A 72,089-nucleotide genomic window follows, 5' to 3' on the forward strand; every position below is an offset into this window, starting at 1 on the left:
TCCAAATTTTTAACTTGGTCACTTACATCCCTCTGCTTTTTACTGCCTCCAATTATTTCCCATAGGATTTGCATGCATTGCAGCATATTTTAAGCAAATATTCAAATTCGATTAACATTTAAATAAAATTTATTGTGTTTATCAGAATATCAGTTAAAATATAAGGAAAATGCATTTTTCCGTCATTTTGTTTCCGTAACTGTCAATCAGTCACTCAGTTTTCTCAATCGTAATTTTCATATCTGTTAACCAGGGCCAGATTCCCAGTAAGCAAAGCTGGTGATATGACCCTTCCGCCTCAGAATGGAATCAAGATATCACCTTAAAGATGATATTTTCATTTTCTAATTACTGTCAGTTCATATTCCATATAAACATTTTCAAAATACAATTAGTAATAATGTAATAAAAACTATATTTACAAAAAGGTGCTGCCGGTCAGCTACATTTACCTTATTTCTATTATTAAAATATTCACTATCCAGCTATAGCGTCACATATTCATTTCAATAAGAGTAACGAAATTGAGTACATGCTAGAACTTCATAGTTTTTGATTGCTTGTCAGCTGGGTGTCGCTGTGATTGGGAATAGGCTTCGTATTTCTTTGGTATCAGGTTTGAATCTGCAGTTTAAGTCTTCAGCCGGTGGATTTTCAAGACACAGAAAACTGTCAGGGTAAATGTCACATGATTGCTGCACAAGATCCCTTGAGCGTCTGCTTGGCACAGACGCTCTGCGACAAAAAGTAGATAATTTTTTTTCCGAAAAGTATTGGTTTTCAAGAACGCATACCTAAAATAACACTGGAAATGTGACATATATGTATGAAAACAGTTTCACAATAAATTTAGTTAACTTTTACTTTTATTCGGAACACATTTTTCCTGCCGTTTCCGAGATATAATCGAAAACCACAAAATTTGGGTTCCCCTTCCCACCTTTAACTCCTCTCCCCCCCAGGGTCGGGGACTTTCAGTATATTTACTAATTAATTACTTCTAACAAATTTCTTAATGAGGAAGTGCTGGCTTTCTCCACTTCCTCAATTCATTTTCGTTAAATAATGCAATGGTATGGAGCTAATTCATACTGCATATACGTAGTTCTGCAAATCTTGGTAAGGGGCTGTCCATAAATGATGTTCCACTTTTTCTCAACATTTTTGACCCCCTCCCCAATTGTCACAAAGTACTTTTTCATAAACTAATTTTTATGATATTCGTATTTTAAAATGCTTGATGTCACACTTCTTACTCTCTCCCTCCTCCTTATCACAATTTTACGACCCCCCCCCCCAACACTTAAACATCATTTGTGTTGTAGCAATCCACAAATACTTCTTTATTGTCGATCAGGATTGTCGAATTCATTGAAGAAAGAGGAAGTGCGCGATCCTTTCGAGTCAGTTTGAAATTTTTGAATTGCAAGTGTTCCATTTCTTGCCATGAAAGTGCGTGTTTGAAATTCTGTAACTTTTGATTGGTTGAATAAAATCTAACAAAGTAGCTATCAAATTGAAGGAAATTTAAAGCTCTACAACTTTGTCGTTAATAATTTTCATGAATATTGATCCTGGGAGGCACTAGGAGCAAATGTTTGACAAAAGGAGAGAATTTTTCCGAAAATCATCGATTTTTCATAACATATACCCGGAAAATTATTGGAAATTTGACAAATATGTGTAGAAACAGTTTCATAGTAAGTTTATTTAGCTTGAATTTTTATTTTAAACGCATTTTTTCCACCGTTTTTGACATTTGTCGAAAAACCCAAAATTTTCTTCCCCCCTCCCTCCCACCTTCAGCTCACCCCCCAGGGTCGGGGACTTTTAGTATGTTTACTTACTAACTATCCCTAACAATATTCTGAAGTCAAAAATTATCGCATATTCCATGCACGCTACACCCCTGTTTTGAGCATTCATTGACTGGACTAAAAGTATATGGAATAGAAGAGTTTTGATGGAAAATGTATGTTTTCCTCTAACGTTGATGGCGCAAAGTATTGTTTTATGTTTTTACGTCGATAACTGTTTTTAACTTATGGCTAGTTTATGCAAAATTTTTCTCAACTAGAAATATTTATAAAAGCTGATCAATATTATTCGATTATTCGCGGAAATTATTCGATTAAGCGGGGATCTTTAACATTGCGTCTGTAGAGAAATATTCGGTTCCGGGAGGTTTCAGTCATATAAGCGGGGTATTCGTTTAAACCGTTACCCGATTAAGCGGGGCTGACAGTATTTTCTGGGTTTTTACCACAGTTTCTACCTGCAAAAACCCAGTTTTCCCATGTCCTGGTAAAAACTAAATCCTTCAATATGTGTTAAAATTGAGAGATCTATTCGGGAGGTTTGACTCTCCGTTGATTGAGCCATTCATACTATTTCAAAGTGAAGTGCAATTTTTTTGCAATTTTAATCTTACATTACTGGTACAATCAACATGATTAATTCAATTCTTCCCTGTGACTGTCCAAAAAAGATTGTTTTTCCTCGGTATACAGTCGACTGTATGTTATAGATAAGTCGGAAAAATTATTATTCATGTCTTTTCCATAATCTATCACAAAATAGCCAAAAACTGATGATTTATTATTTGTAAAATAAAAAAATGTTTAATGTTTTAAATTCTTATATGTTATTTTTTAGCTTGTGCTTCCTATGCTATTTCAATATGTGTTCTGACTGAAGAATTCATCATGTGTAGAAAGAATTGAGTGCTGCGAACAATCCCAATTCTCCATGGTGAATGGATGATTAGATTTTGTTGCTCCGGTCTTTATCTTTTTATGCTTAATTGACTTCATATATTTACAACTGATGCAGTGTTTCCTGTATATACTATGCCCAACAGTCCTGTTTAATTTGTTTTTAATAAATATTTCAAAAAATAGTTTTGCTTCTACTCTTTATTTAGACAAGATATTTCATTTTGCTGTGAGTATTCCTTGACTCCTGAATAACAACTTTATCCCCAAAAACTGAGAAATGACTAAGTAATTTCATCCCTTGCATGAAAGATAATCTAAGGGCCATTTTGCTTAACTTGCTTTTCTCTGTTAATGCTTTTAAAAACTACTACTAAAAGGTATTGCTGAAAAAGTACAATTTCAGTTTTAAGATTGTAGGCTCATGCTTAAAAAAACATGTGCTCTTATTTTTCTGTTATTTCTACTGTTTTTACTGATGTGGTTATTTATGTAATGAAGTCATTTATAGGTATATTAACACAATATATTTTCATGCAATAAAATATTTCAGGATTATTTTATATCTACTGGAGTTTGAAGGTTGAGTATTTTGGGACTGTAAGAAAGCTTTATTTTTACTATTTTTTATTTTATAATTAAAAAAAAAAATGTTAAACAGAAATTATTTCTTAAATTTTTGCTGTATTATACTGCAACATGCAAAAGCCTTCATATTTGCAAAACATGAAAGATTTTAACCGCCTTATTTAATCCTAGTTTATTTATTATTATTTATTAAATTTTTATTTATTTACTTAAATATATTTTTTTTTTCATTTAAGCATTTTAGAAAAAGGCCCATTTTCTTTCAATATTGAGTCAAAAACATTTATTTTCTCATTTTTTTAAAGGGCTTTTTCTTTCTTAATATTTTATTGTACTTTAAGTAAGTTAATAGAAAGCACGGTTTTACAAGCATAAAATCGAGAAAATGAGTAAGCTTCATGTATCTTGAACACAAATGCATGTCATGTATGAAATTGCATCCTTGTGCCGAGCAATGAGACAAAACCTTGTCACTCAATAAAATCAAACGCCATTATGATGAATATGCTTTGAAAGAAATGTAAAAACTCTATACTTATAAATGATTGTATCTGCAAAAAAAGGAAAAAATGACATGTTGTTGCCTCATAGCAATTGGGGCGACTATATAGACCGTTACTCCTGAATGTTCAGGGCCGATATTCGTGAACTTATCGGAAGCAGGAAGTTTTTACATAGTTCGACGTCGGTGAAAAAATATAGTTCTATGTGGATTTTGAAAATTTTTCTACGTCAATCGGTTTTAAAACCATTATTTCTGAATACTCTGGACCGTTGTTCCTGAATGTTCAGGGCCGATATTCGTGAACGTAAAGGAAGTGGCAAGTTTTTAAGTAGTTCGACGTCGGTGAAAATATAGTTCTATATTGTTTCGAAAGTTTTTCTACGTCGATCGGTTTTTTGTGCTACTAGGTGTGTGTGTTTGTGTGCAGGCATGAGTACGTGGGTATGTGTGTGTTTGCGTCTGTGTGCATGCATGAGTGTGTGAGTGTATGTGTGTGTATGTATGCATGCGCGTGTGTTTATGCCTGGCATGCATGGTCTAAGTGCAAGCATGTGAATGTGTGTATGTATGCGTGTGTGTATGTAGGATACGGACGCAACCTGCAGACGGTTTTCACGTGCTCGCAGCTCGTTGCAGATCCCTTTGTAGCATCAGGAATTACGGTGCGAAATCGTTTCACAATGCAAGTCTCTATGCAACACGACCAGTTGTGTGCGTTCCCCTCAATGAACCGCAGCGAAGGATTCGCTTATGCTGGGCAAGAGAACATGTTTCCTGAACCCAGCAGTAACGGGCTTCTGTGCTGTTCACGGACGAATCCAGATTACATTGGGGAGTGATTCAGGGCACCTACTGATCGGGAGGGAACAGTGCACTATATACCATCAATGTAACACTGTTGAAAGACACAGTTATAGAGGTGGTGGATCATGGGCAGGGATCTCGCTTGGTGGTCACACTGACCTGCATGTGTTCCATGGAGGAACTGAGATATCGGGATGATATCCGTGATCTTTATGTCCGCCCATATGCTGGTGCTATTGGTAATGACTTCATTCTGATGGATGGTAATGCCGAGTTTGGATTGTTGAGGAGTATCTTGAGGATCACGGGTTGGAACGAATGGAATGACCAGCTTGATCTCCGAACCTGAATCCGATAGAACATCTTTGAGACTATATTGGCAGACAGGTTGCTGCTTTAAATAATCCTCCAAGGTCGTTACATGTGTGTGTGTGTGAGCTGGAACAAGGCTTACTCTGTATCTCTTCTTCGCTTCCTATTTCAGAGTCTAAAAACTTATTAAACAGCACGGAAAATCGATGCCGCCAATGTATTTAAGTTGTGGGGGGGGGGGACACATTCTTTATTAGAGCACATTTTTTACTGTTTCTAGGACATTTTACTACATAACACTGTGATGTTCTGTTTTCTTCAAGAATGGACTTTTCCGCAAAGATTGCTTTCTTTGCTGTAAATCGTTTTTGCAATACACTTATACAAATTTCTATGACGCATTCAATAAAACACTATTTAATGCACATGTCCTCCAAATTTTTTTGTTTTTAAATTCTTTTATTTGCAAATTAGATGCTAAAAACCGGTTGTACCTTAACTTTTTGAGGCCAGTGTTTCAGTGTAGTTACAAGTATTGAAAAAGCAATTTTAATATCAGTGGTTGCGTCGGAGGAAGAACGGAAGTAAAGCGTAAGAGCATCGATATAGTCCATCTTTCATAGTATTAGGAGGAGTAGGGAGGGGGATCAATTGATCCCTGCCTGGAAGAAAATTTCAAAACTGAAATAAAGAATTGAAATTTTTGGTAAATATAGCTGAAAGGGAAGGTTTGTGGTCCTTTCGGAACATTTTTCAAAATTGAAGTTCATTTTAGGCTTTGCTGACAAAAGTAGATCGGGGCTCCTCTGAGAAACTTTCTGAAGCTGAACTTCTAACTGTGCTACTTTACTTTTGGTGAGGATAAAGGAATGGGGGGAACTACAGGATTATCTACCGAAATTCTTCGGGAGAAAACTTTGGATTGCACTAAAGGGCAACTGTAGGTTATGTTTGGTAATAATAAAGGAAAGGGAAGGAGATGGGTTTTCCTTCCGATATTTTTGTAGAAACTCAAGTTAGTTTCAGTCATTCTTTATGGGACCAAAAGTTTCGGGACCCGTCGCTGAATGTTTTTCGAAATTCAAAAAAAGCAATTTCAGTCTATCTTTAGTCAGGGGTGCCCACCTAGGGGACTCGTAGCGCAGACTGCGCCATCGAAATTTTTTCGGGGCTGTTTTGAGAGCCATTTTCATTCTTTCTTTCTCTCTGTGTGTGTATGAGGGGGGGGGGGCGTTGAATGATTGGTGGTCTTCAAAATATTTGGCGGAAGGGTGCCCTTCTTCTTGGCGAGATGGACATCCATGCTTTAGTTAGAGAAAGTGAGTTATTTTAGTTAGAGAAAGTGAGTTATGTTAGAGAAAGTGAGGCTGTTCAGACAACCTCTCCCGACAATGCTTAAAAAATTGAAGTTAGGTGGAAGATCAGGATATTTTTTAGGGAGCTGCCCCAAGATATTTTGTGACATTGAAGTTTGAAAACGTTGCGGGTAAAGGAGGAGCTCTTTTCTGGAAATTAAAGTCCTAATAACGCAAATTTTAGTAAAATTCAATGACATTGGGGAGGGGATGGGGATCGGGGGCTTTCAACCGGAAATTTTCCTTATCTAATGCTCTAAAAGCGGAATTAAAGGAGTTCTTTGGTCTCGAAGAGGGGATATGACCTTTTTAGAAAATCGTGTTAAGCACCACACTTGAAATTGCAACCGTCTGAAGTTGCCGCCCAGGACTCGGGCAAAAGTGTAAGGAATTTTTGTGCAAAAAGCAATGAGTTAGACGAAGCCGCGTAGTCTATAATTGGTTTTATAGAGTTAAAATAATGTTTACACTTTGCAGCTGATTCCCACGAATGTCACATCTTTCAAAAATACATTTTTCTTCTCTGAGTCCCATATTTGGTCTTTGCTGAAAGACTGCAGCTTTCGAGAAATATGCGGTGTCCATTTTCTTTTCTATTACTAAATCGAAATCTACTTTCCTTTGTGTCAATGTCCATTCACATCAATCATCATATTAGTTTCATGTGCATTTGATTCATTAGAACGGGAGTAACGCTAATTAGGGTAAGTTTACGGGTATTTTCTGTGGTTTCGTTTGAAATAAGTGTAGTCGCGAGCAAGGTTATTTACGACTCAGCTGCTCGCTAAAAGGTCATGTTTTCGTATGAGCACTTTTTGTCAACTAGATATTTTTAGTGCAATTTTTAATATAACAGAAACGCTCTAACACTGCAATTCAGCTACTCTATAGTTAGGGAAAACCTAACCTGGCAGCGTCGTAATGCTGTAATTGGGTTCTCCGTAGCTTTCACAATGCTACCAGGTTAGGTTTGCCCTAACTATAGTGTGCTTTGCAATCTCATAATACGGTTCGCTCCCATTTTTCCTCAAGAATGTAATATTGCAGGATTATTTAAGGATGATTTGCGAAAATATTTGCATATTTTACGCACTTTCTTCATAACGGAACGTTTGAAAACTGATAAGGATTCCGATTCATTCTTAAGATCTACTGCTCTGTTTCCATCTTGTTTTCAAATGACAAGTTCATCTTTTGGCGGAGAGAACTTTGGGAAACGCTCGATATACTGTATTAGTTTTATAATGTGAGACTATTTTCAATAGTTCAAGACATGACAATAATTATGCCTTTACTAGCTGCGTCGCCCGGTTTTGCACGGTGCACCTCGAAAATAATAGTTATGTCTAGTGACGCGTATTCAACACTCAGGCTTGAACAAAAAAAAAAAGAGTAAAATTTTGCGGCAGATTGCAGGAAAATAACCAAAAAAGTAAACATTTTAAATCCCCCGCGATTGCAGGAAAAGTCTCAAAACAAAAACGAAAATTTTATTTGTTTATATTCGAGAGAAAAAATGGCAACAGATCTTTCATTTAACGATTTTCTTCACGCTACAACTACAAATTTTAATAAAAGCATTGTTACGGAAAGTTGAGATGAAGCACTAAATAATAATTTGAATGGAGGAAAGCCTTCGAAAAAAAAGGATTTTATTTTGAAATCTAAAGAGTCATAATTAATAGTTTTTAATTGATATCTCTGCTAATTATTATCGGAGGATTATGTTAAATAGCCAAACATGAAGACGGGAAGATTACGAATCCATCGATACCTGGCTCGATGGTCAGTTCATTGGCGTTCGGGAGAAGTTACTTGGACATACATACATAGATACATACGCTCAGTTCTTAATTATATACTAGCTACGTGCCCGGCGTTGCACGGGCTACCTAAAAAATGTAAGAGCAGTCCAGTTGATGCTTTTGTAGTACACTGACACTAGTTTCTAACGCGTTAAGGAATAAATAAATGCGCGTAAAGCAAGGTTTGCAAAACACCAGTAAAACATATTTTTGCCAAAACACCTCATCAACGTTAATAATCGTTATCAATGATACAAGTTATGAGTACATTTTCAGTCAGCACAAAAGGGGAAAATATATGCATTATCAACTATAATCTTTACTCACGTTAAACTGAATTACATCTGATAGACTATATCGGAAATATTTATGCACAATAACAATCCGCTTTTTACATAAAATAGTCTACTACCCGGCGTTGCCCGGGTGTTTATTAATGCAACATACCACTCAGATAAATATTTGGATGGATTCTATCCACATGGTCGTACAAGAATTACATCAATCCGTTTTCCAGGTACAAACCCTCAAAGAACTCAAATAACTTGTAAATCACTCATTTACTTTACGACGTGCACGGTCCTCCTCGAAAATGAAAGTTATGCCATGTGACGCGTATTTAACAATCAGGCTTGAACAAAAAAAAACAGCAAAATTTTGCTGCAGATTACGGCAAAATAATCGAAAAGTAAACAACTTAAACACCCTGATTACAGGAAAAGCCTTAAAACAAAAGCCTAATTTTATTTCTTTATATTCGAGAAAAAGAAATGGCAACAGATCTTTCATCTCAATGATTTTCTTCACGCCATAGACTAATAATAAGAATAGACCGAGCTATGGCAACCCTTTTGCTGCTCATAAACCAAACCATGTGACTAGTGGATATCCTAGCAACAGCGGGCGTTGATCGTAGCAGACGATCAACGCGAGCGAGAAATAAAATAAATAGAATTGATGGAACACGGAAGAATGATCTTTTATGGAGTCTGATTTGTAAATTTGTTATTCTAAGTTGTAAATATTTTGTTAATATAGTGAGTTTTTCGTTTAGATAGTATTGTGCCTTTTCTTTATTCAATTTTAATAACTCTCTAAGCAATTAAAGATGCAAGCGCCCAAAAAGAATCGGCAAACGGTAAGATTTTTACCTACAATTTCAATTTATGATACCGATTAGTACATTTTTGCGTTAACGCAAAACGTTTACGCCATTACGTTTACGCCAACGCTGATGTAGTAGTTCCGAATGAAATTAAAGTTACTGAAAACTGCGATCAAAAACTAATTACTAATGTCAAAATAATGCATAACTAAAAGAAAAACAGTTCAATCATCTCTGCACCTGGAAAAAAAATTATAATAAAAACACATTACGTCTTAAAATACATGTCGAGTGCCAAACTATAGATAATCCTGCCATCTAGCAACCATGCCGCCAAAGTTTTCGCCAAGCCTTCCACCAGTCACATGATGTATCCATGAACCAATTTTTTCAGCAGCAAGTCTGGGAAAGCTCGGTCTACTCTTATTATTAGTCTATGCTTCACGCTGTAAATTTTAATAAAAGCGTTCATCCGGAAAGTTGAGTTGAAGCACTGAATAATAATTTGAATGGAGGAAAGCCTTCGAAAAATAGGGATTTGATTTTGAAATCTAAGAGTCATAATTAAAAGTTTTTAATTGATATCTCCGCTAATTATTATCGGAGGATTATGTTAAATAGCCAAACATGAAGACGGGAGGATTACGAATCCATCGATACCTGGTTCGATGGTCAGTTCACTGTCGTTCGGGAGAAGAAGCTTGGACATAGACAGATAGATAGATACTCAGATTTTATATGTATAAGACTAGCTGCGTGCCCGGCGTTGCACGGGCTACCTAAAAAATGTAAGAGCAGTCCAGTTGATGCTTTTGTAGTACACTGACACTAGTTTCTAACGCGTTAAGGAATAAATAAATGCGCGTAAAGCAAGGTTTGCAAAACACCAGTAAAACATATTTTTGCCAAAACACCTCATCAACGTTAATAATCGTTATCAATGATACAAGTTATGAGTACATTTTCAGTCAGCACAAAAGGGGAAAATATATGCATTATCAACTATAATCTTTACTCACGTTAAACTGAATTACATCTGATAGACTATATCGGAAATATTTATGCACAATAACAATCCGCTTTTTACATAAAATAGTCTACTACCCGGCGTTGCCCGGGTGTTTATTAATGCAACATACCACTCAGATAAATATTTGGATGGATTCTATCCACATGGTCGTACAAGAATTACATCAATCCGTTTTCCAGGTACAAACCCTCAAAGAACTCAAATAACTTGTAAATCACTCATTTACTTTACGACGTGCACGGTCCTCCTCGAAAATGAAAGTTATGTCATGTGACGCGTATTTAACAATCAGGCTTGAACAAAAAAAAAAAAAAAACAGCAAAATTTTGCTGCAGATTACGGCAAAATAATCGAAAAGTAAACAACTTAAACACCCTGATTACAGGAAAAGCCTTAAAACAAAAGCCTAATTTTATTTCTTTATATTCGAGAAAAAAATGGCAACAGATCTTTCATCTCAATGATTTTCTTCACGCTGTAAATTTTAATAAAAGCGTTCATCCGGAAAGTTGAGTTGAAGCACTGAATAATAATTTGAATGGAGGAAAGCCTTCGAAAAATATGGATTTTATTTTGAAATCTAAGAGTCATAATTAATAATTTTTAATTGATATCTCCGCTAATTATTATCGGAGGATTATGTTAAATAGCCAAACATGAAGACAGGAAGATGACGAATCCATCGATACCTGGTTCGATGGTCAGTTCACTGTCGTTCGGGAGAAGAAGCTTGGACATAGATAGATAGATAGATAGATAGATACTCAGATTTTATATGTATAAGACTAGCTGCGTGCCCGGCGTTGCACGGGCTACCTAAAAAATGTAAGAGCAGTCCAGTTGATGCTTTTGTAGTACACTGACACTAGTTTCTAACGCGTTAAGGAATAAATAAATGCGCGTAAAGCAAGGTTTGCAAAACACCAGTAAAACATATTTTTGCCAAAACACCTCATCAACGTTAATAATCGTTATCAATGATACAAGTTATGAGTACATTTTCAGTCAGCACAAAAGGGGAAAATATATGCATTATCAACTATAATCTTTACTCACGTTAAACTGAATTACATCTGATAGACTATATCGGAAATATTTATGCACAATAACAATCCGCTTTTTACATAAAATAGTCTACTACCCGGCGTTGCCCGGGTGTTTATTAATGCAACATACCACTCAGATAAATATTTGGATGGATTCTATCCACATGGTCGTACAAGAATTACATCAATCCGTTTTCCAGGTACAAACCCTCAAAGAACTCAAATAACTTGTAAATCATTTACTTTACGACGTGCACGGTCCTCCTCGAAAATGAAAGTTATGTCATGTGACGCGTATTTAACGATCAGGCTTGAACAAAAAAAAAAAAAAAAGTCAGTGAAATTTTGCGGCAGATTGCGGAAAACCCCAAAAAGTAAACATTTTTAAATCCCCTGATTACAGGAAAAGCCTCAAAACAAAAACAAGAATTTTACCTGTTCATATTCGAGAAAAAAAAATGGCAACAAATCTTTCATCTCAATGATTTTCTTCACCCGATATACATTTTAATAAAAGCGTTGTTGCGGAAAGTTGAGATGAAGCACTGAATAATAATTTGAATGGAGGAAAGCCTTCGAAAAATAGGGATTTGATTTTGTAATCTAAGAGTCATAATTAATAGTTTTTAATTGATATCTCCGCTAATTATTATCGGAAGATTATGTTAAATAGCCAAACATGAAGACGGGAAGATGACGAATCCATCGATACCTGGTTCGATGGTCAGTTCACTGTCGTTCGGGAGAAGAAGCTTGGACATAGATAGATAGATAGATACTCAGATTTTATATGTATAAGATAAGATTCTTAATATATTGCATTACAAGTACAAAATGTCTACATCAATGTGTATAAAAAGTACAATATACGTGAAAGGAGTAACAAATAAAATTAGCTGAATCGATCCTCTCAGAATGTCACTTTACACACGAAAGGGCTTCCAGGAATGTGGCAGTCCATCCACCTCACAGATATAAGATAGTAGCCTGCAGTCATGACTTGATATGTGACATCGTAGATGTCCTTCTTCCTATATGTTACACACACCAAAGACACGTCATGTTCTCCAAAACCTTGGACACTCACTGATAAGTTTCCTGTTCCAGCATCTTTAGTCAAAACCTAATAGCAAAATTTAAAAAAAAAAGAAAAACGGAAAGGAATGAAATCTTTCCATTACAAAGAGTAAATAGCAATGGGGTGGTTTCCTTCAGTCAAAAGTACTACTTTTAGTCATTGAAATGGATAGAATGAGCAAAACAAAAAACAAAAAAACATGGACCCAGAAATTAGTTTCATTTTCCCAACAGTTTTTTTTTTTTAATTATTTTTTAAATGTCCGATTTTTCAAACAAGGCGTGGTCTTGATGACTCACAAGTGATGCACTTTGCCGCAACTTTCTACTACGTTTCCACGTTATGATAATCAAGCAGCGAATTAAAATTGTGCTCTACGCTTGCCATATCGTTATATCGTTGCCAATGCACGCGAGTAAAGATGCGAATTAAATATTTTGCTCTGTGAATGGCAACATTGAATGGCATTTTATCATTTGTGATGTCACACGACAGAAGTGTAAACAATGAAAGCGCACCGATTTAAGTATTTTTTAAAAAATATTAAACTTAAATAAATTATTAAAAAAATGGTCAGATCCTATGCTTTTAAGCATGCTCTTTCAGAAAAAAATACTTTTAAATTTTTGGAAACGACCCCATTATAGTTGGGGTAACCTTACCTGGCAACGTCGTAATACTGTGTTTAGGATCTGCGCTGCCATCACATAATGCTGTCAGGTTAGGTTTGCCCCAACTACAGTTTTTTACTATCATGAAACATTTGATAGTTTGTTTTTGATTAGAACTTTTTTTTCCCTTCAGATTGTTGCACACATGTTCAATCACTCTCTTACGCATCCAATATATTTTATTTTTTCCCCCCGCAAGAAGTAGAGTAGGCAATAATAATATTAATATATATTAATATAATATATTTTGTTTCGTTATCACATCGGTTTTTATAACTGAGTAAAATTACAACACGGACGTCTTAAAAAAAAAAAGTTGTTCCTAAGGAAGATGAGTCTGATGATAACATTATGAAAAGAAATTCAAAACACCCAGCATGCACTGGAATTTTGACGTCTTGAATTCAAAGCATGTTTTCTGCAATCACGAATTACGATAACACCCGCCTACTCGTTGAGTTTCTTGTTTCTACAAATGGAATGGAACGGATATGGCCGAGAAATTTGCAGCCGTCATGTTACAACTGGTGATTTTCTAGAATAGATAATACGAGGCATATGTATCTATTTGTATCTATTGCACGAAAATATTAAAATGTAGAAATATTTCAAGCCAAAAATGTATAACGTAGCCTGAAGCCATTACGACTGAAGAAAATGACGCAAACAATAGTTGCAAGCACGGATCTATAAATTTTGCCTCCCCCTCCCCCGTAACAAAATGTGTAGTGCCCCTTCCTAGAGGTCAGCAGTGTATATTTTCAACGTTAATAAGTCTTAATGCTGCCCTACCCAAAAGCAATAATGATCAATCTACAAATAACTGTCAATTATCAGTTGCGGATTTACGCGTTTGGGTACCTGTTGCATTATACACTGGTGTAAGAAATTAAGAGAATTTTCAGATATAGTCAATTATTTCCAGAACTACTGGGCCGATTTTAATGAAATTTAGTATGTACGTACATTGAACCAATGCATAACAAATAACACCGTCCAATATTTAAAATACACACTCATGATCATAAATAACGCTCATTAGAGTTAGATGGTACGAAACAGCGGTTGCAAAATTGAACAACAAAATGGGTTAATGGGGGGGGGGGGTATGGCCATCTGTAACAAAACTATAGACCTTGCAGTGTGACTCCATACTTGAAATGAAGTAATTTATGGGATCCTGGGGCAATTACTTCCACTCGTTCAACAACACTGTTCTCAGACTGTGGATGGTCCCCGGAGAGGTGTTGCGAGTTGCTATTGCTCTCCCGAGAGCGTCCCAGATATGCTCTTGAGGATTGGAGTCTAGAGATCTGCTTGGCTAAACCCTGCAATGAATATTCTCCCCTTCCAGAAATTCGTCGAACAGAAGAGCTCTGTGTGGCCTTGCGTTAACATCCATTAAAATTACCCCAGGACTAACAGTACCTCTCAAGAAATGAGCATAGGACTCCAAGATCACATCTCTATTCCTCGCAACTGTCAAAGAGCCTCTCTCAAAGACATGGAGGGGTGTGCGGCCACCCAACATGATGCCTGTTCCGACCGTCAAACCACCACCACCATCATAATGGTCAATTTCGCGCATATTGGAGGTTAGGTAGTGGGTTCCTGCTTCCATCCAATGAACGTAGGACAATAATAGTCGGTTAAGCTGAACCGGGAAACACTACCTGCCCTCCAATAACCGCGAAATCGACCATTATGTATGAGGAGGTTTGACGGTCTGGGCAAGCATCATGTTGGAGGGCTGCACGCCCCTCCATGTCTTTGAGAGAGGCTCTGTTACAGTTGTGAGGTATACTGCCGTGCTAAGCACAGATGTGGTATCTGCACATTTTATCAAAATTGAGTTATTGTCACCAGGTGGTCGTTAGTAATTTAATTTACCTTAATCTCAAGTTTTTTTGGCGATTTGTGAACGCGAAATATTAAAAAAAGCTTTAAGAAAAAAGTCGTAACTGCACAGTTTGCGGAGTTTGCTAAGGCAATTTGAACGTAAGTGACAAATACTAAGCCTTTTAAGTGGTATCTGCGCAGTTACCACTTTTTTCCTTAGTATTTTTTGTAGATACGACTTTTATCCCTTTGTAAAACAGCAAATTTAATAATGTAGCAGTTTAGTGTAACACAGAATATTAAAATTAGTTTACCGTTGAATAGTTGATACAGGATGATAATAAAATCTAATACAACTTTGCGTAATTGTTAAAGTAAATATTCAGCTTTTTCTATTTAAATGGTTAGTTAAAATGCAAATTCTAAAAATGAAATGCATGTAAAATATTCATATCTAATTCTTTCATGCAAAAAAAAAAAAAAAAAAAAAAACGCATTTCATTCTACGGCCAGTAAAATTTTTATTTAAGTATCGTCTGCTGTCAAAATTATCTTTTATCATGCTCGGTAAAAATGAATCTAGAAAATAAAACATTATAAAAAGCACATTTCTGAACATAAAAAACAGAAAAGTGTTATGGATTACAGTTTTAACTGTCCGGAGTTTTGAAAATGGTATCTTTCAGAAGGTAGATTCTGTTAGATTTGTATTAACGAAATAAAGCGAAACAGCTAAGTCCAAAGAAATCAGATGTTTTCAGTATTATTTAATGATACATTCAGCACGTTTTTTTAAACTACTTTTGTCGTATCTGTGCAGATACCCCTAAAAATGCCTAGTAATTGTCACTTACGGTGAAAATAGCTTAGTATATGAAAAGGTTTTGAAAAGAAAATTTGTCGTAACTACATTTATTAATTTTAAATTAAGATTTTTACGAAAATACTCTTTTATGGTTTTTAGATAAGTTATTTACGAAAACAACTACCGCAAGTTGAGCATTTAATTAAGTCACAAATCAAAGAAGCGAGTTGTAAAACTTTAATCATCAATTTCTCATTTTGAGCTCTACTGCAGATACCACATCTGTGCTTAGCACGGCAGTATAGAGATGTGGTCTTGGAGCCCTACGCCCATCTCTTGAGGGGCGCTGTTAACCCTGAGTTAATTTTAATGGATGTTTACACAAGACCACATAGAATTCTTCTGGTCGACGAATTTCCTGAACGGCAGGATATTCATAGGATAGATTGGCCAAGCAGATCTCTGGACTCCAATCCTATAGAGCATGTCTGGGACGCTCTCAGGAGGACAATAGCAACTCGCAATACCCCTTCGGGGACCCTCTACAGCTTGAGTATAGAGTTGTTGAACGAGTGGAAAAAATTACCCCAGGATCCTATAAACTGCTTCATTTCAAATAAGGAGTCACACTGCGAGGCCTATATGTCTGTTACAGGGAATCATATCTCCTACTAACTAATTTTTTTTATTCAATTTTGCAACCGCTGTTTTATACCATCCGACTATAAAGAGCGTTTTTTATGACCATGCGTGTGTATTTTAAATTTTAGATGGCTATTTGGTTTGTATTGTTTCAACGTATGTACATACCAAATTTCATTGGTCCAGTAGTTCTGGAAATAATTGACCAAATTTGAAAACTCTCTTAATTTCTTACACCAGTGTATTTTCGCAGTCCTTATAGCACATCCTTTTTAAAAAGAACAGTTTGAGAAAGAGGTAAAATCATCCCCTACGCAGCCACTTTTCGTGGGTGCCCTTTACAATTGCGACGTTTGTGACATGGTAAATCCGCCACTGTTAATTATGTCTCGTAAGTGTATCTAAAAGCTATAAAAGAATGATGCGAATTACGTTTCAGAAGCATTTAAAGAAAATAGATTAACTTATTATACAACCTTTCTTAATTATTATTAACATTAAAAGTTTTTTTTTTTCTTTCCCTTTTTTTTATTTTTGAAAAAAAAAAAAAAATATCATGCACAATTTTTTTGCCTTGACATTAATGGTCAATATTTTAAAAAATTATCCATTAGTGAAGAAGATGATAAAAATTACACGACACTATTTAAATAGAGAAATATTTCAGGCCAAATATATTTATCGTAGCCTGAAAAGCCACTACAGCTGAAGAAAATGGCACAGTTTCATCAACTAAAATACTTTGCAAAGAATAGTTTGATTAACTTACCTGAAATCTATTTTTCACTGCTACATAGCCATAGTAGTTCGAAATTCCAAAGATCTTGCATTCGGAAGGATTGAAGTTGCTATTCAAATAGCGTTGCCTAAAGTATTCTGGATCTAAGAATTCGCTGCATTCAGCATCGCTTGAAGAATTTGAGTGCTTTTGTGTTGTTAGAAGACTCAGTTCTCCCCAAAACATGGGTGTACTTTCAGAAATTTCATCATCAATGTACTCATCTTCCGTAGAGAGCCTCAAATGATCAGGCGCTGAGCTTTCGTCATCAGAAGAATATGTAATTAAATCCATATCGTTCGAGGAATAAATATTGTCAGACGTTTCTAGAGGAATGTCAAAGTTGTCTTTTTCAGATCGTTTGCTTGTGTCAATGATAGAATCACTAAAACTACGAGTTTGTTTGTTTGAGGGTCCTCCAATAACATTTTGAAACTCAACTTCTAGTTTTTTGTTCGATACATGGTTTAAACAACTGCTTGTTTTAGCAGCTACAAATTTCTTTTCGTTTATTTTCTTTTTTTGTCTTCTACCTGTAAAATTTAAGAAAGTTTTATGAATAAACGAAATATCATCTGTTGTATAGAGCAAAGGTCTTCAACCTGTTTTCCATGTAACTCTAGGGTTCCTTAGAATTTTTACAGGGGTTCCGCAAGTGATTGCTATTTGTTTCATCAACGCGTCAAAATTTTGCTGAACATTTTCATTATTACTGTAATTTTTGTAAAATATCAAAAGGGTTCCTAATAACCCCAGAGTACGCGTGTGCAATTTTAATTTGTTACATCATGCTTTATATTTTGTACACAAGTAATATTTTCGCTGTAAAACTTTTAGCATAGAAACAGAAACGTAAAGCAAAGCAACATAGGACAAAGGAATCAATCAAAAGGATAGAAGGTGTATCAGCTTGAAGTTCATAAAAGGGGGGGGGGGGGAGGGGAAAACTTTCGTTTTTGAAACAAATGGCATAAAATCAACAAGAATGGAAAAAGTTGGAGAGATGGGACCATTGCCTAAAATAGAAGCAATAAACTGTTTTTAACACCTATCGTTGAAACAAAATTTCATTATTTTCGAAAATCCACTTCCATGGAAACAGTACCGTACGATTAGTTTAGGAATACGGAGGATTAGAATTAACTTTGAAAAGATGCGAGTTTCTGTCCCTTCTCCCCCCCCCTCCCCATAATCCGTTTTTAAATTAAACTCCTTAATTAAAAGTAAAATAAGCACCGTTTTAAAGGAATCTTCGGGATGAAATTAGTACTACAAAAATTTTGGCATTTTGAAACTATCCAAAGCAAATTTTTTTGCGCTGATAGGTGTACCACTGCCCGGTTCCACTGGTGACCGTCGGGCGAACGGTGCGAAGGTAGCTCGTACGGGGGAGGAGAGGTGAGGGGAAAGGTAAGGCGCATATAGTGGAGTTATAGGGGTTCTAGGGAAAGGGGAGCGACTGTCCCCTCACCCTTCAGAGTTAAAAATAATGATCGATAGCAAAAGGGTTTTTCACAGCGTGAATCGACTTATTTCACGAAAATAAAAACTGAAAATTCCAATCAAATAAACTTTTCTCATGTTGTTACGTAAGAATAACACTTTGAATTGGACGAAGGAAGTCTACGCTCTACGGTGACCATCCGTCCCGATTTTTGAAGCCATATTGTTAAAAAAAAAAAAAAAAAGTCAGTTTTTGGGGCAACGCTTATCTAATCTGCACCTCCCCCCACCTTCTTTAGTTAATTTCGCTGTATTGGTATTCGTTGTAACGGATTTTCACTGTTCAAGTAATATTTTAGAGATACAGACTTCTAAATTAAAAAACAAAACCATTCCCGAATAAGTTGGATTTAAGTACCGATTTCGTTACATGACCGATTGAAGAGTCCTGTTGAAAAATGTAATTTCCTTAGAGCAGGAGTAATTTCCAGCTTCTTTCGAATGATCCTGCAAAGGGGCTGGAATCCTGAAATGAACAATTTGAACAGTGAATAAATTCGTTTATATCAAGATCTCGGGACAGTTTTTAAAGCCAGTTCTTCAGTTTCATTTGAAAGGTGCACGAAGTTTCATTTTTCAAGATATTCTCCTGAATTTTTTTCTCTCATACAACGAAATCGGTACTTACAATCCAACTTATTCGTGAATGATTTTGTAACCTATACTTAAAATAACCTATACTCAAAGTAACCTAACTTAATTTTTTTTATCTCCACAACAATACAGATATTGGAAAAGTAATTAAGACCTAATTTCCTCTCATCAGGCGTAACCGTATATGAAAAAGTTCGGTATTAAAAGTTTTAGATTGAACTGGGAACAGTCTTAAATATTGAAAATTACTCGCATATATTGTTTGAAAGGAAGGAAAGAAAAAAAAATGCTGCTAAGAAGTCTTCTGCTATGATAATACTGCAGGAAAGCATTTTCAGACTCTGGTTGTAGGAATTTTTCGGGAGTAACGTTCAGAAGTTGATATTCTTTACAAACGCTGCAAGGCTCTCCCCGCAGTTCATGAAGGATCTGGTATAGATGTGCCACGGGAGAGATGGCGGGTGAACTGGAAGCGAAAACTTCATCTTGTAATAGGTAAGATTAGCAAGAAAGTGCGAGCAGTAAAGTTTTTGCTGCTCGCGCGTTCTCACCGATCCTACCTGCTACAAAATAAAATATTCTGTTTCCACTTAATGTTCATCCGCTATCTTTCCGCAGCACTACGAAAATTATTGCTGTTCCTCATGGGTGGCGGGGAAAAAATATTTTCAACAAGCTACAACGCGGAAAAGTTGATAGACGTAAGAAACAAAATATAGATAACTAATTAAATTATTAAAATAAGATAAATCTTTCGATTTCGCAACAAGCCTGGAAGTTCGAAAAAAAATGGAGAATTGCCGTTTCTTTGGGACTTTAGAATTTTGCTCCAATGTTTTTTCTTTTTTCGGAGCTGTTTTCACTGATGAAGACCTATAACAAATAATAATAAAATATTTTCCCATCCCGTAACAAGCCTGGAAATTCGAAGAAAAAAAGAGGGAACATTTTATTTCTCTTGAGTTTTTAAAAAAAATTGCTCCAATGAATTCTTTTTAAATGTTGTAGATCGAAAAAGTTGCAATGGGTACTACTATACGAGAAACGTCATTATTTTATCTACATGCAAGGTACCAGACAGAACAGGTATCACACCCAGACAGTGAAATTTCGTTCTTATTAGAAACTCATCAGTCATGATTAGTGTTCTAATAAGAAGGCTTAGGGGCGGTAACTTACTGCTAAATTAGTTTACATGTTTATAGATGACCTTTATATTTCCCAAATTCGTTAGTATTAACGAAAAATAAAATTGCTTTTACATTTTATGCACATTTTAAAACACACTTGTACGAATTTTCAAACATCCGAAATGATGTTAGACTGACAATAGTTCTTGACAAGTTCGGATTAAAGCATTGGCTAACGGGAATCCAGCCTAAGGGCCTCCCGATGCTTGGAGCCCCGCAAATTGAGTTCGCTTTTTCTAAAAATATAAGTTGGGTAATTTTTTTCAAGCTCTTGTTTTGATCATGTGAGGCAGTGAGAAGGAAAGGGATGTAAGTGGACATTTTCAAGTTTTGAGTAAAATGCGTTTAAAGAGGTAGACTTTCATTGGTTTTTGTTTCTAAATCAGGCTGTATAGCAGCATCTACCAGGGTTATTAGTACTATCTCTTGCCTAACGACAGAGGAGAGGTTCTCCTACTATTTGTATTGGTTACCTCCAAATTTTTAATTTTGACACTTCCATCCCTTTGCCTCTCACTGCCTCATATGCAAACGATATTTCAAGAGTAGATATACAAAGAAAAATAAAATATTAATGTTGATAAAATGCACTACTTAATGACATGTATAAATTACACTTGATTTTTGCTCAGACGTTACTGCCAAAATATTTTAACGTAATTCCCGAAAATTGTTCAACATTTATTTTTCTTTTATGTTTTCTACATTTTAATATTTTTTATAAGTTTCTGCATTTTTTTTTTTTTTTTTTTGATATCAGTTGGAAACGTTTTTACTTTGGTATTTTCCCGCTGCACTGGGAATGACTTTCCTCTGAGAATTATTTTTATTTCGGTTTAAATGCGACTAATTTTTCCTAAATATTTACAGCGTATGAAGGGTCAGTTGGGGTCAAAGGAATAATTAAGTAAACGGAAACAAAATTTAATATCCACACTTGTGTTGATTTTGAAACAAACTGTTGGTGAGAGAAGACTAAGTAAGGCTTGTCCACGGAGAGATGGAGAATGACCTTGAAGAGGAAACATCGTTTGTGTCATTTGTAATAGGTTGTTTGTTATTATTTTGTAATAAATAGGATCAGCGAGAACACACCTCTTAGTAATTGGCATTTTCTGGCCGATTATACACTGTAAAAAAAATTCGGAAACGTTTCTGAGTATATCGTGCAGCTGCGGTTCATGAAATTTTCGAAAACGTTTCTGAGTATTTCGGAATTCTCTTTCTGAAATGTCCGGAAACGTGTCTGAGTATTTCGGAATCCTCTTTCTGTAATGTCCAGAAACGTGTCTGAGTATTTCGGAATCCTCTTTCCGTAATTTTCAGAAACGTTTCTGAGTATTTCGGAATCCTCTTTCCGTAATTTCCAGAAATGTTTCTGAGTATTCTGTGCAGCTGTGGTTCATGAAAGTTTCGAAAACGTTTCCGAGTATTTCGGAATTCTCCAAACAATTTTCAAAAACGTTTCCGAGAATTTCGGAATCCTTTTTCCGTGATTTTTTCTAAAATCTAATTCTTTATTATAGTATTGCATACCATATCAGTTTCAATTCTTTCATATCTAAGAGCAATAATACAAGCAATTTTAGAATCATTCGTGGATTTTTTTTTTTTTTTGGAATTTCTAATGACAAATAGCATGGTTAACAGCATAACATATGCACAGTTATAAATTTTTGAAAAATTATGAAATAATCTACTAGTTTCATTCCTAATCACAAAATCGTCGGGGAATTGGAGTGGGGGTACCTTCTGAAAAGTGGGGATTGTTTGTTAAACAATCTTAAACTTCAGTTTTTCTCTCAATATTTTCAAGACAAAACTATCAACATATTGTATTTTTAATGCAGAATTTAAAAACATATCTTGTATCAAACTTGATAGTTTTTATCTTTGGATAAAATTTGACAGGACTTACCTACCCTTCGCGTTCCGGAATTCGTTCACCTCAAGTCAATTTATCTGACGAACAAAGTGTACCGAAAAGTACCAACAGAGAAATTGATGAATTTAAATATGACACCAAGTCCCTCTGCTGGAACCATTCGGGTTGATTCTTCTGTTCTTGCCCTTTTCCAGCTCATCACAAATATAAATACTTACTCAAAATAGGTTACTGATTTTATTTTTATAGTGTGCGCAAAATGCATTATATATTTTATTTATTAAAACATTGAACTCTATTACATGATTTTTCCATTTCATATATACGAGAATACCCCCCCCCCACCATAAGAGTGATGGTGCACCCATAAAATGCTATGAAGCGCCCCCCCCCTTGAAAAAGCAACATCATATACATTATAAATCAAAGTATCATATACATTATAAATCAAAGTATCATATAAATTATAAGTCAAATACTTTAATATGGTGTAAAAATACAAAATTATTTTATTAAGTCTTTTTTTTTTTTTTTTGCTTTTGGTAAAATTGAGGCTCGTAAAACGAAAAAAATGAAGACACTTTTAAATACATATATGTATGTATTTGTTAAATAAATTAATACACATTTAACTAATTTAAAGCGTTTCGCTAATGCAAATATTTAAAGAGATATCGTCATTTAGATAATACTGAAGCACTATGTTCCTAATTACAAGAGATAGGACGAACTATCAAACCTGACAATTTGCATATTATAACATTTAATTCATAATGCTTGATACATAAATGTTCAGCCAAATATTAACTGAGATTTCCACATAAAAACAAAGTACACAATAACACTTATTTAAATTTTTTTATAATCTTCAATTCATAAATTTTATAGAATATAACTAGACACACTTGCACTTTAAATATGTGTTCTATGTAATGTAAAATATTTTCAAATTGCAATAGTTCACAACGAAAAAATTATACTGAAGAAAATAGTTTTTTTTAACGAGATTTATATGAACTAAATCTCTTTAAAGTAATAGAGTTGCAAAGCGACTTACCTATTCGTCGGTGGTGGTCTTTTGCAGGCTTTGGTCACCAAAAAGGTGATTTTTATGACAGAATAAAATTCTGCCAACAAAAATTACCCATTTGGTAGAAAGAAGAAAAGTATCCAAGAAAAATTACCTACACAAGTTATGCGACGCAATGAAGTTACATGGCGTCCTCTCGGCAATTATTTGGTTTTTAATTTCAGTTTGTATTCCTTCCGCGAGCATGCGTCGAGAATTTGCACTTCGTACTTAAAAATAAGTGACATAGCTTCAAATTCAATCTCATGACGATACATAAGCAAGAAAATATAAGACTTTAACATTATCTTCAGTGAATTCATTCGAGGAACAAAACTTCTACTAATCCCCTTGATGAGTGTTACTTCGCATACATGAGTCAGCAGTTGTTTTCATTGCGCGCTTTCGAAAGTTTCAGTTTAGATTTGCTGCTGAACTATAAAATTGCCGTGTCACTTGCGCATGCGTCGACTCGTACTTTCTTGCTAAACGGGAAACGTTTTTGATTATCGCAGAAAACTGCGGAGGGCGTACGAATCTGTGTATTACGGAAAACTTTTTTGTATATTCAGAGAGTTTTCCGAGATTTTTTACAGTGTACATACTACAAATGATGTTTCCGCTTCAAGGTCATCCGCTATCTCTCCGCGGTCAAGCTTTAACATATAGAAGATAGTGTGCGAGACCGCATGTTTAGAGCAGGAGTAAGTAAATTGAGGGAGCAAGCCCGCAATCATTTGCTCAGGATAGGCTCAGGCAGGGGCGGACTGCCTGACTTTGACCCAGTCGGCAAAATAATATTTTGGCCCATCTCTGTAAATTGCTCGAGCAAAGACATTAAACTACCACTAGTTCATATTTTTCTTTAAGTTCCTAAATCACGTTTTAAAGTTATAAAAAAAAAAAAGAAAATTGTGAAACGTAAAAGACAGCTAACACTGACACAGTTTTTATGTGCCTTGAAAGGATATTTATGGTTATAAGCATGAAAAGGCACATCTTTAGATTTATATACTGACAACATAGGAAGGACTCGCGGAAAGAAATGAGGAATCAGGTAAATTCCCCCGGAAAATTTTCGAAATTGGTTGATCTATATAGGCCTAAGAAAATAATCGGGGCACAGGGTTCTAGTTCCCTTCCAAGCGATATTTTCAAATTTGATGTCAAAAAACGTAATTTTACAATTTTTAATAGCGTTGAAAGAGAAGGTGTGGAAAATGTCCATAAAAATCGTCAAGTATACCTGTGCGCAAGAGGGCGCTTTTCGATATGCAAATTTCCCACCTATCGGTTCAATTTAGTTAGCTCTCTTTCTGTTAATGTATCGATATATCGTGGATTCGTGGCATTCGATAGCTCGATTTTTGTTGATGTTGGTCGTCTCGTGGCAGTTCGCATTGCAAGGGCAATTTTGAAGCACTTTCGTATGTCGAGTCCAAATAAAGTTAATTTATGTTTTTAGATAGTTGCCTTAGCATTTTCTTTATGGTGCATCGGCCGCAAGGTACTGCACAACCATTTGATAGAATTCGTCGAATAGTGATGTGCTTCTTATGTTATATTAACATCGTTGTTGTTTCGTACCGTTGGACATAGTAACTGAAGAAATTTGGGCGAGTTATTTGTTTTCAATTTGTATGTCAATTAGTATGGATGCTGAAAAGATAAAAAAATAAGCGTAAAGCGCTTAAATGCAGTGCCACTAAGTTCGTTAAAAGTTTAGACTTCACTTTAGTAAATGAAACTAATGTTCGTAATTTAGAAGCATTATACAATCAATTAATTGATAAAATTGACTGTTTTAAAGTGGCTGATAATGAGCTTCTTAATGTTATCGAAGCAAAAGATATCGAAAAAGAAGTGCAACAATGTGAAGATTTCATGGAAAATTTAATTTTTTATAAATGTCAAATTACTCAAAGAATAGCAGCTCTAACACCTCCGGCTGTACCTCCTACTATTAATCCCGCTAATTTATCCAATTCAGCATTGAAAACTAGTGGTCTAGTACAACAAGAAACTAGATCGTCGATTAAATTGCCAAAACTGTTAATAAATTCTACGGTGACCACATATATTGTCTAGAATTCATTAGTCAGTTTGAAAATGCAATAGATAAAAATAGCGGCTTATCTAAAATTGAGAAGCTTATTTACCTTAAGAATTAAGTAGGTGGTGCTGCAGCTAAACCAATTTCCGGATTTGCATTAACAGAAAGTAATTATGATGCAGCCTTGGAACTTTTAAAATCTAGATTCGGACAAAAGAATTTGCTCATCAATGCACATTTAGGATCGCTTTTGAGCATGGCTCCCATAAAAAAGACAAGTGATACGAACAGTTTGAGAAAATTATACAATAAAGCTGAAACTGAAATCAGGAATTTCGAAAGCTTAGGAATAAATTCAGAATCGTACGGTAATCTTTTAACCCCGATAATTTTGAAAGTATTGCTCTCTGAATTAACTCTTGCATTTAGTAGAAAGAATAAAAGTGATAATTGGGATTTGAAAGCTCTTCTCGAGTTCTTAGGTGAAGAAATACAAAGTCGCGAAAGAGCTCAATCTTTTCATTCTCCCATAAAAGAAAAACAAAATTCGGCCCATCCGCTCCAAGAACGCAATCGATGCGTTATCAGAATTCGGATAAAACAACTTTCACCCCGCCTCTAGAAGAATCTGATGATAATGTTACTAATGTTTCTTCTTGACAAACTGAAAACAAATCGCAAAGGGTTTTATTGCAAACCGCATCGGTCGTTGCTCGTTATAATAATCAATATATATATTGTCGTCTGTTAGCAGACACAGCGGCTCAAAGAAGTTTTGTAGATAGGAAATTTTCAAGATTGTTGAAACTTCCCTTTATTCGAAAAGAAAATCTAACAGTTTATTCCTTCGGAGATAAGTCTCCTATTGAAAAAACGTTTAATGTAATTAAAATAAGATTGGAAAATAAAGAAGATCCGAATTCGTATTTTTAAATCGAGACGTTAGAAATAGAAAAAATATCCGCGGCACATATTCCGCCGCCTGCAGTAGATATTTCCATTTATAGCAAGCATTTGAAAGGTTTGAAATTAGCTGATACTTCGAATAAGGACGCCAGTGTTTCGGTTTTAATTGGTGCTTATAACTATTATGACGTCATGACAGGTAGAATTAAACGTATTAATCGGAAACTTGTAGCTGCTGAATCGCTCTATGAGTGGTGTTTAATTGGAATATCAGACTCTCCAAATAAAAATTCAGGTGATTCTTTCGCCATGAAAGTAATAGTTGAGGAAAACATTTCAAAACAATTAGAGACATTTAGGCAACTAGAAAATCCTAGAATCGAACCAGTAACGATGATGTAAGTTATAATGATAACAAAATTTTACGAGAATTCGAAGATAGTATTCGCTTCCAAGATGGTAGATATGTAGTTAAACTCCCTTGGAAGGATCATTTTAAAGAATCGCTTGAAAACAATTACGAAGTGGCATATGAAAGATTTTCAAAATTGTGCTACAGGTTTCAAAATGATCATTCTTTGTATGCCGAGTATAGGAAGGTTGTAAATAATTACATAGAGCAAAACATAGTAGAGCGTGTTCCTGAATCAAGTGTAGCAGATAGCCCAGAATTTTATTTGCCCCACAGGGCAGTAATTCGAGATGATAGGGTATCTAGTAAGCTCGGAGTTGTTTTCGATGCGTCTTCTGATTTGTTTGAACTTTTATCATTTCGAAGGCATCCAATTGCGTTCACAATTGATATTAAACACACATTTTTGAATGTAGCAATTGACGAGTCGGATAAAAATGTAACGAAGTTCTTTTGGACTGAAAATCCATATTCCTTTTCAGACTCTTGAGAAGTTCTAAAGTTCAATCGTGTTCTCTTCGAAATAAATAGTTCCCCTTTCTCTTATGTGCTATCATACACCATTTGAAGAAGTATTCTTCTATTTTTCCGCAAACTCACGAACTGTTAAACAAATTTCGTTACGTCGATGACATCATAGGAGGTCAAAATACTGTTGCGTCGGCATACGCAACCAGTTTAGAATGCGTCCAGATTTTTAGAGAAGCAAATATGTCCTTGCACAAGTGGGCTACTAATTCGGCTGAATTGCGAGAACTGTGAGAGAAGAACGGGTTTTCTACAGAAACGTCATCAAACCCAATTGGTCAAAACATGATAAACTATAAAGTATTAGGCACTTCCTGGGACGCTGACAGGGATTTGTTTTATTTTAACGTAGAAAATCTGATATCCCTTGTATCGAAAGGAATTGATACAAAAAGATTCCTGTTGCAAGTTGCTGGTCGAATTTTTGATCCTATAGGATTTGTAACTCCTTACGTAATTCGTTTGAAGATTCTAATTCAACGCGTCTGGGAAATGGGTCTTCTTTGGGACCAGGAAATGTCCCAAGTTATCAAAAAACCTTTCAGACAATGGTGTCTTGAACTGAAGGACTTAAGTTTAGTTGAAATAACTCGCTTTTATCATTTCTAGGACTCCTACACAGTTGATGTGCAACTGCACTCCTTTTCGGATGCATCTAAAAGGGCCTACGGAACTGTAATATATTTTCGAGTCATTAAGACTGACGGGACTATAACAACTAGTTTTATCACTTCCAAGAGCAGGGTTGCCCCGTTAAAGACTCTTTCTTTGCCGAGGTTGGAATTGATGGGAGCACTGATTTCTGCTAGGTTGTGTGCTAAAAGTCTCTAAAGCTTTAAAATTTGAGAAGTCCTGCTTTTTTCATTTGTGTTCCGTTGTTGCACCAATCGGAACATTTATATTCTCCACACGCAAAAATGAATTTTTAAAAAAGGAAAAGTTTGGACTTAACTCGTTCCTGCATCAAAGTCCTCAGTTGTAGACTTAATACTATCGTGACTTTAGGACTACAAAGGGACCTCATACCTGAAATACCATAGGGACCAAGGGTTGCCAACTGCTTCGTAAAAATGGCGAAACTCCGCGTCTCCGCAAAGAAGTTCTTTTGCTCCTCATTTCCCTGCCGAAGTTTTCAAGCTTAAATTTTGCTATTTCATCATAACAAATACGTAAATATGGGAAATTAAAGATGCTTATACTCAAAAATTGAAATTGTGTTTAAAGCTATTTTGTTCATATTAGTGCTTAAAATGATTATTAAAGCTTTTAAAAAAATCAGATAAGTGGTTTTAGTTAATTTTATTGATCTTTATACATAATTCCGAACTGCTCCGCAAATTTTTAAATTTCTCCTAAAAATCAGTACAGATGCTCCTCAAATTGTTTTTCCAAAGTTGGCAACCCTGGCGAACCCGTTAAGTCTAAATCTAACCCTGGTTACAACTAATACAGCTCAAAAAAAAAAAAAAAATCTTGCCGCCCCCCCCCCTCCCCTGGAACTGAGGTCTAAATCCGCCTATGTTCAGAAACTCGCCTTCTAAGCCGATATTTTATTCTGTTTCAGATTCAGTTTATCGTAATCCAGACTTGCTTTCCCGATGCGATTCTAAGATGAAAATATTCGTATAGCGATAAATTACAACAGACTAATGAAATCGATGGTCAACTGACAGCATCTAGTTGAATCTGTCGCAACCAGTGAATACCAGGGGCGTGTGCAGAAATTTTTGAGGCCTGTCACAATGACTTTTACGGGCCGCTCTCCATCTTGTTTACCTCCACTACGTCCCTACATGTATTTCACCCCTCATTTAAAAAATCTCTGGCCTCCTTCAGGCTCGGAACCGGGCCAACAGATGCTCCTTCTCCCCCCCCCCCCCGTCTTATGCATGACGCTGCTCATGTATCAAGACCCCAAAGCATGGCCCACACATTTATAGCAGGACCGGGGCCGCTAATGGTGCAGGCCAGTTTTTGTTAACAGACGTACTAATATAAGTTTTGAAAGTTCTTTTTTTTTCCGTCCCGGGCCCTTTTTCAGGCCGCGTCGGATCTTAATTTCTCTGGCCCCCTCCCGTTTCCTCAATGCGCGAGCCATGGACCCCAGAGCTCTAAAACCTAGAGAGAAAGTAAGATAAGAGAGGGAAGCATTCGCACCTGTGGACTTCGGCTATTTACTTTGGCCCCTGGCTAAGGATGGAAGAAAAATATACCTGCTTCCAAACACTTTTTCCCCACAGACTGAACAAATTTCATTTTTTCTTCTATTATGACACTTAAAATGTTAGATGTGAGTTAAATGCACTAAGTTCAATAAAAAAAATTGCTTAAAGTGGTCCACTCGGCGGTTGGCCCAGTCGGGTATCCCCGACTACCCGGCCTGGCCAGTCCGCCCCTGGGCTCAGGCAAAGATATCAAGTCACGTGGTTCCACTTCGACACGTTTTACGTGAAGTGAGTGGAAGAAACGGATTTTTTTCAAATACTTTACTTTTAAATATATCACGTGACTTGGGATACATGCTTCAAAATTTAAGGCTTCACTCTCTCCACCTTTTATTCCATCTCAATGCCCGCTCGTTATAACATTGGGAAAAAAGTTAAAAAAAAAAAAATTCATCGATCTTACATTTGTTTTGCAACAGGTCTACAAACGATGTAACTAGTTTCAACTACCTTTATATGCATTGTAGAAGGTAACTAAATAGTTTAAGTCGGAATTTTATGTTCCCTGCTATTTCTGAGGTGTAATTAGGTGTTTTCATCCACTCCATACCTTCCATAACACCCTGTGTTAAATAAAAGCAAAGTGTTCATTCTTCTTTCTTTCTTTCTTTTTTTTTTTTTTGGAAGATGAAATTTCGATGTAAATTATTTTTATGATTATTTTGCATGAATTCAGCGCATAATTTGAGTGATTTTTCTTTTTTAATGATTTTAGATTTCATTTGAAGGATTCCGCGTGTCGCCTGGGAGTAACTACCCAGAGATGCAGTATTGTTGGCGTAGGATCTCTTAAGATTCTAAACTGTTGCATATTGCGATTATCTATCTCATACGGAAAATAAATGCGGCGTTTCCATTTTCCCCTATTCTCTGGGGTAAAAGGAAACATGATGGGGGTAACGTTAAACATGATGTAATTCGCTAACAAACAGTCCCAAAGTCAAGATATTCATACCCAGTTACTCTCAGGGAGTGTATTTCTGTAGTGTGGAACAAATTCCATAAAATGTTATTGCTCAGCTCATCTAAAATAAATTGAAAGATCTAAAGTTGAAACATTGTAATTATGTGTCCATTTACAAAAGTTCTAGATTAGCGGTCGTCAATCGCCAACTGGCGACTATTTCATTGAAAATAGCTGCCAAAAAGACTCAAGTCCCAGTCGTCAAAAGTGGCGACTATGCATTTGTTTATTTGTAAAAAGCAACATCGCGCGACAAAACTACGCTTCCAATTCCATCTTCGCTATTTATTTTAGACAAAAATTTTCTTACTAAAAGATCAGAAATGTTCTGATCCAAATTTGTATTATACTATTTAAAAATTCGATATACATTTTTCGTTGGATGTTTATATCTTTATATTAAAAATAATTCCACTAAAATTTTGTTTGTTGTTTTTGTAGAACAGAATCCCTAAATTTGTAGTTAATATTACAAACAGCGAATAAGTTATTCACTTTTTGCGTTATGGAAATACTTTAGAAAAAAAAAAAATCTACCACAAAAGTGCCTACCATTTTTTGTCACTTTGGTCGCCAGTGGCTACTATTCAGAAAGCTTGGTCTAGAGCTTTACCATTTACCCCAACTGACCTAATGCATCAAAAGTAAAGGATGTGTTTCAAAAATTGCTATCAAAATAATCTTCAACTGAGAAAAAATGGACTGATGAAAAAATGCATTATCTGGGAACAAAATCAAAATTCATTACTTTAATACATTCCAGTATCTGGAATATAATTTCACATCTACATATGTTTGATTTCATCAATTTTATAATAGTGAGTTTCCTGCGGAAAAAAAGTCCCATTTTTTACCGTTGTCAATTGATTACAAAAGTTAACAAATCACATTCAATTGAGGAAGATTCACAAATATTAGCTAAGAACACAAATTAGAATGGTACATTGTACAATGATACATTACAGACAAACACAATAGGAATATAACAAATGAAAAAGACGTAACGACAACACCAAGCAAATTAGTACTTAGAAATTTATCTCTGGCAAATCACTACCTGTGTTGTCAAACGGTATGTCACCAGAATTGTCTTTGGATTCATCAGAACTTAGGCTGCCTTTTAAAAGATGTCTGTGTAGCTCTACATTCTCCAATGAATTTGTTTCTTCTTTTTTATAAGCACTTTCCCAAAATGACAACTTGGCCTTGACGTCTACTGTGTCGAGTACTTCTGTTATGGGGACGCTTTTTGAGCTTTTAAGATCTTGATGTTCACCAGATATTGTAGCTTCCCATTCTAGTATTCGGTTTTTCACTCGAAAAGAAGCTTCAATCTCTGATGGTGGGTTAAACTGTTTGAAATTGTAATGACCTATCGACAACAATGAATGAGTCTTGATAGGATGTGCCTTTTTATTTTCAACAACGTTGTCACTTTGATGCGTCGAAGATGTTGTTGCTGAATTACGAGGTAATTCTTTGACGCCAATTTTATTTAATTTCTTCTCAAATTTATTGCAGCAATGTAAAGAAGTGAGACAAATCTCATTGCTTGTTCTGTGGTTTATCCCTCTCGAAATGAATGTAGGAGATGGTATAGATGCGTCACACAAAGGTTTTGTGTTATTCATATATTCTGAAGAAGAGCTAGATGGATTTCGATGATCATATTTGTTTACATCATCACCGTTTCCCAATTCAACGTTAGCAATGTCCGTTAAATCTTCTAGCGAAGGTTGAATATTGTAGTAATTAAAGTCTGCAACTTCAGTTTCTATTTGCTTCGATATGTTTTCCGGCTGATTAACAATCGTTTGTGCTGTTAAATCACCTAATTCCTCTCTATCTTGTTCATCGCACTTGCTTTTAAACGAATCAGAACCATAGGAGGAAGTTGAAAGTTTATCGATCGAATCTTTATTTACTGAACGAGTACCCTTTTTAAAGGTTTTATCTAGTTTATTTTCTTTAGCACTTTTCAAGTTTTTAAAGTTTGAATTCTTTTGAGAATTCGGTAGTTTTTTGTTTGCTGCCTTATATGAGCTAGAAGATTTTCTCTTAATAAAAATGGGAATCTTTGTAGACCTTTTACTTGTTCTTGTGTGCGAACCATTGCACATTTCGAAGGGAATTTGTTTTAGTTCATCAGATTTTGATTCTATATTATCCCTTTTACTTACTTCAGACAATTGCTCATTAATATTTTCGCATGAAACATTAGAACTCTTTTTCGGATCTTCATTCAAGTTTTCAGCTTTGGGTGGCAGTGTTTCAGCTGAAAACGATGAGATCAGATCGTTAGTTTTGATTTTAGATTCATCTTTGATACAACACGATTTTACTATAAGCTCTTCTTTCACTTCTTCTGAATTCATATGTCTTTCAGCAAAAGACGATGATTCAGCAATTGGAGAGTCAAGGTTTTCAAATTCTATGTTGGCATCTTCCTCCACTAAATTTTCATTCGAATCAAAGTCCATGTGAGGGAATGTATCTTCACTTGAGTAGCAATCTTGAGCCTTTTTAATGCTGTTTTCTTTTATACAGTTAAGTCTTAAATCATCAAGAGAGTCGCTTCTCGATGTGGTACTGTTTTCTCTGTCTAAAACTAATGATCTGGATCTCTTGTGTTTGCTTTGAGCTTCCATGACATCTACGTCAACACAGAATTGTCGAATAACGCTGACTTTGCGTTCAGCGTCACCCGTAAATCCCCAGCTATTTCTTCTACAAAGTGAAAAGTTGTTATCGTAGTCATAATCCATTTTCAATAGCTCTGTTGCTAATGAATCGGTATTGTTAGTGTCCACAGCCACGTCTTTGCCATCAATTTTAACAATGTACCTCAAAACACGCTTTTTCAGAGTTTTTCCAAATTTTTCTTTTGAATCCTGAAAGCGCACTGAAGGCTTTTTGGTAACGGATTTATCTTCAGAATTAAAAGATTTAAGAGCCGGTTTAATGTACGCAGAGTTATTTGCGTTTGTTACTTGACATGGATCTTCTACGGTTACTGTATAAGGACTGCCAAAAACGTGGAGTCCATGCCACAAGACTGATATTTTGTGCGGCCCTTTGTATAGTGGTTTGTAAGCAAAGTTAATCTGATTTGGCAAAATTTCGTACTCCAAAGGTATTGTTCTGGATATGAGTTCTTTTTCTTCTTCGTAACATATTCTGTCTTCAGGATTGGAAACAGAGCGAAGTATGGGACTGGAATTGTATTCCATAATATCTGTAGTCGAACACCGCTTTTTTGGCGAACGTTTCGTTATTCTTTCACTACAAACTGTTTCTGAAGGTCCCTTGATATCCACGACCACGTCCAAGTCAGCTAGGTTGGCGAAAAACACGATGAAATGAGTCATTCGTTCAACGAATCCTACAACTAAGCCTGTTCCTTTGGCAATGCAGTGCTTATTGAGAGCATTCTCATCACTTTCTGTTTTTTCGAGTATTTCCGCTTTCGGAATGGTTTCCTCACTGTCAGTTCTGATATCGGTTGCTTGCTTTAGCTGCGAAAGAAGATCATAAAGTTTCTTCTCCGATTCATTGGCACAGGTCACAATTTCTTCAGGTGAAAGATCCTAAGTTAAGATAAAAGAAATACATTAAACTTTTAAAATCTAAATTTCATTTATTTAATTTGAATTTACTTCGGTTATTGTGTATTTAAGCACTAACTTTGGCGTTTTCAAAACGAAATTTAATAAAGTGCGTGATTGAAAATTGGAGAAACTAGTGGATGAATTTCTTGTAGAAAATATCAAAATAAAAAAAACATGTGACTATATGTTCTTCGAAAAGTATTTTCTAATACCTAAATATTGAATAATGGATGTAAAAACGAAGCTGCCAGGTAAACGGATGTGGAAAACAAAATTTTTAATGTAGTCATTAAACATTGAAAACAAAGATTTTCTGGCACAAAAATTGTATCCCAGCGCTAAAAGCTGCTGTTTCATGTTATACATTCCAGCGATCATGTGGCAATTTGCGATCGTGAGCAATCCAACGATCTTGTGGCAATTTTCTCAAAACTTTTGAGAGCTTACTGTTGCATTCGAAAGCTATATATGCAAATATAGGGATCTCGAAATTTCTACTATTACGAAACTATTTTTAGACGTAATTACAAATTCGACTACATTGTGTCTAAAATTTGAGCTCTTATTATTATTTTTTTAGCTTTTTGAAAAATATATTTATTTCATTCTTACACACATCGAGTTCACGCCAAGTTTATTTCTTCGTGAGCTAGTTTTTTGAAACTTTTAAAAACGTGTCTTTAATCTGAAGATTATTTTTCTTTACCTTACTTTCTAAAGCAGTAAATCTGAAATTTAATAAACGTAGACATTCTTAAAACATCTTAAATGCTATAAAAAGCTAAATTAAAAGCAAAATATTCGCTGGAAGAAATTAAACGAAACAGCACGACACAATTTTACATCATCGAAGTTTGGTTGTATTACCGACAACAGTTAAATTTAATGGTTCTGTTCTTAATTTTTTATACTTAGTTTTATACTGCTAAAGTCAAAATATTTTAATAATTAAAAGTTAATGGTTGTTAAGAGCCAGTTTTTATAAGACTCAGGCAGGTCAGATACATGCCATTTTTGATTTCGCTAAAATTTTTACAGTGGTTTCTTTGAATGATTTTAGAAGACACTTATTTTTTCATTTCTTTCAAAAAATGTTTTGTGACCCACAAAAATTCCGAAAGTTGGTCCCAGCCTAGGGTTTTTCTCAAATCGACATTTTTTAATATTCAATAAGGTGGTTTGGGGGGGGGGCAAGTGAGGGGGTCTAACTTTTTATTGTTCATTTATTTATTTTATTTTCCAATGAAAACCAAAACTAGAAATGAAAAAAAAAAACAGAAGTTTCAAAATTTTCAGATCATAATTATTTGTTTTACTTTGTATATCTGTTTACGAAGCATTATTTTGCACAAGCAGTAACTTTTAGTTTATGCATTCATTGTTTAGATATTAGTTAATCAATTGTCTAACTAAAACAAGCCATACTTACTTGATGAAATTATTACCAAACTTTGTGGCATCTCAAAATACTTCGGTGTAAATAATGTAAGTCTAATTCATGTCTAAGTGTTTCTTAGGAGAAAATTATTGTGCACATAATTCATCAAAATCTTAAGAAAAACGTGAGTTAAGCTGCTAAATTTGCATCTATTATCACTCATATGCTCTAAGAACCAGCCATAGCAAAATTTTGTACTTTTTTTGTTTATTTTTTTGCTGCCGCTAAAAATCCTATAGCTTTTAATTTTTTTTTTGGAACCCCCCCCCCCCCCCCCAAAATTTTCAGTCCCAATCTGTAAGAAGCATGAAAACAATTGCAAGCATTTGAAGAAAATATCACGAAGCTAAATCACAACTTTGCAGAGTATTGCATACACTTATTACTTATTTTGGGGTTAAACTCTCATGTCTTTTTATGCGCACGCTCACCTGTTTTGCATTGAAAAAGGAAGTCCTTGTACTCCCGAAACAAGTGTATGCAGCTCTCTGTTAATTTGTGCGATTTAACGTTGTAATACACTTTTCTGAACAAATATATCTCTTACTCGTAAATATTCCTATGGAACGGTAAAGAAATACAAATACATTACCGGTTTAATGTTGAAATATTCTTCCAGAACATCAAAAGCGTGGTAAACGTTTCGCAAACTGTACTCAGAATCCAACTTCTCAGCATCTGGAATGCATCCTGGTTGTAGTTTATTGAGCAGAATTGATAGCAAACAACCGTCTCTCCAACTTTCGTCATAGTCTGATGGTGCCCAAGAGAGATACTTCTCTAGCCAAGTTTGAAGGACTAGCCTCTCACTTGAATCAAACCAAAGTCCTGTAAAAAGTAATGATTAATTTTGTGACTTTCCATTCATCCCTACAACGTCATACAACAAAATTAGGAGAAGGACAAAAGCACTTTTGATTGACTTATTTTGTTGAAAACACTAACGGATGAACTTTTATACGTAGTTCAATGACTTAAATCTTAGTTCTCTGTCTGACATTAAATAATCTTTATTTTTCGAGAATTGTGGATAAGGGGTAATTTGGTTCTGGGGTCCTTTGGCCCTAACTGAAAAAAAAAGTCTGTGCTAACCTTCAGGAAGTAGCTTTTAACTTAGAGTTAAGTTTCCGCTTGGGATATCAAGCACATAGTGATTCATACCAAGCAGTTTTATAGCTCACCACAGGAAGAACTACTAATGATTTTGTGCCCATGGGCGGATTTATGGGGAGGGCAGAGGGGGCAACTCCCCCCCCCCCAGTTTTGGGAGGACTTTATGTAGCAACAACACATCTTCCAAAAATTAAAATAAAAAAATTATTATTATAATTTTCTTTTTTGAATAGCTCAGAAGGGCATGGGTCGATTTATAGGGGGGCATAGGGGCAAGGCCCCCCAGTTTCGGGAGGACTTTATATAGTAACAACACATCTTCCAAAATCTTAAAACAAAAAATCATGACTGTTTCTTTTTTGAATAGTTCAATGAAAATGAAGAGAAAAGCGAATGTCCTTTTCTGATGAGAGAAAAGAAAAGGAAAAAAAACGAGCATTAAATACAAAAAAGTAAAGCTGTCACTGGGGTGCTGAAAATGTGTCTAAATTCACTATTTTGGACTGGAAACCATTTGGGCAAGTATATGAATGAAAATATAGGCTAAACAAGCTATACATTAAGTTGCAACACTTATAATAATTGACGATTAATTTAACAAATTAGAACCTAAAGCAAAGGAGAAAAAACTCCCCCCCCCCCATTCGTGCTAACAGAACGATCTACTCGTTATGATTTGTGTCCAAATTTAAAGTATTATTTGTAAATAATATTTATGTTCTTAGTAAATTAATTGGCCTTTTGAGAAATTCTGAAAAACACAGGCTTTTTTTCTTCTCTCTTTCTCTTAATTTTTTTTTAAGAGAGAGAGAAAGAGAATAAATACTATCGCAAATTGAATAAATTTCAATTATCTGAGTATTCTGATTAAATGAATCTTTTTACTTAGAGGGAGATTACAATTTTACTTACTTTATAAATATTGTTTAAAAAGTAAGGTAAGTCATAATCATCTAAGTGAGTCAGTATTTGTCATTACTAGAAGAAATAGACTTTGCTTTTTTTGCTTTTCAAATAGACACTCAATTTCTTCTTGTCCAAAGCTTAAGGAAGAAAAAGGGTGTTCGTATTGTGGTTTAAAATCGCACCCCAAAACACTTATCGGTTTTATCAGAATTCGGATAAAACAACTTTCACCCTGCCTCTAGAAGAATCTGATGATAATGTTACTAACGTTTCTTCTTGTCAAACTGAAAACAAATCGCAAAGAGTTTTATTGCAAACCGCATCGGTCGTTGCTCGTTATAATAATCAATATAGAAATTGTCGTTTGTTAGCCGACACAGCGGCTCAAAGAAGTTTTGTAGGTAGGAAATTTTCAAGATTGTTGAAACTTCCCATCATTCGAAAAGAAAATCTAACAGTTTATTCCTTCGGAGATAAGTCTCCTATTGAAAAAACGTTTAATGTACACTGCTCAAAACAATTAGGGGAGCAAGCAAAAACGTGAAGAAAACCGGGCGAGACGGCCATGTATTGGCATACAATGGATAGTACACGCGTATCAATGCGCAATACAGAAAAAAAGACGTAAAATAATTGGAATTAAGTTTTAATGCTTTGAAAGTATGGAAAAAACGCTAAAAGATGATTTAGGGCAACAATTTGGTTACATGTAAATGATGAAAAAAGACACTGTTTAGACATGATGCATAAGTTTTAATAAGGCGTGTGGGCTCCTCGAACACCTAAGACTGCTGCACACCTGTTTGCCATGGATGCGATGAGGTTATCTATCTGACTTTGGGGAATACTGTTCCACTCCCCAAGAAGTGCAATTTCCAAGTCTCGAACAGTAACAGGCGGCCTTGATCGCGCAGCAATGCGTCGTCCGAGCATGTCCCAAACATGCTCGACTAGATTCAGGTCAGGAGAGCACGCTGGTCATTCCATACGCTGTATTGTTTCAGCTTCAAGCATGTTCTCTACCAGACGAGCTCTATGCGGTCGGGCAATATCATTCTGGAAAACAACGGAATCTCCAATGGCTCCAGAGTAAGGGATGACATGAGGTCGCAGTATCTCGTATGCATACCTTCGGCCAGTCAAAGTGCCATTCCGAATGATATGCAGGTCCGTACGTCCGCCTATGCTGATTCCACCCCATACCATCCAACCAACTCATCTGTATTGTGACTTTTCACGAATGAATGCGAGGTTATTTCGAGTGCCCCTGTCCCTCCATACCAGAAAGCGTCGGATGTCACACTCTAGGCTGATTTGGGACTCATCTGTAAACAACACTTGGCTCCAATCATGTTGCTCCCAATCTCGATGTTCAGCATCCCATCATCTTCGGGCAGCACGGTGGCGTGGGATCAACGGAATGAGGACCATTGGCCTACGTGCATAGAGCTCTCCCTCATGAAGCCGATTACGTACTGTTTGGCTGGACATCCTTCGTCCTGTTGCCAAGAGTAACTGTCTTTGCAGCTGCGTAGCATTCTCTGTTCTGTTTCGACGGGCTATTAACAGTATATACTGGTTATCAGTTGCTTAAGTGGCATGTGGCCGACCTTGCCCTGGTCGACGTCTAACATTTCCTGTCTCTTGGAATTGATTCCAAAGCCTTGCAACAACACTTCTGGAGACTCAAACAGCGTCCGCGACACTACGTTATGTTTGCGCGGATTCCAGTCTGCCTATAAGATGTCATGTCATGGATTCCGGTAAATCACTCTGTTAAGACATTCTCAAGTAACCTTGTCTCAAGAAAAAATACTGTGCAATCGAATTTCACAGTTACGGCAATAAAACGGACGTTTCTGCAACATCTCGATTTCTGCTCTTATCTCCTTTTTCTGGTTTTTGACGTCATGAACACTGATTGGCATATAAAGTTTTCTTTTTCCGTTTCCTGGTAGGCTTAAAATTATGGATGTTTATATGTACATACATTTTCTGTTATTTATTAGTATGCATCTTTGCGTAATTTTGTTAAAACCATGTGCTCCCCTAATTGTTTTGAGCAGTGTAGTTAAAATAAGATTGGAAGATACAGAAGATCCGAATTCGTATTTGGAAATCGAGACGTTAGAAATAGAAAAAATATCCGCGGCACATATTCCGCCGCCTGCAGTAGATATTTCCATTTATAGCAAGCATTTGAAAGATTTGAAATTCGCTGATACTTCGAATAAGGACGCTAGTGTTTCAGTTTTAATCGGTGCTGATAACTATTATGACGTCATGACAGGTAGAATTAAACGTATTAATCGAAAACTTGTAGCTGCTGAGTCGCTCTATGGGTGGTGTTTAATTGGAATATCAGGCTCTCCAAATAAAAATTCAGGTGATTCTTTCGCCCCTGAAAGTAATGGTTGAGGAAAACATTTCAAAACAATTAGTGACATTTTGGCAATTATAAAATCTTGGAATCGAATCAGCTAACGATGATGTAAGTTGTAATGATTACAAAATTTTACGAGAATTCGAAGCTAGTATTCGCTTCCAAGATGGTAGATATGTAGTTAAACTCCCTTGGAAGGATAATTTTAAAGAATCGCTTGAAAACAATTACGAAGTGGCATATGAAAGATTTTCAAAATTGTGCTACAGGTTTCAAAATGATCATTCTTTGTATGCCGAGAATAAGAAGGTTGTAAATAGTTACATAGAGCAAAACATTGTAGAGCGTGTTCCTGAATCAAATGTAGTAGATAGCCTAGAATTTTATTTGCCCCATAGGGCAGTAATTCGAGATGATAGGGTGTCTAGCAAGCTCAGAGTTGTTTTCGATGCATCTTCGCATAAAAAGGGCAAGTTTTCATTAAATGATAGTTTGCATATTGGACCTAATTTGTATCCTGATTTGTTTGAACTTTTATCATTTCGAAAGCATCCAATTGCGTTCACAGTTGATATTAAACAGGCATTTTCGAATGTAGCAATTGACGAGTCAGATAAAAATGTGACAAAGTTCTTTTGGACTGAAAATCCATATTCCTTTTCCGACTCTTGAGAAGTTCTAAAGTTCAATCGTGTTCTCTTCGGAATAAATAGTTCCCCCTTCCTCTTATGTGCTACTATCAAACACCATTTGAAGAAGTATTCTTCTATTTTTCCGCAAACTCACGAACTGTTAAACAAATTTTGTTACGTGGATGACATCATAGGAGGTCAAAATATTGTTGCGTCAGCATACACAACCAGTTTAGAATGCGTCCAGATTCTTAGAGAAGCAAATATGCCCTAGCACAAGTGGGCTACTAATTCGGCTGAATTGCGAGAACTGTGGGAGAAGAACGGGTTTTCTACAGAAAAGTCATCAAACCCAATTGGTCAAAACATGATAAACTATAAAGTATTAGGCACGCCCTGGGGCGCTGACAGGGATTTGTTTTATTTTAACGTAGAAAATCTGATATCCCTTGTATCGAAAGGAATTGATACAAAAAGATTCCTGTTGCAAGTTGCTGGTCGAATTTTTGATCCTATAGGATTTGTAGCTCTTTACGTAATTCGTTTGAAGATTTTCATTCAACGCGTCTGGGAAATGGGTCTTCTTTGGAACCACGAAATGCCCCAAGTTATTACAAAACCTTTCAGACAATGGTGTATTGAACTGAAGGACTTAAGTTTAGTTGAAATACCTCGCTTTTGTCATTTCTCGGACTCCTACACAGTTGATGTGCAACTGCACTCCTTTTCGGATGCACCTAAAGGGGCCTACGGAACTGTAATATATTTTCGAGTCATTAAGACTGACGGGACTATAACAACTAGTTTCATCACTTTCAAGAGCAGGGTTGCCCCGTTAAAGACTCTTTCTTTGCCGAGGTTGGAATTGATGGGAGCACTGATTTCTGCTAGGTTGTGTGCTAAAGTCTCTAAAGCTTTAAAATTTGAGAAGTCCTGCTTTTTTTCATACGGATTCCTCTATAGCTTACCATTGGATTAGAGGGGAACCATCCTGTTACAAACCGTTCGTCAAAAATAGGATAGAGGAGATTCAAAGACTGACTGAACCACCGAAATGGAATTTTTGCCCTGGGAGGGACAGTCCAAGCGATATTGTAAGCAGAGGAATGTCTGTTCGGGAATTGAAAGACAGTTAACTTTGGTGGCACGGACCACCCTGGCTTAGCCAAACAGAACAGTTTTGGCCAAAAATAGAGGCCCAAAACGTCAGCCATCATGACCTAGAACTAAAATATAAATTTAGAGAAGTTTCGCTAAAAATCCTCGAAAATCGCGAAAAGCTCGTAAACATTGATAAATTTAGCAGTTATCTCAAACTATTGCGAGTAACTGCCTTCGTATTTCGATTTACACACAACGCAAGAAACACGTCGAAAAAGAAAGGTGCTCTCGAAACAGATGAGCTTAAATTATCTGAAGAATACTGGATTGAAGAAACTCAGAGAGAAGCTTATTGGTTAGAAATAGTCGATTTAGAACGATCTCAAAAAGTTAGCGATAGTTCAAAAATTCGTTCTCTAGTACCTTTCTTGGATCCCAGGAATATTTTGCGAATAAAAGGGAAATTAGATGAATCGGAATTTTCTCTAGACGAGAAACAACCCATCCTTTTACCAAAAAACTCTAAATTTTCGGAATTATTAATATTACATGAGCATACTAAGAACTTTCATATCGGAGTAACAGCTACTCTAGTAATGCTTAGGAGAAAGTTTTGGATAGCGAAGGGGAGACAACTAGTGAAGAAAGTACTTAGAAAATGCTTCATTTATAGAAAATACAAATCCAAACCAGCTAACGAAATAACAGCGCAACTTCCGAAAGACAGAATTGTAGAAAATCCACCTTTCGAAATTTGTGGCCTTGATTTTGCAGGAACTATACTTTACAAATGTGATAAAGAAGGTAAAAAGGCTTATTTTGCAATTTTCACCTATGCTGTAACTAGAGGAATTCACTTAGAATTAGTGTCCTCCATGTCGACAAAGCATTTCTTACTAGCCTTTAGAAGATTCATTTCCAGGCGAGGTAGTTGCAGCGTTGTTTATTCGGATAACGCAAAAACATTCAAAGCCGCAAATAAAGATCTAATGTACTTCTATAACATTCTACAAGATTCGGAATTTAAAGATTTTATATCTTCACGTGGCATTAATTGGAAGTTTATAGTAGAAAGGGCGCCCTGGTGGGGCGGATTTTACGACGTCTCGTAAAATCAGTGAAAGATCCACTCAGAAAAGTTCTCGGAAAAGCTCTTCTCACGTTTGAAGAACTTTCAACTGTTTTGACTGAAATCGAATACGTCGTTAATTCGAGACCTATAACATACGTTACTAATCATTTTCCTGAGCCCAAGCCATTAACTCCTCTTGACTTTTTGCAATATGGAAGGAAAAATCACGATTATCCATTTAATTTTGCTGAGTTAGTTAATAGAGTGTCAACTAGAGAGTCCTTAATAAAAAGAAAGCAATATCAAACTACACTTTTGAAACATTTTTGGGTTAAATTTAAAGAACAATATCTACTTAATTTGAAAACTGTTCACCATTTCAAATCGCCTAACATTCACAAAGAAGTAAAGATGAATGAAGTAGTACTCGTCAAAGGAACTTCAAAATCTGAACTACTACGGGACTTGGGAATCGTTCAAGAAACTTTTAAAGGTAGAGATGGACATATCAGAGCTTGTGTCGTCAAAACCAAAAAGGGACTTTTCAGAAAACCAGTGCAGCTGATATATCCCCTTGAACTTTGTGAATGAACTGGCTTCACGTATCCTTTTTATGATGAATCAGTCAAAAAGTTTATTGAAAATAATTTGATTTAAACTCTCTTTTTTTTCCTTCAAAATTTTGAAGTATTTGTATTGTTGAACTTCAATTAACTTCTTAAAGTAATTTGCTTAAGTATTTCATCAATTTGAAAAATAAAAAAAAACTCCTGTTTAAAGTAAAATTAATTTTGTTAACTTAAGTTTAAAATTGTAAGATTGTTTGAATATAAAATTCAAAAATAGGAATTATATTTTATATAAGTTTGTACCCATATAGTTATGGTATTTTAATCTTTATAATTTAGCAACCTATAGTTATTGCATTCGTTATTGTTTACTGAGGAGAAGAATTTCCTTATGTATTTGCCTTTGTTATAGTTCTTTCTCTAGGTTCTATTGATAAACTCTTAGAGTTAATGGTGTGGAACTGTGGAAAATCTCCATAAAATCGTCAAGTATACCTGTGCGCAAGAGGGCGCTTTTCGATATGCAAATTTCCCACCTATCGGTTAAATTTAGTTAGCTGTCTTTCTGTTAATGTATCGTGGATTCGTGGCATTCGATAGCTAGATTTTTGTTGATGTTGGTCGTCTCGTGGCAGTTCGCATTGCAAGGCCAATTTGGAAGCCCTTTCGTATGTAGAATCCAAATAAAGTTAATTTATGTTTTTAGATAGTTGCCTTAGCATTTTCTTTATCATATAAATCAATCTCTGTAAGTTGACCACCTGTTTAAGTTAACCACCAAAGTAGTACACCGCAAGTGGTCAAGTTGCACAGGTTTCACTTTATTGTTGTACTTCTTTCTATTAAAGTTTTTATTTGAAAATTTCACATCTCTTAACCTAAAAATTAAAACTTGCTTTGACCCAGCATAAAAACTGGGAGTGGGGAGGGAACCGTCAGAGGGAATTGGAAAGGAAAAGAAAAGCTGAAAGAAAAACTCTGAACGGGAAAACACAAGAAATAACTGAGAACTCTCATTAACAGATAAAAAAAGTAATTATAGCTTCAATAAATCAGACCTCAGTGACAAGGTTTTTACTATGGAAGATAAAGAGAAATTGGAAATTGTTGGCAGTTCAGAAGAAGTCGACCCAGTTGTATCTCTTGCTTACAAATTTTGTGAAATTTGTTGGACAGTTTAGGGGACTTTGTTGATGCAAAATGGAATGGATTCTGGCTTCCACGGATAGCTGCTGATGCGAAGGAAGAAGGAGTCGTTGTTGAATGCGTGGGTCGAACCGTCAAGTTTTGGAAGTGGTGAACATTAAGGATCCCTTGTTTTATAAATGATGTTCGATTAAATAGAATTATTAAACTTCCAAAACTAATGAAAAGGTGACTGCTCTCAGTCAGTAAGTTGTGAGGCAGTAACTAGCTTTACACACACGTTCTTAAAAAAAAAAAAAACTTTCCTCAAAACAAGTATGAGTGACTCAAACTTCATATAAAATGTATTTTCTTTCAAATAAATAGATTATTGTATGAACATCAGGATTCTTTCTTTCGCTCTAATAAGTTAAACAATGATTTTGAACAGGGAAAACCGCATTGGGGTAATGTTACCCAAAACGGAAGGGCAACCTAGACCCAAATAAATAATTAAAACGGGCAATAACACTTTGAAAAAAAGAAAGACATCTATTCAAAAATTGAATAAAGAGTATTCGAGATGTGTAAGAAAAGGTTACTACAGCATAGAAATAGGAATAGTGACAAGTATTGAGAAAAGAGGGAAAAAGTTCCAAAATTTGGGTCAAAGTAGCTCGTATTCAAGGTTAAAAATAAAGTTTAATGTTTCACCTGTAAATAAGTTTAATCTAGCACAATTTAGGTGCAAACATCTTATTAGTGATGAGTTTTACCTATGTAATTGTGCTTTTAGAAGATGATGACAACTAAAAAGTATCATTCTATTGCTGAAACTTAATCACCAATAAATGATTGCAGATAACAGGAAAACTCCAATTTGACACATCAACTATAGACTTTTGTCCACCTCACCTCGACGAATAAGAGATACACCAAAATTTACTAGTCTGTCTTTACTCTTTCTGTCTGTCTTCGGTTACATCAGAAGAAGGACGGAGGAGAGGAAGCAGGGGTGGAGGGGAGGGGATTTATCCCAGAAAATTATCGAAATTGGCATAAGAAAAATTGTTTCAGTTAATCTTTGGTTGTGTTTGGTTGCAATGACTAAAGAGTCGGGTATATTCAAGGTGCATGGAGAAATTTTCGAAATTGACGCCAAATATTGCAATTTTAGGAACTTTTTCGAGAGTTCAGGGAAAGTACTAATGCAAGCTGGAGTTCTTTCCTAAAATTCTTTCAAAATTGAAATCATTTTGTAGCTATTTTTTGTGACCGTAGCATTGGAAGGATCGGCACTCTTCCCGAAAATATTCAGAAACTGGAGTTTTAAACACGCAATTATGGACTAAACACGCAATTATGGACTATCTTTGTTGACGTTTCTAAGATTCAATCGCCTCTCATCGAAAGTTTTCGAAATTGAAGTTTAAAACGCAAATTTAGGCTGTCTTTGGTGAAGGTAAGGAGATCTGGCGGCTTTCCTTCGGTAATTTCTCGGGAATATTGTTTCAAAAAAAATCTAGTCAAACCCATTTTTGACTATATTTGAAAACGATAAGAGAAACGTGAAAATATTCCTAACCGAAATATTTTTTGGAACTAAAATTCATTTTAGGCTATTTTGGGGAAGGAATGGTTTTGGGGCTGCGAAGCGGATATTTCTAAAAGCACAATTTTATACTATCTTTGGTGACGTTAACGAAAATGGGAAGTTTCGGCTGATCTTTCGGATATTTTTCGATATTAATATCTGAAATACAATTATAGACTTTTGTCCACCTCACCTCGACGATTGTTGGGTATGCCCTAGCGCCGCGAAAAATTTCATAAGCAAGGTAATTCTCCGGAATTTTTTAAAAATTGAAGCCCCAAAATCGTATTTTAAGCATTGTTTGATTACGATGGGACAAAGAGCGGGCGGGGGTTCAGTGTGCCCTCACGAACTGTTTTTTGAAACTGAAGTAGAATTCAGGCTAATTTTGGCAGGAAGGGTTCTGTGGCTCCACGGAACTGTCTAAATACGAATCTTAGAAGTATAGTGATTGCGTTAGAAAAAGGGGGAATCCGGGGTCCTTCCCCGAAAGTTCTTGAAACTGATGTTTTAAAAATGCAATTTTAGTTCGTTTTTCAATACGTGAAGTGAGAGGGGGTGGGATTAGGGGCCTCTTTAAAGACGCTAATTGAGACTATCTTTGGTAGTAATGTTTGCGAATGGATTGCGGGGCCCTCCATCACAAAAATTTCGAAAAGAAATCCAAAAATGTCATTGAGAAATTTTTTGATGACATTAGAAAGTGCTGTCTTATGAAAACACATTTTGGATTTTGGAGTACATTTTTACGCTATGTTTGATTCAGTTAAGGTGGAAGAGATGAATCAGAGGCTTAATTGGGTCCTTAAGATCGGTGGTTTAACCAGCGAAATGTTCCGAAATTAAAGTCCTAAAAACGCAATTTATAGCCTTTTTACTTTCTTCTATATCTAAAATATAGAAGAAAGTATTGGATTCGTGCAAATTTTCGAATTTCGACGGATTCGAACGTTTTGAGGTGTGCTGATTTCACATAAAAATGGACGCGATTTTTATTATTTTACGACTTCTTGGCGTAAAATGGGGAATGACAAGTAAGCCAAACACGGCCGCCGAAGGCGGCTGCTTGTATATAAATAAAAACAGATTGTTAATTACTGTCAGAGGTAGATACGCATAGATCGTATAGATAGATAGAGAGATAGACAAATGCAGAGGTCGATATAGTAGATGGACAGCAAGAAAGAGACATGCCCGTCATTTAAAGAACTTCAACGGGGTGTCAGTGCCCCCCCCCCCACACCATGACTTTGAAAAAACAATGCTTTCAAGCAAAAGTAGAAGTGTTTTTTGTTTTTTTTTTTTTCGACAAAATTTGCATGAAGAGCAAGCCGTTTGTGTCACTCCTCCCCCTCCTTTAAAAATATTCCAAACGACGGAACTGGAGATAGATCTAGAAAATATTTTATTTAAATTAATAATGATATAGATATAGATTGATTGATACCGCCACGAAACTCATTTAAGCAGCCGCCGAAGGCGGCAACATTGGCGTAAAAAGGCAGATGATAATATTGATGTATAGAGAAAAACATTGATTAATACCGTCGCTAAATTGTCTAAACTGCCGCCGAAGGCGGCAACCCCGGCGTAAAAAGGCGGACCAGCTGGTCGCCGAAGGCGGCTAGTTTAAAATAAAGGAACTAAGTAGTTCAGAGGAGAAAGCAGTGTTAAAAAATTACAAAACAGAAAAGAAAAATCTAATGCATTTTATTGCTTACACTGTTAAATTATACACCATTATATTATTACTTTTCATTGAGAAGTTAAAGTGGTAATGGCTTCGATATGATAGATTTTGATGAATGGAAAAATGTGTCTGCATTCGGGCATAACTTGTAATAGAAATTGTCGTTAGTTAGAAATTAGTTTTACACCTGTTTCAGCTCTGCCATAGACAACCCTTAAACTGTTTACTATCTTTTTAGCTTGAATATATTATTGATTTTCACACTGTTCATCAAGATCAGTATTTAAAAACTTCGTATCGATTTCGAATCTCTTTAAAAAATTGTATATCTTAAAAAGTTTGAGGAGAAATGAAGAAAATCTACTTTTTTTGTGCAATAAACTAAGCTTTTTTCGGATTGAGCTGTGCTTTTGTATCCCTATCATCACAATCATCTTCATTATCTCCTACTTCGGATTTTAATTTTGCAGCCTTCTTTGTTTTGAACTTTATTTTTCTCCCTAAAGTATCCTCAAAAAGGGAAATGCAACTTTGTCTGAGTTCAGGGACCACAAATGGTTAATTATTTTAGGTAGTTCTGTGCCTACATCATCTTCATAAATACTCTTGTATTGAACCAAAGATTTTACTAACTGTAGATCTTGGTTGGGGGCCAAAGCTGGATCGCAGACAATAAGCCGTACTTTTCCGTAAATGTTGATAAACAACCAAATATCTTCGATACCTTTTATCTTTAAATCGATTAAAGAAAGCTCATCCCTGAGAGGATATATTTTTAAAGAGTATATGAAGCAGTGAGAAGCAAAGGAATGTAATTGCCAAAATTAAAATTTTCGAGATAATCATTACAAATAATAGGGGAACGCCTCCTCTGCTAGGGGCAAGAGATGGGACTAGTAGCTCTGGAAGGGGCTGTTATATAGCATGATTTAGAAAAACAGTTCAATGAAAGTCTACCTAGGATCTGCACTTTCAACGCATTTTATAAGGTACTTTAAAAAGTCCACTTACATCCCTTTGCCTTTCACTACGTCATATGTCCTTTGGCATCCATCTTGTGTGATGAATAACACCAGGTACTCGAAAAGTAACATTGTTTGAAAAAAGAGTCCCTAAATAAGTTAAGCAAAGTGGAATGAACTCCTTATTGGCATCCCTAAGCTGCTACTGTTTTCATTTCTGAAAAAGAAAGCTTGGAATTTCACCTTGATTGCTTATTTTGTTTTTAATCTTCTATACTTGCTTTGAATTGCTTCTTATCTATATCATTCATCCTGAAATTCTTGAAAAATATCTGGTTGAGGACTAGTGGACGTCCCTATTTTGCAAATAAAAACTCATTTCAAACCAACTTCTGAGATGTGGTAGCAACAAGCAGGGCCGTCCGAAGAGCTGACAGCGCCCTGGGCGAAAGTTTCCTGGCGCCCCCAACCCCCTTTACGCACAAAAAAATCAAGTTAGTCATTATTACATCAGTGCATAATATGCGTGAACGCGTCAAATTTGAATTTTTTGCGTATCAATGAACAAAAAAAAAATCAATCAGAGGGCTAGGCATAATGCAAACTAACACATAAGCATTGAATCTGTTTCTAATATATGTGAAACATTAATGAGCCAAAAACTTTTCGAAAAATAGAAATACTATTAAAAATCCAAATATTTATCTAGTAGAATGTTATTCCACTAGATAAAAAACAAACAATTAAAACTGAATTGGTTATTCATATTGTTTAAACTAAGAACACGAACAAATAATTTGCTGATTATAAATGGAAAGTGTATCGAAGTGAATTACATCCAAAATTAATTTCGATCTTTTCTCATTCAAAGATTCTTTTCAAGAGTTTTTTGGTTTTACTTGTACCAACTTAATACCAGCTTTCATATATGTTAAAAACAAAGATGTTATTCTTTTGCATCAAATATTTGTAAGTTTTAGGGAAAAAGCCCACAAATACTCAACAACATCGTAAATCGCGCAGAATTTCGTTTTTAGAGCTCTAATTTTGAAAAATCACTGGCCCTAATATTACAAAATATGGCCTTACAAATTGCGTTTTAAGACTCGAGTGTAAGAAAATATTCGTGCAAGGGTCCCCATGCCGCCTTTCTTTAATATCACAAGAAATGGGGTTTTTAAACGACACTTACAAAAGATTTAAGCGGAACAGCCCCTAAATGTAAAAAATTGCTTAAATTATTTATACCATAATTTTGAACAATTTTCCTGGGAAAATGCTCCAGAACCTCCTATTCGTAAAATCTTCAAAGTTTGTCTAAAATTTCGTTTTTGAAAATTCAATTTTGGAAACTTGCAGGGGGAAGGAATTGATTTCAACCTATTTAAAAAAAATAATCGATCGGAAAAAGTCTCTGAGAAAAAAAAATCAACGCCTCTTGGAGCGATTGGCGTCAAAATTGAACCAAAGCCTGTTTACATATGGATTCACATATATTCCAAATTTCAACCAGAACGTAGCATTACTTCTTGAGATAGGGCACTCACAATGGAAAAAAAAGAACTGGCGATTGCGATACCCCCTTTTTAGCTGTTGACACCAAAATAAAATCAGCTCTTATACCCACTAAAGACTACTTGCCGATAAATGTTTCTTTCATTCCGTTCATTATTTCTTGAGATACAGCAGTTGCAATTGACGACAAAAAAGTTCTATAGCTCAACCCCCGTTTGAGTTATTGACACCAAAATTGAATCAGCACCTGTTCCTGTTAATGGCAACATATGGACCAAATTTTGTTTGATTCCGCCAGTTACTTCCTGAGGAAAAGCAAGCACGCGTAACTCAAAAAACGTCCCATTGCTCCACCCCCCCTTGGAGGAATTCGCGCCAAAAACCAATGCGCACAAGTTCACATAGGGGCACATATGTGTACCAAATTTCGTTCGATTTCATGCGGTAGTTTTTGCTGTAGAGCGGCCACAAAAAACTGGTCACACACAGACGTGACACACACACATACACACAGACAGACAGACATTTTCCAAAAATAGTCGAAATGGACTCAGCACACCTCAAAACGTTCGAATCCGTCAAAATTCGAAAATTTGCACGAATCCAATACTTTCTTCTATATATTAGATATAGAAGAAAGTAAAAATCACGAGAAATACGCAGACGACAATCTATTACGATTTATCTTTCTTATTGTTGCATTAATAAAGCTATTTTTGTTCGCAAAAAAAAAATCAACACCTCTTGGAGCAATTGGCGTCAAAATTGAACCAAAGCCTGTTTACATATGGATTCACATATATTCCAAATTTCAACCAGAACGTAGCATTACTTCTTGAGATAGGGCACTCACAATGGAAAAAAAGAACGGGCGATTGCGATACCCCCTTTTTTTAGCTGTTGTCACCAAAATAAAATCAGCTCTTATACACACTAAAGGCTACTTGCCGATAAATTTTTCTTTCATTCCGTTCATTATTTCTTGAGATACAGCAGTTGCAATTGACGACAAAAAACGTTCTATAGCTCAACCCCCGTTTGAGTTATTGACACCAAAATTGAATCAGCACCTGTTCCTGTTAATGGCAACATATGGACCAAATTTGGTTTGATTCCGCCAGATACATCCTGCGGAATAGCAAGCGCGCTTAACTCAAAAAACGTCCTATTGCTCCACCCCCTTGGAGGAATTCGCGCCGAAAACCAATGGGCACAAGTTCACTTTAAGGCACATATGTGTACCAAATTTCGTTCGATTTCATGCAGTAGTTTTTGCTGTAGAGCGGCCACAAAAAACTGGTCACACACAGACGTGACACACGGACACATACACAGATAGACATTTTCTTAAAATGGTCGAAATGGACTCAGCACACCTCAAAACGTTCGAATCCTTCGAAATTCGAAAACTTTCACGAATCCAGTACTTTCTTCTATATATTAGATATAGAAGAAAGTAAAAAGATAAATCGTAATGGATTGTCGTCTGCGTATTTCTCGTGATTTTAATTGTATGGAAATGATCGGAAATATTATTTCAATCATAGACTAATAAATCTTATTATTAGTCTATGATTTCAATGATTTAAAATTTTTAACTGTTGCCATCTTATGTTTGTTAACAAATAAAATATTTGTAATTAATTCAAGCAAGGCTTTTAAAATAATTTTCAATTTTCGCTCTTTGCTTTGCTTTTGCAATAATTCAGACATTGGGATGGTCGTCAAGTTTTTGCATGTAGAATTTTGTTTTTGTTGAGAATATTGCTTCCTCGTCAAGCATGGGGAGGGATCAGAAAAAAAAAGAAAAATATAGAAGAAAGTTTCGTATTGGCCACAACATACTAGTTTAATCTTGTCAAGGAGGTCATGGCATCCTTTTGGATCTTTGTTTTGGCGTTACATTTAAATTTACTACCCGGGTCAAGAGTCCTGTCCTCCTACCAGATTTGAAACAGAGCAGTTCATCCGCAGTGTTGCCAGATTGGGGGAATTTTCCCCATTTTGGAGAAATCTGGTGCTCTTTGAGGAAATTTTGGAAAAATGGGTTTTGAGGGAAATTCTATGGGGAAAATTTTTTTTCTTGGGGAAATCCTGGGGAAAAAAAACCTTGGGGAGGAAAAGGAATTCTTTTCGTATTTAAATTCGCGTCAAGAAGTAGTAGTTACATTGTTTGTACCAAACAGCGTTGGTTTAGCTTTGCTCAACTTTGTGGAATAAAGGGCGCCCATACAGGGGGGCAATGGGGGGGCTCGAGCGTCCCCCTTAGAAATTAGAACTTTCTTGCTTTTAGTACTTTTTTCTTTGCAAAAATGTAAAAACATTTATTCTCCAGCCTTTAATGAATAAGTAATTAAAAATGTCAAATTTTAATGACTCTAATCTGTCCAGAAATCTGCTTCCATGGGGAAAATATCCTGCTAAACCATGTTTAAAATATCTGAGCCCCCTTACAATTTTGCATATGGGCGCCCATGTATGGAATCCGCATTATGTGGAATATTATGCTACGGAATTCGCATTAACGTTCTGCGTGAGTAACTAGTTGATACGTGAAAAAGGTAAAATTAAGTGTGAAGAATGTTCTTGGATAAATATGTACAAAAATCATAGTTTAGATGTACATACAGAAGCAGAGTAGTAAATGCGAGTAGAAAAAAATTATTTGGTTATTTCTTATCTCTCGGTCAGGCGCTTGTATTTATGACTTGTGGCACCCGCACTGCTTTGCCCGTAGTAGAAAATTAAAAGGTCTTTTGGTTCCCCTGTATATTTACAAATAATGCATGATGAATTTCTTGCCAATTGGCTTGCCCATGTTACGGTTCCACCTTATGATAACTTGGTAATTTACTCGTCCATCTTATGATAATTTTGCTCGGAAAAATGTTCTTAAAATTGGAATAGAAAAAGAACAAAATAGAATTTTCAAAAAATTGCTTAAAGGTGCACACCCCATGCTACAAACTAATTTTTTGCCAAATTTCATGAAAATCAGCCGAACGGTCTAGACGCTATGCGAGTCACAGAGATCCTGACGATATCCAGACATAGAGACTTTCAGCTTTAAAATTAAAGACAAAGAAAGATAAAGATGAAAAAGACAAGAGGAAAAAAAAAAAAAAAAAACGAAAATGGGAAGAAAAAAAAGTTGGGGAATTTTATAAGAAAATTTGGCTATTTAGGGGGGGGGGGGGAATTTCAAGAGACAAAAATATTAGAGGGAGTCGATTCATTTTATGAAAATATTAGTGGAAAAATAATTTTTGAATTTGGGGAATTTTGATAGAAAACATCGCTTTTTGGGGAAAAGTTGAAAGGGAATTGGGGAAATCTGGATTTGACCATCTGGCAACACTGTTCATCCGTGATTTTAATTATAAAAAATTGCTGCAAAGGGAGAAAATTACAAAATTTTTGTTCGTCATTTGTATATGTTTGACTCTCAGGGGTACATTTCCACAGTATTCTCACATTTTCCACAGTAATTTTTGACCGTCACTCCCCGCATACCCGATTGTTGAACACAGAATTTGTTGTTTGAAACGCTGGCGAGAGTATCTAATCAGTATAGCTTTTTTCATATATAAAATAAAACTATATCTATAGTCTATAAAAGCTTGGTGGGTAAACATTAGTGGCCTCCCTCAGTGCTCCTTTTAGAAGGCACCCTTTCATGCTTCAGGAGGAGGCCATTTCCCTCATTTCCCTTCCCCTGTATCCATGCCTGATTACCAGTTCTGTCACAAATTTTACAACCAAATAAAGCATGTGTTTAAAGAGTAGATAATAATGGACAATGAACCAACGCAATGTTCCTTAAATTTCTATTTTTCTTAAACTATGCTAAGCTGTCGGGAAATTGGCACTTATTTTGATAATTGAACATTTAAAATTCAGCATAGTTATTCGACTTATTACAAGTTATCTTGTGAGAAATTCTTGAGGAATTTTCTTGATTAAGAGAACTATATGATGCGGCCTGCGACCGCCCCTTGCTTTGGCCGCTCTTATGCGGTGCACACGCTGCACACCTGCTAGGATTGGCAATGGCGTCCATATAATTTTACGCCCTTTTGAAAGGTTTTTATTGTTCAAAATGGGTAGTCAATGTGATAAATAGGAGAAAAAACGAAGTTACGTATTGTATAATTTCTTAAAGTTAGAAAAAAAAAAAAAAAACTATCCAACTTAATTCAAATGAACGTTTTACAATTTACGGTATGTAAGATTTTGAAAGAATATAGAAGGACTGGCCAACTAAAAACTAACCGAAGTAAACGAGGTAGAAAAATTGTAACACCCGGCAGAGATGAACCCAAAATTAAAGTATATATAGTCCAAAATAATCGTTCAAAAATAATTCTACGTTCACAAGTGTTGGGAAGAATCTGTAGTTATCGTGTGCACGCCAACTACACTTGGACGGTTGCATAAATTACAGTTTCAATTGCGGATCTACGTAGTAAGACAAATGATAAACATGAAGCAGAAACATGCATGACTCTCCTGGAGCAAAGAGAAGCTCATACAGGGGGAACAAAGTTGGAAAAGTATTATATACAATAATGAAACTTTTTTCTTTTTTTGAAATATTTCAGAACAAAAAAAAAAAAAAAAAGTGTTCGGGTTTGGCGTTTAAAAATTAAAGCGTATGAGAAATCTTGTGTAAGACGTTCGCTCCAATTTGACACATCCTTTCTGGCTTGTATGTGCATGAGGGCTGTTGGAATCGGGCAACTGTATGTATCTTAAAATAAAACAATGCGTAACTTCCACTGTTCATCAATAATACTGCATGATACTTCATCTGACTGAGGCACAACAGTGACACATTTGTGTTGTCTTTTAGCAAGATTCGACTCCGTGTCATGTCTCTAAATCGACTCATAGGTTTTTAACAGAAAGAAGAATTTCGGTATTAAACTGGTCAAGCAACTCTACCAATCTCAATACGATCAAGAATTTGTTAGTACAGTCAAATTTAAAGACAGCGGTTCAAGACCTGGTGCCCACCAACAACATTGAGCTCGTTGCCGCATTGAAGAAGATATGGAAACGTGGGCAAAAGGATTAAAGCATGGAATCCAGCAAAAAAAAAAAAAAAAACGCATTCTAGTATTGATATTTTTTTTTTTAATATCCCCCCGCCCCTTTGATTTGAATATTCTATTTTTTTTGACTCAATGTAAAACTTCAACACCATAAACTTTTGGATTATTATGTCTAAGATTATTTTTAATTGAGTATATTTTAAATGAAATGCACACTTTAAGGTCTAAGAAAGGTGGCACGTTCATTTAAATTTCTAATTTGCTCTTATATTTGGTTAGAATAAACTTTTCTCCAAAAGGTAAAAAGTATTCTATTATTTTGAACTTGGGTTGTATAGGGGAGACCGGGGCAAGATGACTATGCTAACAATTTTTGTTTATTAATTTATTTGTAAGGATAATAAAACAAATTTTACATGAGCTGATAGAGTAGTCCTTTGCAGCTATAAATACATTACCATTTAATTTTCAAATAAAAAAAATAGAGATTGTTTTTTTATTTTTTTTCATAACCTTAAGAAATTGTCATCTTACCCCAGTACTGGGGCAAGATGACAACACTGAAGAAGGTTGAATATGTTTTATCTTTTGAATATATTACATAGTTTAACAAATAATAACTGTGCTTTTACATCTTACAAAGTATCAAATTATGCGTATAATGCATTGTAGCGTAATGTTGAAGTGTTTAGTTGTGCAGCTAACATTAGTTACAAATAAAAATGCCATTTTCATAATTGGAACATTCCTCATGCCACCACTCCTAGCATTGTAGTATTAGATTCATTTTTCTGTTGGAGAGTCACAATATTCTTCTTTACAAGCAAAACTCGTTAAGAGAAGTCTTGTCATTTTGCCCCATGTCGGCCCGCCATCTTGCCCCGGACTGTCTGTTTGAAAGGATTCGCCTTCCTTGCCATAAAGGAAGGCGATTAATTGACTTGTATTCATGGTAGTAGGCAGTATAGAGATGAGTTCGGGCACATTTTTGAGAGCCCGGGCCCGCCCGAGCCCGAAAATTTGTATCCGAGCCCGCCCGAGCCCGAGTGATATTGTCTCGGACCAAAATCCGAGCCCGCCCGAGCCCGAAGGAAACTTTCTTGTATCAAAAACTGAGCCTTCTACAGTCTGACATGATCTCTCTGTTAATGAAAAATGTTACGTCAAATGTTCTTCATTAACAGAAGTTTCTAAATTTTCTTAAAACGCTCCACTTCAAATGCATTACTGTATGACATATTGCAATAGTAATCGCAAAAAAACACTATAAATAAGCGTTTATTTATTTAATTTTTGGGAGGGGGAGGTAGACATTGATTGAACTGATTTAAATGATCCTTTCATTTTCTCACAGTAGGAAAATGTTTATTTGCTTTGAATTTGAATGGAGATTGGCGATTGAATATCTGTGCTTGAGCCAGAGCCCGAAACTTATTTTTGGTTCTAGAGCCCGAGCCCGCTTCGGGCCCGGGCTGAGCCCGTCTCATCTCTAGTAGGCAGTATTATTATGTAGGCAGTATATCTAGTAGTACTAAGTTACTCATAAATACTAAAGTGAAACGATCTATCATGCCTGTATCTGTAGCAGAGCTTATTTACACATGCATAAAATTTATAACGTGGCAGCGATAAACAATCAGAGCTTTAGAACTAACAAAAAAAAAAAGGCTATTTCAGTGTCTTTATACTATTACTGAACGGCCAACCGATAGGAGAGCCAGCAGTATTCAGTTGGTCCTGCTTCCTATGGAAAACGGGAAAATTAAGACATACGTCATCTTGCCCCGGTCTCCCCTATGTTTTATGCCCTTTATATAACAAGTAATGTTTGCTCTTATTTTGAGGACTAGTACACCTGTCAGTATTCCACCAGTAAGAAATAAATGGTATTACAGGATAAATGAACAGTTGTCATTTCAGGTAGTGTAAGTTAGGTTTTAATGTTTCAGCTTTATAGTTAAGTTATCAAAAATAATATTTCATTATAAAAACGCAAATTTCCTCGCTCTCAAACTCATATAGAAATTAAACAGAATTTATAAATATTAAGAAATGTACTTACGAGTAATTTGCCATATTTTTAGTATCATGGACCAAAATTCGAAAATTACAGATGACGTCACATCACAGAATGACTGCCACATTATGACGAGATCAGATTTTTGGCGTTTTCTTTTAATAATTGTTTTGGCATCCACTGTAAAAACAAGACCTAAAACATTATTAAAATTCAAAACGTAAAAATACACGAATAAATGTTTCAGACGTATTTTTGACTCTCAATGCGCGTATTCCTCTTGTAGAGGCTTTACTGAAAACTACCCAATTAAACACAAAGTGAAAAAAAAAAAACTTACCCGACACACATTTTGACGCGAAACATCCATTCTGTGTCACATACCATTAGGAAGCTTAACCAAATTACACAAACACAGACATAACAAACGATGCGTATGCCACTTCTAAAAGAAGATCAACTGACGATTTCAAGTTTGACAAGTTTATTACAATCTTGAAATTGATGAAAAACATCAAAATAAAAGATAGGAGGTGAATGAAAAACACAAATATGAGGAAAAAGTGGATGAACTTCCGTCTCACTACCAGTGTTTCAACTTGAGAGTGAGAAAAAAGAATGAAATGCATGTATTGAACGATTTCGGTCACTAGAATATCCAAAGCTATAGAAGATGTTTATGTCCTCTTACATCGTCTTTTGCTTGTGAAGTTATTCCAGAGTTTGAAAGCATTTTTACCTGACTTTCGCAAGATAAGAAAAATTTTTGCTGAAATTAAAGCTCTTTATTTTGTGCATAAGTTTTTAGTTTACTCCATTGAACTATAAATACGTTCAGCCATCTGGGCCGTTTTAGTATAAAATTTTACTTTAACTTCTCGTTCTGTAATATTTTCAAAACAAGTCAACTGTAGTTTTAGCTTTTTCATTTTTTCGATAATTATTTGGATTTTTGTACTTGAAATTTATATTAAAATAATGTATTCCACCATCTAATATCCCAATTGTTCAATATTTAGGGATAAATTTCACTCCATTAAAAGTGTTTATTGCTGATTTAAAAAAAAAAAAATGTGTTCAATATTTTTAAGTGTTCTATCAATGTGCAAAGTTTTCTGCGATTCGGCGTGTGACACTTGGGTGGGGTTACTTGCTTGACCGTAGACAGAGGGGGAACAGGGAGGGGCAACTGTTCCTCCCTAGAATTTTACCTGACTCCCACGCTCTTTCCAAATGTCATCAAAGATAATTTTAATACTTCAATTTCGAAATATTTCCGTGGAATGGTCCCATAAACATTTTTTCTGCCGTCGTACTACCAAAAAAGCATAAAATGTTATTTTAGGAGGAGTTGAGGACCATAATTTTAAGCAATTTATGAAGTTCGCACAGGGGGAGAGGCAACGAAAAACCACTATCTTGTTTGTTCCTATGCTTTCGCCCCAGTAACTGGAATTTTGGCTGCGTCCATTGGTTACTTGGAAGCGGAATTTTATACGAAAACTACGTATGGGAGAACGAACGATAAGTTTAACTAAGTGAAATCTTATACTTAAACGACGCATGGCTGAAAGAACAAGAAGTTCAAGTATACTAAAACGGCGCACACGACTCAACGTATTTATAGTTCAATAAGTTCAAAAAATATACGCAAAATTCTACACTTTACTTAACAAAAATTATTCTTTTTGTCAGTACTCCTCCAATGTCTTCAATGCTTTTGTCTTAGAAAGTTAGTGTCTGAGCGCATGCCTCACTTGGGAAGACAAACGGATGAAAAGAATATCAATAGAACACGTTTCAAGGAATAACTATTAGCATTTATACCTGATCTGAGAACAGATAAGATGGGACGTGGAATTATTACAAGTTTCGTAGAGTATGTTCTCAATGCTTGAGTATCCAATGATTTTTGTGATGGTGTGTATATGAGACAGGTTATATTTACGTTACGAAGATGATAAGTGCTAAAAAGTCGTTACATTGGCTGTTGTAACAATAGAATTGTTTTTTGCAGAAGCAATTTAAAAAGTATTCCTACAAGCAAATTATAATAGTCGTGTAGCCAGAATAAAACGTTTCATTAATACATCAAACAAAAAGGATAACGTTTGTTCAAACGATGACATCAGGAACGACGACGAACAATAAGTTCGAATAAAGAACCACTGTACTTATTATTTACGACAGGGGTTCCCAAACTTTTCTAAGTGCTCCCTTCAAGCAATTTCAAATTTTCTCACGGCATCCAAGTTGTTTATCTTTATCATTTAGCCATCCGCATTGGTTTTAAAGGCCCCTTTGAGTTCGTTTTAATGAGTTCGAGTGTATATATCTATTATTTGTACATAATATATATCTATTTATTTGTACATAAATAGAACTGTATATACGTAAGAAGACAAAGATGCGTGTAATTTTCGGGGAAGGACCAGAAATTATGTAAAATAGGTTTTACGCTTATGTATTTTATGAAATAAGGACAAGGTTCATAATGTAGAGGAATAGCATTTTGGAATTTTGTGTTTTCTTTCAAAATATTTGACACCGAGGAAAACTTTAATGACCAATAATTACGCTCTTTTGTTTAATTCAAAACAAATACTTAGTATCGTGAACCCTTCGTAGTACCCACGCCTTTTCTGTGGCACCCCAGGGCGCGGCGGCACCCACTTTGATACCGCTGATCTGTGACGAATAATAAGTTCAGTGGTTCTTTAAGTTGTGAGAATGATTGAAAATTCTGGAGGAAAAAAGAAATCAATAAAAGAAATTAATTTGAATTTTGACATCTTGAATTCAAATTATGTTTTTCGCAATCACGAGTGTGTGTGTAGGTGTGGTTATGTATGCGTGTGTGTGTGTCTGTGTGTAGGCATGAGTAAGTAGGTATGTATGTGTGAGTGTTTTTGCGTCTGTGTGCATGCATGAGTGTATATGTGTGTCTGTGTGTCTGTGTGTGCAGGTATGAGTAAGTGGGTGTGTGTTTGCGTCTGTGTGAATGCTTGAGTGTGTGTGTGTGTGTGTGTGTGTGTAGGATATGGACGCAACCTGGAGACGGTTTTCGCTAGAGGAGCAGCATCCCGAGCGGCTGGTCGACGGTGGTGCTGCAGAGGGAGGCGGGGGGGGGGAGATAAAATCAGCGTAACGTCAAGGACAGGCAGATGAGAACAATAAGCAATATGATCGCTCAAAAAAAAAAAGAGACGATTTGTAAACAGAAATTTGCAAAGAACTAACTACTATTCATATATCATAATAGTAAATTGCATTAAAACGTAAAGTAATGCTTTCTTTAAACAACATTGACATTGGTTTTAGAAGTCGGCGCATAAACGATAAATAAAATCCAGGGCTGCAGAGACGTTGAGAAAATGACTGAATGCGGCTCCGACTCCTGGAATTGTAGAAAAGCATCCGACTCCACAACTCTGAATTCGTAGCACTAGCAGAGTAGCGGAACTCAGGGGGAAAGGACTGACTCCGACTATTAGAATTGGGTTGTTCCGAAATTTAAAAAACCTTTTTTTTTTTTTTCTGAAACAGCATGCTGTAAGTCGTAGGATTCAACCATTTTTTAAATAATTTGACAAAGTTTAATATTTTTTAACAACTATTTTAATCGGTGCGCAGATTGAAATTCATTTTTTACGCTTCTGCACATGATATCACAAGTGATAAAATGCCATTCACTGATGCCATTAGCGCACAGCGCAAATTATGTCCTGGCAACGCGGTTGACAGCAAAGCGTAAACATTTAGCTTGCCAATGGAGTAGCGCGCCGAAGTATATCACTTGTGACGTCAGACACACGCCTTATTTTCAAAATCGGAAATAAAAAAATTAAATAAATAAAAAAAGAATTTTTCAAATCGGTCAAGGCGTTTTAGAGAAGTCAGAAAAGATACATAAAAAGCCGCAAGACGAATACATAACCTACCTCATTTGAAGTCGGATAAAAATAACTCTTGGGAAAATAAAACATTTTTTCGGCTGCATATTTTTTTCCCCTTATTCTATCAATTTCAGTGACTAAAGATAGTACTTTCGACTGAAGAAAACACAACACCGTTTCAAAAGCCTTCAACTCTCGACTCCTTTACCCCAAATTCAGCCCGACTCCAACTCCGCAGCCATGTTAAAATCCTGCGTAATTATGAATCAATTACAAGTAAAAATTTAAATGGACTCTTAGTCTGCAGCAATCCCTCCTTCAGTTAAATAAAAGGGCATTCATAAAGTACATTGCTAACACATAAAAAAAGAGGAATGGCACTTATATTTCTCTAGTAATTTTGAATGGTTTTTCAAACATTTAATTTGCAATTGCAAATATTTCGGTCAATATAATTTTTAAAAGTAAAAATAGCCTGTAGCCTTCCTCAATAAATGGACTATTCAATACAAAAAGAATTTTTCAATTCGAACGAATTCAATTAGGTCCTGAGATTAGCGTGTTCAAACAAACAAACTCTTCAGCTTTATAATATTAGTATTGGGCAAAATCAAAGTAACGGACGTACCATTTGCAAGAAAAACACAACAATTTAAGATGTTTTCTAGCTCATTTATTGATTTGCTGGTTAAAATTTTGGCATCTTTAGATCAAGACTAACATTTTCATTCACCCTGTACAAGTTTTTGTCCTCATGCATAAAATAATTCTGAGAACTAGACATTTTTGTGAATGGTAACGGACGTACTATTTTTGGACAAGACTTTCAATAGAAGGCTAGTGTTGATTAAAATTCTCTGATTTACTAACATCTCACAAGTGAAAAAATATTTTTCTTACAGACTAAAGTGTACTATGATCCAAAAATAATCAAAACCTCCATTTAAAATTTTTTTTAAAATCATAATGAAAAAAAATATTTTATGCCGGTAACGGACGTACCAACAGTGGTAACGGACGTACCTTTTCCAAAAAATTAACAATAAGAATGAAAATAATTGATAAAAAGGTGTGTGTGATTAAATCAAAATTTTAATACAGGATTTTAAAAATGGTTTGAAATTTGGTTGTCGATAATTGAAACATTAAATGGATCCATAGTATCAACACAGTCATATAATGTAAGTAGAATGCAATGATCATATTCATGTCCATTATCTATAAATATCTTACTACTTTCAGTTTTCTTTAAATATTTCACCTCATACCCAACATCCCCTCACGTCAGATTCGTAAGTTCAGCTATAAATAACAGTTATTTGCATTTAGTTGCAATTTTACCATTGATAAAATGATCCTAATTTTTTAGTATTAGGATCATTTTCAGCCTCTTCACAGTCTGTTCCGTTTAATTTCCACTCTTTCATTTTATCTATTCTTGAAGACTCATCAGGTACAAGGATTTGATAGCCTTTTATAGATTTATGTAATGTAGTCTTAGGATACCAGGTACAGCTGTTGTCGCGCCAAGTTAAATTTTTATCAATGTTTGGAATTGCAACATATTAATCATGCATTTTCGGATTGTCCACCATTGCAAGTGAAACAAACTCTGAAGCAGCATATCTATGTGTATCAAGTATTTCGAGAACTAGCCCGGTAAGCACTTGTAATTTTATTTTGACTTTTAAAACTGAAGAAATCCACCTGTGAAACAACTTTGTTCACATGCACTTTGCTTTTCAAATTTTCTATACTTTAACCATGTTTACCATACATTTGAATTAAGGATGGTTTTAGTTGCTCTTTCAGTAATTTGAATTGAAAAAGGTTTTAAGAGCAAGAATGTCTAAATAAATATTAAAAACGGTACCAAGATAAATAAACAGCACTTTTTTAGTTTTTACTTTTTTTTTAATCATAAAAACAAAAACATTCTAAGTATACTTTTTTATATGATCATTTTATTATTATTTTTTAAATTTTGAAACTAAGTGATAGATGATTTGATAAAAACAAAAGTTTTATGAATTTAGAATATACAAATAATCTAAAACCATTTAAAAAATGGAAGATCTAAAAATGCCTAATTTCGGGAACGGACGTACCTGTACTTCCGTTACCATTGATTTAACCAATTATTTTCATCAATTAATAATTTTTTTTAGAATAATGTTATTCAACTGAAACAAAAAGCAAGCCTACAATTAGGGAGTTTTCTGCTAAAAAATAAATTAATAGCTTCATTTTAAGCAGAAATTAGTAACGGACGTACTAAACTAATTCAGAAAAAAATTCATCAGCATTTTTAGACATATTAAATCTATTGTTAAAAAAACTTTTTGAATTATTCAAAACCTTTGAACATTATGCAAATAAAACATGCGAAAAGAAAAAATATATTTGATATTTTCCTTTTTAATTACGTGGTATAACTTATTACTCTTGTGTACTGCTGTTTCTAACCAATTGATAGAGGCCTAAACATGAACTTAAAACCAAAAATCTATTGCAAGTATAAGCATTATCAACACATTCTCAAAATCTGCAAGATTTCATCTTTAAAATGAAGTATCATTCAAGTTTTTATCGCAAATTTGAATTTTTGAGAAAAAGTTTAATTTGAGATGATTTTGCCCTGTAGATATTTGCATGGTGTTATGCAATTTACAGCGTAATACACACTTAAATTACAATTAGTCATTCACATTAAAAGTTTTTTACACAAGTTTCTCATGAGCACTGTCTGTCGGCGCTCAGTCTACTTAATTTAATTGCTGAGAACAAAAACATACATGTAAATTTCCGCTAGAATTTTACAATACATAATTGCTTTACTGTACATGCTAATGTCAATCTTACATCAGTTAATTTTTCGACGAAAATCATACCTGGAATAACGGTAATTCAATATTTTTTTATGCATGTTTACGGGTTATTCTTTAAAAAGTGTTATTTTTCTGTCACACGCTTTTTACAGTGAACGCTTTAGGCTTTAAGGAACAATTCATTTAACTATACTTTTTAATTTCATCAAAAAAAAAAAAAAAAAAAAAATCTGTTTAAACCAGCCAACATTTTTTTAATAATAATTTTTATTTTAGTATATTTTTGGTCCACAACAAGTGAATTCTCACCTCCGTGGCATATACCTTGTGTGGCTGTTTATGTTGCTTAATAACTTGTTTAATTAAAAGTATATATACTTATTTATTATTTCCTTCACAAGTGTCTCAAATACTAATTGTTTAAGTATATTTAATTTTTTAATATTGGGTTTTAGCTCGTTTTAGAAGGACAGGGAGTCATGTCACACAATAAATTCTCACCTCCGTTACCTAAACACAAAATGCCATTCCTCATTAACCCATGGCAGTAATGACATACAATTTTATTTTCCGAGATACAAGGGAGCCCCCTCGTTTATTTTCAGCCATAGTTGAAGTTGAGAATTTTGTCGATAAACAAGAAGATAGATTTTGCTTTAAAAACTTAGTGTGGTTATTCTGACTTCTCACGTGAACTTGAATTTCAGGGATGTAAATTAATGTAAAAAAAGAAGTGAATATGTTTTTATATGCTTAACGTGTGCAGATTGTAGCAAAGAAAAAAAAATCCGTGAAAAATGTATCTATTAGGCCTATATTAAGGGAAAGATCCTCACCTCCGTGAATCTCAGCTCCGTGACAGACCCCCCCCCCCTTATCAATGTCATTATTTCTGAGGTGAAAATAACTGATGGAGGGGGAATACATCAATAATAAGCATTCTACCAAAATTATAAATTGCCAGTATATCCTCAAATCTACTAAATACTATTTTTTACCATACATTTAAAACTACTAACTAAGCCGTACTTTAACTAACAGAGTTTAATATCGTCGCCTCACAGCAATACTAAGACATCGAATCCCAGAAATAATGCTAAGATGTCTTACTGTTGCTCTGATGCGACGATATTATATTCCCACTCATCATTAAAATAGCTGACTGTTTGCACAATTAACAAAATTACTACTTTGATGTTAAATTGGCCTCGATTTTTAAATATTAAAAGTTTTTTTTCTTTTTTTTATATTTCCGTGAACAAGGCATTTTTTAATCTTTTTATTAATGAGTAAAATAATTGGAACTTAGCTGGGCCATTGTTTATGGTTACCTCCAGTGGTTGGAAGTAGCGCGCTACAAGTAGCGACGCTACTGTTAGTAGCTACATTTTTGAGTGTTTGTATAGTGTAGCGCACTACTTTTTAAAAAAAGTAGTGTAGTGAGTAGTTAACTACAAAAAAAATAGTAGTTTGTAGCGATTTCTGGAAACTACTTTCAAATAAACTGAAAAAAAAATTTAATGTTCAAACGCGCAAATTTTACACAAGTACATCAGCAGATGCAATGAGAAATAAGACTAATAAAAATACGAGCTAACCTCAGGTATTTCATTTTGAAGCCATACCTGCTATCTGTTCGACGCCTTTAGTTTGTTTGCCGTCGTAATTTTTATATTTCAACAACATTTACATTGAAAAAAGCACTTATTTTCGTGAAAATGAAGATATCGGTGATTTCGCGAGTTGAAAATTAGGTGAATTTTATATGAACAGACCGAAGATTGAAAAACAAAAATATTTTAGCGAGGCTTAAATTTTTGACAGTATTCACCAAATAAGAAGAAGCTACTGAAACTGTTATAGAAAAGGATGAAATTGAACTGTTCTGGAGGACTTAAAATAAATGCGAGCATTACAGTGTATGAGCGTATGATAACGGACATTTTTCTTAGTATCTTCTGATGAGCTAATTTATCAATCTTTTTTTGTTCAATCCTCTTAAGGTGTGTTTGTGGATTAGGGTGTCCCGCCACCCAAAAAAATCGAAAGTTGATTTTTCAAGTCGCACACTTTCATATATTTTATCCTTTTACGTCAAAAAAAAAAAAAAAAAAAAATCGTATAATTTTAACAACTGCAACAAGTGCCGATTATGTCTGAAAGTGTGAACCAGCACTTGTGTAGTACTAGGTCAAATTAAAATGTTTTTCTTAGAAACTCAAAATTTCTGTTGATAAAACGTTGCTCCTATACCCCACATATGCACCACAAAAATATTTATTCAAAATAAAAACCATTTAGATATCCCACACGTGGCCTAACATTTATAACTTTCTTCAAAAAAATAAGTTTTTGATACATATTTTCAGATATGTAAGATTTTACGAAATTATTAAGCTGGAAAATATAAACAGTGAAGTAGAAAAGTAGGGAATTAGCGTTAAATAGAAATTTTTGTTTTCCTGCAATTTTTAAGTCTCCCACATAGTACTCAAAGATATGGATCTTTTTCAGGTTGAGTTAAATTTTTCATTTAAAATATATCATTTTTTTATTATTCGTTTGTAATTGTTGATCTGTAAATGTGTTCGCCAGTAATTTTTGAACTTGATATTCTATTTAAATTTATATGTAATTTTGTGAAAGATAACTGAAAATAAAATCAATTTTTAAATAAAATTATAAATTTTAGGTCAAGTGTGGCATATCTAAATGTTTTTTAATTTGAATAAATGTTCTTGTGGTACATGTGGGGTGTTGGGTATAGGGGCAACGTTTTATCAACATAAATTTCGAGTTTCTAAAAAAAGTTTTTTTTTCGATTTGACCTAGCATACAAGTACTGTTTTACACTTTCAGGTGCAAGTCGACACGGGTTGCCGTTGTGCAAATTATATGAAACTTTTTAACCGACTTTAAAAAAGAAGGTTATGATTTCGTATTGCGGCTTTTTATGTATGTTTTCGAATTATTCCAACACTACTGGACCGATTTGAAAAAAAAAAAAAATTTGTTTGGAAGGGTATACTTCCCAGATGATCCCATTGTAACTTGGTCTGGATCTGATAAGGGGTCAGGGAGAAATCCAAGAAACTTTAAATTTCATACGTCACGGTCACGTGGTTCAGCTGTGATCGGTGTATTTTCACACCTAAGGTTTTGGCTTTCTCTTGAACGATATTTAATTCTCGCGTCACATGGATGATTAATTTTCGCAACGCTGCGCTGCCTGCTAATTTATTATTATAGGTGTTACTAATGTATTTATTACTGCGTAGCAAAGCAGTAAATTAAATATATTTTGCTGCTTTAATAGTTGAATCAATTTCCTAATTATTTTATTTACTTATAAATAACTTTATTTAGGCACTAAAATATAATGTTCTTTATTTAATATTCCAGTTTTTAAATATATTTAGTGTTCAATTGCGGGGGAATTGAGTACAGACCACCCCTCCCCCACGATTTAATTTATATTCTTTAATAATATACATTATAACTGTGTATGATTTCTGAAGTTTGACCAATATTCTAGATTTACTATTTCACGATGCCGCCAGTTCAATTTGAAATTAGGGTTATATTAATTAGCAGGCTTTAAAAAAAAAAAAAAAAAAAAAAAAAAAAAAAAAAAAAAGGAGGTTCTGAACTCGTCGGATTTGTTTTTCCTTTGTAAAAGGTTCCATAAATACTCGAAGACACCTGTACTCAGAGGCGTGCACAGGGAGGGGGGAGGGACACCTGTTGGCCCGGGCCCGAGCCTAAAGGGGGCCCAATATTTTTATAACTAAGGGTGAAATATAGGGTTACCAATATGGAGAGGGGTCCGGAAAAGTCATTTATGATGGGCTTCAAAATTTCTATGCACGCCCCTGCCTGTACCGATAAGGAAAATTCTTTTTTTGTTTGAAACGGTATACTTCCTCGGCAGTCTATTGGTCATCAAGTTCAGGTTTGATGAAATTGAAAGAACTCTTCAAATATCATACTCACATTTAAATCGATTTGTACTTTATTAACTTTGTATATCGTCTCACTTAGTGAACCGGTTTTTATGCTTTTTTTTTGTTTAGTGGTGGTTTTGTTTAGGGGTGGTCTAGCTTAGGTTCCAAATTTTTGATTTATCCTATTTGTTCTTTAGGGAAAAGTTAAGGTAAAACAATAAATTTCATGCAATTTCAATCACAAACGATTAAAAATAAAACCCATTGATAAAAAAAGGTATATACTTTCTTTACCTATAGTTAAAGAAAGTACTAAAAATATATATTATTTAGGAGTAATGCTAATGAAAATTTTGAATTCAGGATTCTCTGAAGCAAACATAAAATTCATTCTAGTGGAATTTTTAAACTTCATCTATAGTGGGGCTATGTGAAGAAACATACGACTTTTATCACGAGTTACATGACACGTATTGTGAAACATAAATTACAATTTACAATATTACAATTCTAAAATTTACAATTTTACAAATTTAAATTTAAAGCGATTTCGTTTATTTATTTTTTTTAGTGACTCGTGCAGTTGCTTGCGGAAAGCAAACTTTGATAAAGTTGAATAACTAATGATGAAGACATTTTTTTTTTTTTTGTAATTAGTTACGCATTTGCAAAAGCCTTTCTGCATAGTCGTCGAAAGTCTCCGAGACGCTCTTCGTGTTATTTACACCACTAACAAGCAAAAATTAAATTACTTAAAAAAAAAAGAGCCTTCAAAAAATACCCAGGAACTAAAAAGCAAAAAATAACTGATTACACTTACATTCTATTTCCTACCCAAACATAGAAATGAAATTCATTTTACAATTCCAGTACAAAAATCAACTGAACTAAACACCGAATTATAAAATAAACACTGATTTAAATTGCCATACGATGAATTATTTTAAATACCTAACTAGTTATATACGATCTCTTAATTTTTAATAACCTTTTGAATTTGGGGCCTCCTATAAACTACTACCTAACGTAGCTGAGTAGGTTTAGTTTTAAAGACGAATTTCGCGTACAGTTAATTCAGGATTCGGTGGGCTGTCAGTTGCGTTATGTAGTTGTTTATAGGCAGCCCCGACTTCAAAAGGTTATTAAAAATTAAGAGATCGTGTATAACTAGTTAGGTATTTAAAATAATTCATCGTATAGCAATTTAAATCAGTGTTTATTTTATAATTCGGTGTTTAGTTCAGTTGATTTTTGTACTGGAATTTCATTTAATTAAAATAAATTTCATTTCTATGTTTGGGTAGGAAATAGAATGTAAGTGTAATCAGTTATTTTTTGCTTTTTAGTTCCTGGGTATTTTTTTTTGAAGGTTTTTTTTTTTTAAATTTAAAAGTAATTTATTTTCACGATTGTTTTTACACAAGAGGAAAAATACAAGAGTGTATGCAATTTGAAAAATTGACTTTCATTTTTTGAGGGACAACCTATTGTGTATGCTTTGTATTTACTTATTTTTTGGAAAGTAGCGAAGTAGCGACTACATTTCAGAAGTAGTTTGTAGTTGCTACATTTTGAAAAAAGTAGTTGTAGTTAACTACATTTGTAACAAAGTAGTTGTAGTTCGCTACAAAAAAAAATGTAGTTTTTCCAACCACTGGTTACTTCTAGTAGGTAACAATTTCATGTAAGAATGAAAAAAATAAAGAAATAAAAGAAAACAAAACAAAAGGTTAAGAAATGGAAAAATATTTACATTCAAAAGTTTCGTTTTCTGGAGAATGACCCGTACATTCATTTTTTGTGATTTTATTTCTCTGTGACATTGTCCCTTAAACCGAGTGTCCTTTAATCAGAGGCAAATACATAATGTCCCTATTCAAAGTAGGACAGAAATAGGAAAATTTCCCTTATACAGAGGTGATTGCATTCGGAGAAGGTTGTACTACTGTAATAGCAAAATAAGATGAAGTAAGTAAATGAATAAAAAGGAAAAAAAAATAATAAATAAAAGAAAACAAAACAAAAGGTTTCGAAATGGAAAAATATTTGCGTTCAAAAGTTTCGTTTTCTGGAGAATGACCCGTACATTCATTTTTTGTAATTTTATTTCTCTGTGACACTGTCCCTTAAACCGAGTGTCCTTTAATCAGAGGTAAATACATCAAGGTCCCTATTCAAAGTAGGACAGAAATAGGAAAATTTCCCTTATACAGAGGTGATTGCATTCGGAGAAGGTTGTACTACTGTAATAGCAAAATAAGATGAAGTAAGTAAATGAATAAAAAGGGAAAAAAAAAAAATAAATAAAAGAAAACAAAACAAAAGGTTTCGAAATGGAAAAATATTTGCGTTCAAAAGTTTCGTTTTCTGGAGAATGAACCGTACATTCATTTTTTGTAATTTTATTTCTCTGTGACACTGTCCCTTAAACCGAGTGTCCTTTAATCAGAGGTAAATACATCAAGGTCCCTATTCAAAGTAGGACAGAAATAGGAAAATTTCCCTTATACAGAGGTGATTTCATTCGGAGGTGTCCCTGAAAGAAGGTTGTACTACTGTAATAGCAAAATAAGATGAAGTAAGTAAATGAATAAAACGGAAAAACAAAAGACAAGAAAGATGAAGCAAAGGATAAGATGCGAAAACATTTAGCGTCAGTAATGAAATATAACAAAATAAATCAATTAAATCAATGGATCACTTGATTTGATACCTACTAAGCACAAAACGTCAAGGGATGGCAAACTGAAATCATTAAGCTAATTTGATTAATCGAAAAAATTTTATCTATTTAAAAAAACTAGACAGGGAAAAAAGAAAATAACTAGAATTAAACATCAGCAAAGGAGCGAAGATGCGGGATCGAGGTCATAATTTGAATGCACAAGGTGATAAAAAGTAGTCACTTCATGTGATTCTTTACCTCAACAACTGATTTCTGACAAACAAACAACGCATTTTCAGTGTTATCGGGAGATATCGCGCTCATCTTGAACAAATTATGTCTGAGGCTTATTATCAAGATATAATCTTTTTTTCTATTCTTAAAAGATTCCATTATTCTAGAATCTCGATGAATGGTGTCAAACGTTAACTTTCATTCTAAGTTGTTTTTTTTTTTTTTTTGGTTATTTTATTTGTTGCAAGTTTTTCGTGAAATTTTCTGCTGTTCCTTCACAATGTAACACTCGTGATATATTTTTAAAATGGATAGAGTTATGAATTTAGATTACTTTGAGTTGAATTTTAAAAAAACAGCATTCAAAACAACCCTTATTTGAGTCTTAACGGTTTATTACGTAATGTTAAGCCATAATTTTCGCGCTGAACTAGCCGCGTCGCCCGCCTTTGCACGGTCTACATCGAAAATAAAAGTTTTGTTAAATGGCGCGTATTCAACAATCAGAATTGAACAAAAAATAAATAAATGAATAAATAAAAAATCTGCAAAATTTCCCAACAGATCGCGGAAAAATATCTAAAAAAAATTCACCGATTATAGGAAAAGCCTGAAAACAAAAGCAAGAATTTTATTTGTTCACAGTCGAGAAAAAAATGGCAACTGATCTTTTTTCTCAATGATTTCATTCACGCTAATTAAAAATGAGCTCGTGGCAGACGATAAATTTCCGATTTAATATTGATGTTCTATTACTTAAAAATGCCTATAACTTTTCTCCTGGTGATTTTACAGCCTCGGTGGCTTTGAAAGCCGGAGGAAGTAAATCTACTTCAGGGTTTTTCTGTTTTTTTTTTTTTTAATTTTTATTTATTTATTTATTTTTTTTGTGCTTTCGAATGACGCTAAAATTAGGGCAGACGGATAATTATTTCGGTTAGAAAAAGCCTTTTAAAGCCATTTTCGAATTATGAAATTAACATTATTAGAACGGTTCGGTACGTTTTTGGCTTTCGAAAAACCCATAAGTTCCTTCTCGGGTGGCCAAGTACCTCCCTGCCGAATTTGGTCGAAATCCGACGCGAACTGGATTTGTATAAGAAACACACATACATACGGATACATTCTGTTTTATTTATATTGATTAAAATTAAATTTCCAATATTGAAAGTTAGCATAAATATTTCTAGCAATGTGCCGAATTACGGTCAATATAACAAAGAAATCATGGTAAAGGCTATTTGATTTTTTAAAATGAAGTACTAGAATTAAGGGGGAGGGGAATCACCTAAAATGAAACCATAAAATAGCTACACCGTGCTAGTTCTAGAAACTGA

The 72,089-nt window shown here is 34.8% G+C and overlaps 1 protein-coding gene across 1 annotated transcript; it reads right to left on the reverse strand.

Moving 5' to 3' along the window:
- Positions 1-12,139: 12,139 nt before the first annotated feature.
- LOC129216322 (uncharacterized) lies at positions 12,140-45,889 on the reverse strand. Its single transcript, XM_054850533.1, has 7 exons — positions 45,886-45,889; positions 36,045-36,280; positions 32,587-33,993; positions 31,464-32,205; positions 30,398-30,467; positions 17,069-17,603; positions 12,140-12,387 (listed from the first exon to the last, which is right to left on the reverse strand). The coding sequence occupies exons 1-7, from the start codon at positions 45,887-45,889 to the stop codon at positions 12,175-12,177; spliced, it is 3,207 nt and encodes a 1,068-aa protein (XP_054706508.1). The 3' UTR covers positions 12,140-12,174.
- Between the last annotated feature and the right edge of the window lie 26,200 nt (positions 45,890-72,089).

The sequence above is a fragment of the Uloborus diversus genome, chromosome 2 (assembly GCF_026930045.1).
Source record: "Uloborus diversus isolate 005 chromosome 2, Udiv.v.3.1, whole genome shotgun sequence".
Lineage (NCBI taxonomy): Eukaryota > Metazoa > Arthropoda > Arachnida > Araneae > Uloboridae > Uloborus > Uloborus diversus.

Excerpts from the sequence above, each read along its gene's own strand:
- LOC129216322 (XM_054850533.1), bottom strand. Across the intron at positions 32,206-32,586 it reads TTAATGAGCAATTGTCTGAA|CCGGAAAACATATCGAAGCA; the intron begins GTAAGTAAAAGG and ends ATTGTTAATCAG. Across the intron at positions 30,468-31,463 it reads CATACCGTTTGACAACACAG|ATGAGCTGAGCAATAACATT; the intron begins GTAGTGATTTGC and ends AATTTATTTTAG.